At 43.0% G+C, this 71434-nt stretch overlaps 4 protein-coding genes and 1 pseudogene across 6 annotated transcripts in view; all 5 read right to left on the reverse strand.

Moving 5' to 3' along the window:
• Positions 1-78: 78 nt before the first annotated feature.
• LOC130499052 (uncharacterized) lies at positions 79-999 on the reverse strand. The gene is made up of 2 exons (XM_056992949.1): positions 652-999; positions 79-498 (listed from the first exon to the last, which is right to left on the reverse strand). The coding sequence occupies exons 1-2, from the start codon at positions 997-999 to the stop codon at positions 79-81; spliced, it is 768 nt and encodes a 255-aa protein (XP_056848929.1).
• A 10925-nt stretch (positions 1000-11924) lies between these two features.
• On the reverse strand, positions 11925-15400 carry LOC108822883 (3-isopropylmalate dehydratase large subunit, chloroplastic). The gene is made up of 14 exons (XM_018596078.2): positions 15241-15400; positions 15038-15160; positions 14636-14959; positions 14493-14561; positions 14294-14410; positions 14139-14213; positions 13810-13887; positions 13589-13684; positions 13451-13500; positions 13149-13203; positions 12924-13055; positions 12632-12679; positions 12391-12549; positions 11925-12240 (listed from the first exon to the last, which is right to left on the reverse strand). Exons 1-14 carry the CDS (start codon positions 15289-15291, stop codon positions 12100-12102), a joined length of 1518 nt encoding a protein of 505 aa, XP_018451580.1. The 5' UTR covers positions 15292-15400; the 3' UTR covers positions 11925-12099.
• A 6378-nt stretch (positions 15401-21778) lies between these two features.
• LOC130498868 (uncharacterized) lies at positions 21779-21996 on the reverse strand (annotated as a pseudogene).
• Positions 21997-63635: 41639 nt separating this feature from the next.
• Positions 63636-65476, reverse strand: LOC130498627 (uncharacterized). 3 transcript variants are annotated; one of them, XR_008937532.1, is made up of 3 exons: positions 64579-65476; positions 63922-64013; positions 63728-63776 (listed from the first exon to the last, which is right to left on the reverse strand). XR_008937532.1 is itself a non-coding variant. In XM_056992138.1 (2 exons), the coding sequence occupies exons 1-2, from the start codon at positions 65195-65197 to the stop codon at positions 63772-63774; spliced, it is 624 nt and encodes a 207-aa protein (XP_056848118.1). In that variant the 5' UTR covers positions 65198-65476; the 3' UTR covers positions 63636-63771. The 3 variants fall into 3 exon arrangements, 2 of the variants coding, with proteins under 2 accessions (XP_056848118.1, XP_056848116.1); XM_056992138.1 differs by lacking the exon at positions 63922-64013 and having other exon boundaries at positions 63636-63776; XM_056992136.1 differs by having other exon boundaries at positions 63723-63776; positions 63922-65476.
• Positions 65477-65629: 153 nt separating this feature from the next.
• LOC108861537 (uncharacterized) overlaps positions 65630-71434 on the reverse strand; it is a 6299-nt gene continuing 494 nt past the window's right edge. Inside the window, exons 1-4 of the mRNA XM_056992135.1 lie at positions 71262-71434; positions 71100-71168; positions 67339-68442; positions 65630-67252 (exon numbers count right to left, since the gene is read on the reverse strand). The exon at positions 71262-71434 is cut by the window's right edge and continues 494 nt beyond it. Of these exons, the coding sequence (XP_056848115.1) occupies positions 67073-67252; positions 67339-68442; positions 71100-71168; positions 71262-71417 (1509 nt within the window). The 5' untranslated portion in view covers positions 71418-71434 and the 3' untranslated portion in view covers positions 65630-67072. The remainder of the gene's footprint in view (positions 67253-67338; positions 68443-71099; positions 71169-71261) is intronic.

The raw sequence follows: 71434 nt of genomic DNA on the forward strand, positions 1-71434 counted from the left end.
CACAAGAGGCGGGACGATTGAGTAGGATTTGAAGCACGATAAGAAGCAATCTTCCGCCTAAGCATCTGATCGATCTCCTTAATAATCGATTGAGGCGAACGAGAGGTGTTCCGGTGGAGTCGATTGTTTCTCTCTGACCAAATAGTGAGTAGACCGTTCCTTGCCAAGCCAGGAGAAGAAGCTTCCGAGCGAGTCTATTGCCTCTATGACTCTGTAGAGCCTGTAGCTGCAAGTTCCAGTGAAGAGAAGGGGAGTGGTTTTACCGGCCAGAGATGTTATCCAGACTTCCGAGGAGAAAGCACAAGCGTAGTAAATGTGGTCCCTGGATTCCGGTGCGGCGTTACAGAGGAGACAATTTCCATCTGTTGACAGACCCCACTGTAGGATGCGGTCGCGAGTAGGGCAGCGATTCAACACCATAAGCCATGTTCTGAAGCTATGCTTTGGAATCCCACCTCCAAACCAGACTTGTTTATGCCAGGGAACCGTCGGCGCCTCCTGTCTTAAACATCATATATCATTCTTGTAGAGTAGCGTTGTTGAGGAGTTCCTTCTGGCATCCATTGCATAGTGTCTTCAAATGGCGCGATCTGGAGAGTGGATAGGTAAGTGTATATGCGCACTTGGCTCTCTGATCTGGCAGGAGGAAACCCAATGATCTTCTTCCCATAATTCAGCTAGCGTCACAGTCGATTGGATACCTACAGAGGAGGTTGTTTCCCCTTGCAAGTAGTCCCTTATCTTACCAAATGGTGACCAATTTGAAGTCCAGAAGTAAGTCCTTTCTCCATTTCCTACTTGATGCTTGATCCAGTCATAGGCAGTAGCTCTGAGCCGTAGTAATTTATTTGCTAACCAAGAGTTCTTCTGTTTTGTATTGATTACCCAGAAGTTGCTCATGTCGCCCTCCAACACCTCTGTAGTATACCATTTGGACAGATAGACTGCGGTTTGAAGAAGAGAATCCATACCAGTTTCAGGACCGAAGCCTGATTCCATAGAGCTAGTTTCCTTAGACCGAGGCCACCTTCCTTCTTAGGCGTTGTTACCTTTTCCCATGAAACCTTTGCTGCTGTGGGTCCTTCTGTTTTCCCCTTCCACAGAAATTTACCACATATGGAGTCGATCTCATCCAAGCAGGCTTGAGGGATGATGAATGCGCAAGACCAAAAGTTTGTTATACCCGCAATTACCGTAGATAGCAACTGGAGCCTGCCAGCGAGTGAGAGGGACCGCACCGTCCAGTTTTGGAGCCTGGATTTTATTGACTGTAGTAGAGGAGCACAGTGAAGCGTCGATAGCTTCTTTGTACACAGCGGGACCCCTAGATACCTGACCGGAAGCATGCCCACCGAGAGACCCGTTGCAGCTGTAAGTTGAGCAAGTTCATGCGGTTTTCAATCCATCTGCAAATAGAGAAGTCTTTTCCATGCTGATTCCCAAACCGGAGCGTGCTTCAAAGTCTCGAAGGATCTCTAGAATGTTGTTAACTGATCTGGAAGAAGCATCAGAAAAGATCAGTAGATCATCTGCAAAAGAGAGGTGCGTTAGTTCTGTTCTTTTGCACTTTGGATGGTATTTGAATTTCCCCTCCTTTGCTGCCTTGTCCAGGGAATGGGAGAGACAGTTCATAGCCAACACAAACAAATACGGCGACAAGGGGTCACCCTGCCTGAGCCCGCGAGAACCTCTAAAATACCCATAAGTGGATCCGTTGAACCCGAGAGAGAAAGAAGCAGAACAGACACAGGCCTCAATCCATCTTATCAAGGGTTCTGGAACAGCAATACTTCTGAGGCAGTGGAAGATGAACTCCCAACGGATGGTATCGAAAGCCTTTGCGATATCCACTTTGATGGTAACTCTCTGCGCCCCTCCTTCTTTGTGATGTCCCTGCACTATATCTGATGCAAGTAGCGTGTTTTCGATGAGCAGGCGCCCTTGCACAAACGCAGTTTGGTTGGGCAGAATGACCTCAGGCAGAATCGTTTTTAGGCGCTTGACCAGCATTTTCGATATGGCTTTGTATGTGGTGTTGCAACAGCTGATCGGCCTGTAGTCTGAGATTGATGAGGCTCCTGGACGCTTGGGAACTAGTGTGAGAATGGTGGCGTTTGTGGATGTAGGAAGAAACCCAGTTGTGAAGAAATTTCTTATTGATTCGATGGTTTCCTCTCCTACAAGTGTCCAAGACGCCTTAAAGAATGCAGTTTGTCTTTCTATATCACTCATTTTTTTTATATTTATGTATATCTCTCCTCCCCCCTCCCTCTATCTCTTTCTCTCTCACTAGCTCATTTTGTTTTTTTTTTCTCTCGCTCTCCCCCTCAAATCTCACTCATTTGTTTTCCTTATATATGTTTATCCTAACTCTCTCTCTCTCTCTCTCTCTCTCTCTCTCTCTCTCTCTCTCTCTCTCTCTCTCTCTCTCTCTCTCTCTCTCTCTCTCTCTCTCTCTATATCATTTCATTTTTCTTTCTCTCTCTCTCATGTCTCAGTCATTTCGTTTTTCTTTATATATCTCTCTCTCATATCTCATGTTAGTGCAAAGATGACACCACAATTAAGTAATGCAGAAAGTAAACCAGAGAGATAACACACAAGCACACACCAATAGCTTTATTAGAAATCGCCTTGTACAACTCCATTACAAGTTCGGCTTAATCAGCCTCGCTAGCCTGTTAACACCCTAACAACTGCTACTGAACAACTCCTAAGCTACCTGCTCATGTCTCTCCACCGTCAAGTACCTCAGCAACTGCTTCGGCACGACCCAAGAACATCGTAAGGGATTTTCACCTTCCTCTATAATAATAGCTCCCAGTGTCTTATTGGAATACCCACGACTCTATAGCTCTTTTATAGTGATCTCCACGTTCCTGAACGTTCAATTGCCCCACTCAATCCAATTACACTTTCCTTTTCTTGGAATTTACTTATTCCTCAAGACATAAACTTGCTCCCCAAGTTTATCTCTTGCTTTTTCTCCACAGTATAAACTTGCTCCTCAAGTTTATCCCACGCTAGCTCAGCATCTCGCATCCACATGGTCTCTACCACTCTGCATGCCTCTTGATTCACTCTCTGACACATACTGCATCAGTAACTACTTCAACGACTATGTCAAGACATAAACCCTCAGTTTATTCTTCTCCATCTCAGCATATCCTTGCATCCACATGGTAACCCACCACTCCGCATGCCTTATGTAGTAACGACTAATGCCTTCAGCATCAGTGACTTCGTCGCCTAGTTAGTCACGGAAGACTATTGACATCTGCAAGCTCTTTTTGCATCTTCATCTCACTCACTCTTTTGGTCTCTCTCTCTCATTTCGTTTTTAATATATCTCTCTCTCTCCCTTTCATATTTCACTCATTTTGTTTTGTTTATATTTATCGCACTCACTTGATTACTTTCTTTCTTATTCATTTAGATAATGCTTTTAGTACCAACATCAAATCAATAGCCTTAAACTGAAAGGGCTCTTTATTTCTATGACATGGAGAAATTGTTGTGTTGGTGAGGCTTGCAATGGAATCCATAAACATGGGATTATGACATATGATCACACCTTGTGAAAATAAATTTAATAATACATACCATACTCATTGCAGCGAAGAGAAGGGGAAAGCGACGTTTGAGTTTTGCTTGGAAAAATTGAAAATGGTATAAACTTATTTCACTTCTTTAGTGTATATTAGGGTCGGTTCGCGCTACGCGCAGGATATGATTTTCCAGCTATTATGGTTTGTACTATCTGTGTTATATTGTGTTATATGTGTGGTTAGATTGTGAATGGAATTGATATGGGTGATAATGTTTTATCATCAAAATCTACTGCATTGGGAGAAAAAATCGAAAAAGCTAAATTGGTCAAGAAGTTCCTTAAGTGTCTTCCCCTAAAAAATATATTCATATTGTGGCTGCTTTGGAACAAGTACTGGACTTTAAGACTATGAGTTTTGAAGACATTGTAGTTCTTTTAAAAGCATATGAAGAGTGTGTTGCATTGGAAGAAGAGATTCAAGAAGATCAGGGCAAACTAATGTATGCAAACATGGAATCACATTTAAATTGTGGTTCCAATGGTGACAACAGAGGCAGATTTCGTGGAGGAAGATTTTAGAACAACAGGGGATGATGTAGAGGTAGATACTACACCCCGCGTGATACATCAAGAGTAATGAGTTACCATTGTGACAAGTTAGGTCACTATGTGGCCGATTGTCCTGATCGACTATTGAAACTTAAAGAGACACAAGAAACAGAGAATAATGATACTCAAGAGGCAGATGAACTCATGCTACACAAGGTTGTATACCTAAACGAAGAAAAGGTGGTTCCAAGAAAGTAGGAAGTTGATAATGGGGAAGACAACACCTGGTATCTCGACAACAGGACTAGCAATAATATATGTGAAGATAAGAGATATTTTTCAAGCATTGATGAATCTGTTTCAGGAAATGTCAGATTTGGAGATGACTCGCAAATTGATCTAAAAGGAAAAGGAACTATTGAGTTCATGGATAGAAACAGTGAACCATGGAAGATCATGGATGTGTAGTTTATACCTGACATAAAGAGTAATATCATCTCTTTGGGACAGGCAACAGAGTCGGGATGTGACGTAAATATGAAGGATGGATATCTCATAATGCATGATCCCGATGGGAAACTGATTGCAAAAGCTGTTAGGTCGAAAAACCATATGTACAAAGTTTGCATGAGGATCAAAGATACAATGAGCTTACTTACAACAACAACGAGTGAATCAACACGGTGGCATGTGAGGTTAGGACATATCAATCTGGATACGATGAGATCAGTGGTGCAGCGAGGACTTGTACTTGGGAATCCACCTATTAACATAGAGAAAAACACATGTGGCTCATGTTTACTTGGCAAGCAAGCAAGAAAATCCTTTCCACATGCGACATCTTACAAAGCTTCAGAGTTGCTTGAGCTCATACATGGCGAGTTTGAGCTCATACATGGCGACTTATGTATGAGCTCATGAGCAATCCTAGTCCTAATGAGTTGATGATCTTTAGAGATAAGGATCAAAGTGTATTTAGGAGTTATCTAAACCTGAGTGTTTCCAATTAGGATTACGATATATGTGGTCTTATATAAATCGAGGTCGAGTCAAAGGCATTGATAGAGTTGTATGAGATTTAGAGAGCTTAAGTTTTGAGTGAGTTTCTTAAGCAATAAGAAGAGAGTTCTTATAATATTTGAGTTTTATAAAAACGTTAAAAAAGTAGTATACATATATAGTATAACAGAACTTTATGAAGAGGTTAATGATAGTCTTCTTAGGAGTCTAAGTAAAATTAACCTGGCTTTGTAGCAATTGATTCTTGAACTAAAGTTTTTTTATTCATTCCATACACATATTATGAAACAATTATATGAGAGAAAAGAATGTTAGGACATACAAAAAACGAACACTATAACACCGTCTCTGTTTCTCAATTCCACAAAAATAAGGAAAGAAAAAACTCATTAGAAGCTAGCCTCTCTTTTGATCCGGGAGAAGTGAAGACATCACACTGCCTTGTTATACCCTGATTCTCAGCATTTTATCGGTGAACTTGGTGTTGAGTTCCATATCATCTGATTTAAAAAATTAAACGAGGTAAATATCTCAGTCGTCCACGTCACTTTTTGGATTGATGAAATTGAACTTGTGATGTTAACTACATAACAACATTAAGTTGAGGGATGTTGTCATACATAACATATACTTCGTGTAGCTAGATATACATTAGTTTAGTTTGCATGGCTAGCCATGTGGTGGTCAATATTTCAGGTAGCTAGCACTCTTTTTTTTTTATTAAATGAAACTTCATGAGGACAATATGATCACTAATATATTTGGGACGGATGATCGGTCTATAAAAGATTACAATCTCTTTAGAGATATCGTTTTCTTTAACACAATTTATAAGATCGATGATTATGATAGACCATTTGCTCCATTTGTCGGGGTCAATCATCATAAGCAAACTGTTGTGTTCGGATCTGCTTTCTTATATAATGAAACTACTGAGTATTTTAAGTGTCTTTTTGAGACTTTTCTTGGAGCAATGTCTACGAAACAACCAAAAACAGTTCTTACAAGCCAAACTGCAGTAATGACGAATGCAATAGTAAAAGTGTTTTCAGAAACAAAACATAGGTTGTGTCTAGCATATTTACCAAAATGCTGCAAAGAGTTTGAGTCGTGTATTTCACAGACAAGACCAGTTTACTATGGATTTTGGAAAGTATGTATATGACCATGAGGAAGAAGAAGACTGGTTATTGGCGTGGAGTGATATGCTCGATAAGCATAAATTGACAGATAATAAATGGCTGAAGAAAGTGTTTAAGGTGAAACAAAAATGGGCAATGGTATATAGATGTCATAATTTTACAGTTGATAAGGTGAGCATACAGCATAGCGAAAGTATGAATAGTATTTTGAAAAGATGTTTGAAGGGAAATTTTGACTTGTTGACCTTTTTAAACACTATGAGGGTGTTGGATGATAGGCGATATAAAGAATTAGTTGTTGACTTCTGTATGATGCATACTTCGCCAGTATTAGTTGCTTATGTAGAGATGTTGCAGCATGCAGGAGAACTGTATACACCAGAAGTGTTTACTTTGTTCCATATGAAATACACAGTCATCAGTGATTATGTTGCAAAAAGTGCCAGTAAGTCTGAGATGGTTTATAAATACGATGTATCTTATCGGGGTGCTGCACGAGAGCATTTTTTTAATTATGATGATGTAAACCAAACAATACATTGTAGTTGTATGAAGTTTTCATTTGCTGGAATATTATGCTGTCATACATTGTAAGTGTTGGACAAAAAGAATTTTAGAAGAATTTCACCTACTTACATTCTGAATCGATGGAGTTAAGAGACCAAACCATGAACTCTATCGTATTAACATTCATAGATACCTAATGAAGCAGTGAAGCAATCGACTTGAGCGTATTTGTCGTACTTTCCTTGAGATTGCATCTTACTATTGCTGAACATGTAGGATTAACATTGTGTGCTGATGAAGATGCCATTGAGTTGCTTTAAAACTGGAGGAAAAAAATAATTTGTGAGAGCTAATAAATGATGCCCCATAGTTCAGAGGATAAACTCGTAGAAAAAGAAGAAGACGAGGACATTCCAAATGTACATGAAATAACAAGAAAAAATCCTATTGGATGACCAAAGAACCAAAAAGTTGGACCCTATGGTCGATTTAAAGGTGTCCTCAAAAAGAAAAATCATGGTACATTAAAATTAGTAAGGCTAAAGTAAAGAAAAAGTAATCATTTCAGGTATTTGATATATATTATTAGTTTTTGGTTTATGTCAATTTTTCAATTTTTCATCAAAATGTGACTTAATCAATATACGTATATACTAATTATTGAATAAATTGATAAATGCTCTAAAAATCAATTCTTACTTCCGATACCCAGTTATCTTTTGCTACCATCAGTCCGATCTTATATAATGAACCATTTTTCTCTCAAATACCGTAAGTAAAATTTTCATTATGTCTAGGTAGCATTTATAGTTTTGTTAAGTCAATTTTAAATAATTTGATAAATAATTCATGAACCAACTTCTTTTCTCGGTATCCATTTCTGTTGCTGCCACCAATCCTAACATTATAGTGGATCATTTTTTTCACAATTACTCCAAGTAAATATTTCATTTTTTTTTGACGTCAAACGGCTATTCTATTACTCAAGCTTGAAGTGGTCTGGGTAACCAGACCGGAATAGAACAACCAACAAAAAGTAACTTTCTATGGAAGGATCTAGCAGTCATAGCTTAGGAATCTGAAATCTGATTGCGAGCTCGAGGAACATGGATAATCTCAAAGTCCGGGAAGCATATTTGCAAAGTCTCTATCCTCTGTAGTTCTGTAGCAAAGCTTGGCCAAGCAGAAGGTTCCATTAACATTGCCATCAGCTCCTTGCAGTGCGTTCCGAATCTCTGGCATGTAGAATGCTGAAGCATATTTTCCATTGCCCACCTGAGTGCCTCCACCTCTGAGTGTAGAGATGATTCACATCTACTCAAATTGCGGGTCCCCATGAGTTGGATATTTCCAGCTGTATCCATCCAGACCCATCCACATCCCGAAAAAGGAGCAGCTGATGTCCATGATCCATCTATCAAGCAAATATTACCCAAACTTAAGATTTGGGGTTCCATACTAACTCCATTAGATACCACAGTTGGGACCCTTTCATTTGCTGTGAACCAGGCTTGACATTCACTCTCTGCATATCTTACTAATTCCAATGGATCCCTATCTATTCCCCGGAAGAGTTTATCATTTCAAGCTTTCCATATGTACCAGATAATCCAAGGATAAGGATCCCTATCTTGTTCTGGTTCCATGATCTCATTCTTCCTCCAAAATAAATAGTCCATATTTGCATAGACGCTTGACACTGGAAATGTATCCTGGCTTGTTGGAGTCGCCGATAATGCCCAAACTTGTAACGCAGGGGGACATTCAAATATGGCATGAGTAACAGATTCTTCCGGTTCTCCACATCTTGGACAATAGTTATCACATCGCATATTGCGTCTCACTAAGTTTCTCGTAACTGCCATATGACCAGTCAACACTTGCCAAATAAGATGGCATATCTTCTTGGGTGCCTTGATCTTCCAAGCATGGGCTTGCAGCTTTGTGATGCTGGGCTCTACTATCTCTTTTTCCTCCTCTGGTTTCAGCAAATTCTGAGCAACCCAATATCCTGATTTGAATGTATATTGTCCATTCCTTGTATAGCTCCAGCAGAAAGTATCCCTACGATGTCCAGAACTTATAGCTAAACTCCTTATGAATGGAATATCCACAGGATCAATATAATTCTCCAGTAAGCCTATGTCCCACTCTTTTGTTGTCTGGTTTATGAGTTCACTCACTCTCATATTTGGGTGCATAACTGGCGCTAAAGGATTCGCAGGCCTAGCGGGCACTGTTGGTATCCACTGATCCTCCCATACTCTAGCTTCATAACCAGAATGTATCTTTTGTCTTATTCCCAATAATAAGAGCTTTCTGGCAGCTTGGATGCTAGTCCACACATAAGATGGGCTACTAGCAGAGTTCACTCGTAGTGGAGAACTTAGTTTATAATATCTTCCTCTCAAGACTCGAGCAACCAGTGAGTCTGGGAATTAGACTAACCTCCATAACTGTTTTGCCAATAGAGCCAGATTGAACTCATGGATCATTCAGAATCCAATTCCACCCTCTTCGCGTGGTAAACAAACTTTTTCTCATTTTGCCCAGTGAATTCCTCTTTTTGTTGGATTTGAGCTCCACCAGAATTGAGCTATTGCACTTGCTAGCTGTTCAAAAATCTCCAAAGGGAGTAGGAAAGTAGACATGACATATGTGGGAAGGGCAAGTAAGATGGACTTAATGAGTACTTCCTTCCCTCCTTTTGAGAGCCATCTCCCGGTCCATCCATTCACTCTATGCCTCAGTTTATCCTTTAAGAACGCAAAAAGTTTACATTTGGAACCACTGATATCTTCTGGGATTCCTAAGTAGGTACCCATTCCACCTTCGTTCTGTATCCCAAGGGCATTTTTAATCTCTTGTCTTGTATTCGCATTGATCCTCTTACCAAAGAGTAAGGAAGATTTCTCAAAGTTTATACATTGGCCTGATGCCTTGCCATATTTCCTGACCACTTTCATAACTTCTTCACATTCACGGGGCTCCGCCTTACAGAAGAAAAGGCTATCATCAGCAAAAAGAAGGTGGGATACCGAAGGACACGCGGGTGTTACACGCATCCCAGTTATCTTTCCTTGGCTGTCTGCATGATTAAGAAGGCGAGCGAGCGCTTCCGTGCATAGAATAAAAATGAAAGGAGACAAAGGATCTCCCTGGCGTAGACCTCTACCTGGAACAATATTCCCTCTTGGTTCCCCATTCATGAGGACACTATATTTGACCGATGAAATACACTGCATTATCCATGAGACCCATGTCTCTGAAAAACCCATCTTCCGCATGACTGCTTCAATAAATGACCACTTCATTCGATCATACGCTTTACTCATGTCTGTTTTAATGGCCATTCGTTTATTACGTCCGCTTGGTTTGGTTCGCAGTGCATGAAACATCTCTTGGACACATTATCCTATATTTGTCTTCCCGCTACGAAAGCAGACTGTGTCTCTGATATCAATCCTGGTAATACCTTCTTTAATCTCTGGCATAAGACCTTTGAGATTATCTTGTAGCTCATTACACAGACTGATCGGCCTAAACTGTGCCATATCATTAGGCTTTGTTGTCTTCGGGATAAGACATATATTTGTATCATTTAATCCAGTCGGCAATACTCCCTCAAATAGGAATTTATTAACCATAAGAGTTAAATCTTCCTTTACTGCTTCCCAAAATTTCTGATAAAAAAGTGCAGTCATTCCATCTGGCCCCGGGGCCTTTTCTGGGTGCATAGCAAAGAGAGCCAGTTTTACCTCCCATTCGGAGACCCGACCTGTTAGCCTTTCATTCATCTCACCAGTAATCGTCGTGGGGACTGCAGATAAGGCCTCGTCAATGCCTTCAGGGTCAGAGGACTCAAATATCTGTCGGAAATAGCTAGTAGCAATGACTACTAGTCCTTCCTCATCTCCAACTAAATTGCCGTTCGCATCCAGGAGCTGCGTGATTTTGTTTCTTGCTCTCCGCTGCTTCGTCAAGGCATGAAAAAATTTCGTGTTCCTATCCCCTTCCCGCAGCCAGAACACCCGACTCTTTTGTTTCCAGAACATTTCTTCAGCCTTAAGAGCATCAGAAAGTTCTTTCAGTGCTGCAGCAATTTGTTCCGTTGTAGCATCGTCATCTGCATATAAACCTTCTATTTTTTCCTGAAGCTCCTCCACCAGTTTAGCCAAGTTAATATTATGTTGTCTTCTCCATTCACTCAAGGCTCTTCTACAGCTGGCAATATATTCCATAATACTCGCATTGGGAGGGAGATCAGGAGATTTCCACCCATCAAGAATAACTTGTCGGAGTTCCTCATCATCTAGCCATCTTTTATCAAACTTAAATTTCCTTGATTTCCTCGTAGGCTTCGTGAGTATGTCTGCAAGGATCAGACGATGATCCGATCCCCATAATCTTAGATACTTTGTAGATGTGTGAGGAAACTTGTCATGCCAATCAGCATTACCTACTGCTCGGTCCAGCCGACATCGAACAGTTACTCTTCCTGCCCTCTTTCCAACCCAAGAAAGCATGTTCCCAGTATAGGGAAATTCCATCATTTCACAATCACTGAGCATTTGGTTAAATGAAAGGAAAGAGCTATCAGATCGCTGAGTTCCACCTTCTTTCTCGTTGTGACCGGTAATTTCATTAAAATCACCTATCATAAATCAAGGGCCATTCCTAGTTGTTGAGAAACGCGTAAGACGTTCCCAAACTTGATCTCGTCTTTGAAGTACATGGTCCCCATAAACAAACATCATATAGATTTTTATTCCATCAATAACTGCCTCAATGTCAATCATTCTGTTATTTGAAAATAAAACATACTTGAAATTCGTCCATAAAAAATAAAACTAAACCTCCGCTGAGTCCAAACAGTAAATATTTCATTATATATGTTATTTATAATCAAGTTATATGTTGTTTTTCAAATACAGAAGATAGTACAGTACAGGCAACCCTGTGAACCATTTCTTGTCGAAATATTGTTAAACGAAAACCTCTTGCACGATTCATTTCTTTTCATTCAAGTTCATAGTTCACACCCATTCAGATTATCAATCCAAATAACCAACAATTCTTCTCTTTTATTTTAAATCGCACGATTTTATTGTAAAATATATAAACCATTGCAATCAAATTAGATTATGAGCGTTGACTAAGTCTCTTTCAATCTCTTTATTATTTCAAACTCAAAACATCAAAAGTTTAACAATGTTTGAAACTAAGAAGTTCAACAGCAAAGTACGAAAATACATACATATAGTTCACAATGCTCATCGTTTTAGCTCTCTCTTGATTCAGCATTTAGGTTTGTTTTTGGACAAAGCTATCTTACTGCAAGAACTCTCTTGGGTCGGTGACATGACCGGTCAGAGCCGAGGCTGCAGCGGTGTAAGGCGAAGCCAAGTAAATCTGCCCTTCTTTGTGTCCCATCCGACCAGGAAAGTTTCTGTTTGTTGTCGAGACACACACCTGTAAACACGTTTTAAAGTCTCTGTTACACTTACTGCAAGAAATATACTGAATATGAATCGCTGAGTACAAGACGCATATCAGATAATTCAAGTCGATCAAGCAGAATTTTTTTTTTTTGGATAAGTAGGGTAAGAAACGATTGCGTACTTGAGGTTCATTCAAGCGAGCATAGGTATCTGCTGGGCCACCAAGGCAGGCACCACAACTAGGACTAGTTGGTGTGTCGCAGCCAGCTTCTTCGAATATCTGTGCACACGTTTTTCCATCTGCTCCAGGCACAGGGAGGGCATACACATCCATCCACACCTAAAGACATGACCAGACAGATACAATGCATTTGATATTAGTATTCTGCGCCATAGTAACAATGTTGAAATGTAGTGCTAACCTTCTGGGTAGCGGGGACAAGGAAAGTTGGGACTTTGACTTGCTTTCCCTGTAACACACAAACAGATTTTCCGTGAGGCTATAAGGCAACCAGTAAGAAGAGAACCCTAGACAAAAAATCAACAGTAACACTGTCTCATCCGGAACATTGCTTGCTAAAGAATTAAAAAAACGATTGCTCCTGTGTTAAACAGTCAATTTTAAGGAGTCTTTGCTTTAGATTAAGAACCCAGGATAACAGGTTTGGTTTATGAGAATGTTAAATAAAACACAGAAAAACAAGTCGAACTTACTGCTGCATGGAGAAGTTTAGCTGCAGCCATAAAATCCTCAGTCTTCCCACCAGTACAAGAACCAATGTATACTCTGTCAATTTTCACATCTTTGCATTCTCTTGCTAGAGCCCGGTTGTCAGGAGAATGAGGCTGAAAAAAACATCGTCAACCATATCAGCTATACCTACATGAAGTGGCAAAAAAACCTAAACGTATAAACTGGTCACCATGATAAAAACCCACCTTAGCCACCACAGGCTCCAGCTTTGACACGTCAAATCGATAATCTGCAGCAAAGCTATGGAACAAAACAACGAAGGAATATGATTACAATAAGAAAGGTTAAGAGAAAACGACACTAGAATGCAATCCCTAACTACACAAATAAAACAAATATATGAAGAGATTCTAACAAGTTGCATTACTCATATCAGCAGTAGATTCTATACATGTTCTACATATCCAGCATATTGATGTATCACAGTGCCGCTAAAAATTCAATATATAGAGCACAATATTTATATATATTTAGGATACGATCATACCTTGCATTTCCATCACTATATACGGCCTCAAAGGGTACAGATGTCCTGTTCTGCAAAGATGTAAGAAAAATAGCATACATAACTCAGCATAATTTTCCTTGACAATGATTTACAAGAAAATAAGACAGCGTAACATACCTCAACGTAGTTAAATGTCGTCGCATCAGGAGGGATGACACCATTCTTTCCCCCAGCTTCCACAACCATGTTGCACAATGTCATTCTTTCTTCCATCTAGAAGCCAAACAGATTGAAGCAAGGATTAATATGTCAGTGAAGTAAACATACGCCATAATTTATTGTACGTAGTCCCATAGGAGAGGGAAACCATGATGCAGAAAAATAAAGTAATATCTTACAGTCAGACTTTCAATAGTTGTGCCACTGAACTCCATCGTCTTGTAAGTTGCACCAGCAACAGATATTTCACCAATGATCTACAAAGTTGGAAGCAATTTCAAGAATCAGAAGAAAAACGTCAGATAAAAATCCCAAAAGAGTAAACATTAAAAGAACACTTAGAACTATCAATTTGGAATGGAGAATTGACTTATATGCAATGTCGTGAATACATGACTAGAACACATCAAAAGTTTCCCATCACCTCAGACTAATGTCCAAAATGATATATGAGGAGTTCAGAAGCTGTAAAAGGAGATAAATGTTGCAAGAAAGATATCACACTCACTTGTAAAATCAGATCCTTTGCTTGCAGATAACTGGGCATTTCACCATCCAAGATAAACCTCATTGTTGGTGGAACCTGTGAAGTCAAGAAATGTTTTACAACCTTTTTTCAAGTTTAACACAAAAAAACAAGACTATATTACTATACAAACAAACCTTAAGGAGGATTTTGCCAGTGCCTAGCACAAATCCTGCATCGGTGTTTCCAATCCCTGTAGCAAACTGACCAAACGCTCCAGCAGTACATGTGTGGGAGTCTGTTCCCAACAAAACCTATAACAAAAAAAAAGTAAATCAAACAAAGCAATAATATCCAGGGAAAGAGAGTAGTATCTCATCTCAATCTCAATCTCACCTCTCCTGGCCTGCAATGACCTTCTTGTGCAAGCGCCACATGGCAGACACCTTTGTAGTCAGGATTAGCCTACAACACATAAACGGAAAATAAGAAAGAAAGACAAGAAAAGACAAGAAAGATGAAAACTTTAATGATAATACCCGAAAGTCTCCAAGGTCGGTGATATCATAGAAATACTTGATGTTCTGCTCCCTGCAATGCTCCCTCATGATGTCGACGTTGCGGTTGGCACGCTGATCAGTAGTGAAAATGTAATGGTCAGGAATCACAACAATCTTCTCGGGGTCCCAAACCTTTGCCTTTTCACCGAACTCTCGCTTGAAGATACCAAAAGCACCAGGGCCACACACATCATGAGTCATGAGAACATCAACGTTAACCCAGATGTTATCGCCAGGGACCACTTGTGATTTCTCCGCCGCCTTTGCAAGAATCTTCTCCGTCATCGTCATCCCTGTTTTCACCTGCACACCAAAATCAATCAATCAATCAATCATGTGACAGAGAGAGAGAGAGAGAGCAAATCGAAAAGAGAGTCAGACCGATCCAGTGGAGCTGGACGATCGCTGGGGCGCCATGACGGAGACGATCTTCCGAGAAATCGATCTCTTCTGACATCTGTGAACCGATATCTGCGACGGTTTTGGGAACCCTAAATCCTTCGCCTGGAAAATTCGAAAAAAAAAGAAGCGATAAGGAATTTCGGAAGATGTGAAATCAAAGATGAGAGAAATATGATATGAACCTGTGAGGATTTGCAAAGGAAAGGAGATGACGAGATTACAGAGGAAGCCATTCTTCTCTTTGGGTGTGTGCGCGTTGCCTTGTGTGTGTCGAAACGAAATGAAGGGGGCGTGTCTTTTTAACTTAAAACCTATTAAGGGTTACAAGTGGAGACTATATTTTGACTTAATTAAAACGCTGTGTTCCAGCACTGAGTCCATAGGTTGGTGATGACCATTCAATCTATTAGTCCATAGGTTGGTAATCACCATTCAATCTTTACTCACGTGATACTCCTTTCTCTTCTCGTTAAGTTCCCAACATTTTATTTTCTTCACAAATAACAAAATCACATATATTACAAGCCATGTTCGAAACTACGATAGGCGCGAGTCGGGCAGTCGGTCCGGGCCTAGCGATTTACCAATGACTCGGAGATTAAACGTGGATTAATCGGAGAGTAATTTTAATTATTATTTTAAGTTTTAAATATATATATGTATATATACGTAAACTTATGGCAAAAAACAAGGAAAAGTAAAGTTGCTATGTGGTAAATGGGTTTGTGTTTGTCAATTTGTTGGCAGGTTCGAAACCCAAGAGACTCAATGTTAGTCATTTTGTGCGTTTTTTAAGTTAGTGGCACAACTGTAATAATGTCATCTTCTTCCTCGCGTTTCTTTTTTTAGGTTTACTGCATATTTTTTTTCCGCCGCCAACATAGATCAGTCCAGATCCACTAATTCTATGTGATTTTCTTGTTGTTTATGCATCAAATTCATAGATCTATCTTCCAACAAACGATTTAGACACTAAAAACTTCAAAACGAATGATTTTTTTACTCAATCCGATTTTGTGGCTGAGTATGGTGAACTCGCCTCGGTGAACCTCCGCCGAGCGCTTCAACGCCGCTTAATCGGACTCCGCGGGCGCGTTTTAGAACCTGGATTACAAGTTGTTAGCTCAACTGAAAAAAGGACAATTCTTAGTTTAACCGGTCGTTGGGTCCTGAGTTTTAGCGAGTTTTTATAGGTTTTAGCAAGTTTTTATAGGTTTTACTGAATTATTAAATAATGATTTTTTTATAAAACTCAAATTAAATACCTGATCATCGAATTTATCTATTCAACTGTGGGTCCGGTTCGGGTTTCAAAACACTAGATACAAGTGTATAGCTATGCAACATCACAAACTCAATAAAATTATCAAAACTTCTTACTAATATTTTTTTTTTAAAATGGTATACACATATATGATTACAAAAAACATAAAAATTAAATTTCTAGAAAAAAATTAAAACAAAAAATATATCGTCTTTTCAAATGGCGGGTCAAAATCTAGTTCTCTGTTAAAATAGTCTTTTTAAGCCAAAAAAATTTATAAATGAAGAAAATGACCAAACTGTTGTGAATCAAGAAAAGAGAGAATCGATTAATCTTATTATTCTATAGATAAAGGTATACATATATATACTGATACAAGTTAGGATTTTGGAACCTTTTGAAACATGGACTTTTGGGCCCATGATGGACATCCATATAACTATTCGTAACATTCCGCCTTAGATGTTCATTATACAAAAACATTTCCTAAACCGTATAAGATGCTGCCACATTAAAAATCTTGTTAGAAAAACTCTGTGGAAAAAACCATGCTTAAGAGAAAAAGAGTGCAGCGCGCATCTACTCCCACTGATGAGAATATAACTTGAGATATCTAATAAGACACAATCCAATGTGATGAATTAACTCCTTAGTCTTGGGTTTGGACTGGTTCACTTCTCTTGGCATATTTGACACTCCTCACTGAAACTTGAATATTTTGATGACTATTGGACGAAATGACTTCAAACCACTTAGAAATCGAAGCTAACATCCATGTATAACTTTATGCACCGATCTAGCACTGTTAAGATAGGACTATTGAGCGATATTTGGGATATCAGGTGATATTAGGTATTCTGAGACAGCATGTACATGTCCTACGAAAACGTTCATATCTTGAGTTATATCATCAAGAATGACTTGATTCAAACTGAAGACGCAAATAGACTCAAAGATTTTTCTCTGGACACCAAGTACATATTTTAATTCCATCTAGAAGGTCTCCTTTGGTTGGCAAAATTTCGACCTTCGATTCTTTCTTACGAATGGAATGTATCCTTGATTCTTTTTCAAATATGATTGATCTTGATCATTCTCTCCTGATTTTATCAATCTCAAAAATACATTCAAAGCTTTATAGATCTTCATCACTTAAGTGATAATATTCCTCTTTGTGTATCTATCATTTGTGTGTTCTTTGTTGCCTCATTAAAACTTTGACATGGAAAAACTCAATGGGACAAAAAACTATGATAAGGAAAAAAGTACAACGACGAACATCATCATATTTCTCCCCCATACATCATCTTAGGGAGATGTATTCTCCTCATATATATCTTCCTTTTAGGAATTGCAATAAGCATATTTTTATTGAATAAACTCGTTTGATTATCATATAATCTCTTAGACAATTAGGCTTATAGTCCATAGCATCCCTTTCACACAAATGGTCATATCTTGGTCTATTAGGATTCCATAATTTTGTTTGTAGACAATTTTCTAAACCTTTACATTGTACATACTTGTACATACGAGTTATTCCCCCTCTTCTTATAATATTTACTAGTATGACCATTCTTCTCGTCATACAAAATCACATCTTTCAATCATGAAAGAGATCAGTAAATTTCCAATATCATGGTACTTCATGACCAAGAATTATTTCTTTTAAATCCTCAATATACTTGCGCAGTAATATTCTCGAGAACTAGCACTTACTGCTTCTAGCAGTCCAAATCCTTATTAGGTTTACTGCTTCTTGCAGTTTATATTATTTGGAATCATTGATATCTTTAGTGGCTTTCAGTTCTTGCTAGACTAAAGAAACTTGAAAGTTGATGCTTCCACCACATGATGATGTGTTTCTTATAACAATTTCAGATCTTTGTGAGAACCCTTGTGCAACTACTCATTTGCATCTCACAGTTTTTCCATCATCTCATTCAGTCCTTCACATAAAGATTCATTTATATGCCACTGGTTTTACACCATTAGGTGTACGGACTACCCGTCCGAATACTCTTCTCTTTCCAAGAAATATAATCCCACATCTATTGCTTATTTCTATTTTGGCCAATCATTTCTTTGTGTACACTTTCCGCAGATGGTTCATGATCCTCACTCTCATCAACTGCTACATTTCATGCATAAGTATTAACGACGTCGAATTGATATCTGTTCCAAAAATGACATAGTTATTTGAGATTTCTTTATTCTCAGGTACCTAAATTTCTTTCTTGTCATGTTTTCTATCTCTTCTTGGGATCCTTAATATTTCATTCCTCGATTCTGCCATTTTCATTCATGCTCCTTCCTTTTCCGAGGATTATTATATTTGGAACCTATTAGTCTATCACGCTTTAGGTGCTCTTTAAACTCATTAACTGGAGCATTTACAGCTGGTACTTGTGACTTCATCACTTTCTTAGGGTTAATAAATGAGTCTGACAACTCATATGTTAATCTTTGTAATAGAATTACCTCCATTCATTCATTTTGGACTTCTATTTGCACTTTTTAGTCTGAGGATCAATGATAATTCATTTTAACTCATTCATTTTCTAGCTGTTTATTTTCTCCCCCTAATGCTGAATAGACTAACTTTGAGTCTTTACATAAATCTTATAAAATCTTCTAGATTTTATCGTCGATGGAGATCATATCCAACATATTCATAACCTCATTTGAGGTCCCATCTTTTAGCTGTGTAGTGGAGCAACTACAACTTATCCAAATTTTATAGATGGGATCTTTGGTTTCTGACCCAAAACCAATTTGATGGGAAGACATTTTAATTACTCTTTGGCATTATGCGAATCAATATTGCTGCATCATACGTATGAACATTAGCTACAAGATGTTCATCGTGTATCCTCACATGCATAAAATAATCATCAAAATATTGTGTTTTCACCAATATTACCAATTAATCTCACAAACATTAAGTTGCGGATCTTTTACAATGTTACATACGACCTTCTTATCGATGCATTAATTATAAACACATGGTGGATGATCAGTCCAGCAGTGGGTGATCAAGCCCACAAACATCTCCTTTTATAAATAGATTTCAAATCTATTTGACTGGTGAAAACCGTATTCTTATATTGCCTTGTAAGCAAGCAGCATATGTCAGATCATTCGTAAGAATCTTCTGGTTTTTCAACGATTGTCCATATGATTATCTTTCGCATCATTACTAAACCGGGATGTCACAACCGGTTTGCCAAATATTACACTTTCAGTAAACATCTGGTTTACTATTACATTCATCTCCATTTTCTAATCATTGTGTTGTACAATACAATAGTGCCTTGGGTAATACTCTTGATTGAAAGTATTCAACATTTTCTTTTACTTAATGTCTAAACATTGTAGATGTAAAATCCCTTGTTTTATTTTATAAATGACTCCTTAAGTTTTTTTCCAGTCTGAACATACTTCTGGATGTTCCACTTACTAGGGATGTGAGATTCTCTATTCTCCCCCTCGAGATGATAAAACTGCATTTTTGTCAATCTCGAATTGAATCTCAACTAAAAATAAACAACATACCCAACTTAAGGTCATCTGGTATATCTTAGATCCTTTTTATATTTGAGACTTGGAAAAATATAAGTTTCCCTCCCGTAGGCATATATATATCTGCTCTTTTAGAGCTTCAAATAATTTAGATACCACAAGACATTGTACTCACAATAATTTTCTTTCATCTTTAGATGGTTGACTCATATCATTTTTTATTACCATCTTTATTCTCAACTTCAAATGAGAATATGAGTTCTAACAGAAAATCTTTGGTCTTGACCTTACACCAATAGCTCATTGTTTTTCCGAGTCTCAAGGAGACAAAATACAAGTATAAACTTTTTTAATCTATTTGTCTGCTTGACAACATTACTTGTTTGATATGTATTCTCATTTTTGCATCATTAAATATTTTCTGAAATTTTTTAGTTTGAACTTAGCACCAAAAGTAGCTGCATTATATTTACAGACTCCAGGTCTTATAATATTTAAATGCAAAATATATAATGAGCTTTAGGTTATCACATTCAGACGATCATACGTCTTTTTGGATTATTCTCCAAAACTTATGGATTTTTTTATGGTTAAGCCTTAAATTTAAAACCCAACCGATGATGGTAATATAATAAATTTCAAGATATATAGAGATATACACTATTATAAATATTTTACTATATCAAGAAATAAATAGTACTACTATAGTAATTATTATATGGACTAAATATTTATTTTCATGCTATTTAACAAGGTTTTTACCCAATCAATCAATTTACTAAACAACTTTTATATCATATCTATCAATTTTAATACGACCTAATCAAAATGTAGTTAACCTTTTATATAAAGCATGAAACTAAAATACTTATCTTGACAAGTAAAAGTGCAACGAAGATGCGATCGAATTCCAACTGCTCATGTCCTGTCTTGGATATAATTTCACATGATTTCTTCTTTTTTAGAGAGAATAAACCCTGAAATACTTAAAAAATTGCTCATAAAATATGGCTGATGTGTTAGTAAATATCAATATTTTAGTAGTTATTTAGTTAATTTTAAAAATCCTAAACCCTAACCCTCAAATCTAAATTCTTACTCGAAATTAGTTAATCTTAGCCCGTATAAGTATGCATTTACCTCTTTAAACCCTTAATTTAGTTTTACCCATACATTTTTTCCTAACTATTTTCTCAATTTAGTTTGTTTTTTTTTTAACTAAAACCAAACCATGGTTTTCTTCTTTATCTTCCTTATCCTCCTCTTTGTCTGCGCTCGTTCCTGCCTTATGTGAAGCTCCACATGTTCTGAAGAAAAGGGGATATGACGCCAATAAAGCAAGCAAGAATAGCATAGGTCGCCATAACAATCCAGCTCAAGGAATATCACATATAATAGTTAAGGTACAAGTCTTCTATTCAATATGGGTAGGTACTTTTCCACGGAAGAGCTCTGCGATCACTTAAAAAACTTCAATTAGCCTATTTTCCTATTTTCCCATTTGAACAAGGGAAGTGAGCCCCCGTCTAGCATCGTAAGCCGTCACTATGTCTTCCTTGGAGCAAAGCAGTGAAGCAAGTTTAGTGAATAAATGCGCATAGCGGGGCTACTTCGTTTCCACCAGGAAATTTTTGAAGTTTGTTCCGCTTTTGTGGGAATAGAATATTGGAGGGGTTAGAAGCCTTCTTCTTTATTTATTCAATTCTCACATTGTAAAGACTGTAAAAGTCATCAATCATGTCATTTGATCCTTTCTTCGGTATTTATGGTACAATACATCTCTCGGAGCTAATTCAATAGCTTTTTCTGCTAACGAACCCTAAGACTTCTGACGGGTCAGCCCGTTCTTATGCGCCGCTTGATCCTGAAAGGAAAATGAGCGTTGCTCCTCTGGACGCTTGGCGCTCCCGTGGTTCGCAAGAAGGAAAAAGGACTCATCCTTTGTTGCATCTAGCACGAGATGATAAAGAGAGAGCTTTGTCTATCGATGAACATCCAATTGACGGAGCTCTTGGCATTGCTTTGTTTTTTCTGTCCTTTTCTATCAGCGAGTTCTGACTCTTTTGTTCAAAATTATTTGTTTGTACCGAACCACTTGCAGAATCAATCATGTTCCACAAGATCCTATATCAGCTATACATCATCCTTGCATTTATGCCAGTGCAGAGGGCTTTAGCTGATGTTGAACAAAAATGATGATTGGGATTGTGGCACTCCACTCGCCACCAATGTTGAACGATGCCACATAAAAGAATGGAACGCTGCTTTGCTCTGCTTGATGCGTCGGATCCCGTATAACAAGCGAGCTTTTTACCCTCAAATTCAAACATGTGGGCGCAAAATTCTATCATGCTCTATTGTTACGTAGCAATAAATTGAAATTTCTATTGTTATATCATGGTCACTGAAATGGAGAACATGTATGGATGTCGTCTATCATCATGTACCATGGATGCAAGGACTGCTCCAAGTCGACGAGCTCTCCACAAGAATCTTCAACCACTGCGAGCTCCATCCGCGTTGTTCTTCCTTATCTACGGGTCGTGTCTTCTTCGGTGCTCAAGCTCGATCCGCGAACAGGTCTCTATGATAAGCCATCACCTCCTCAGCCTGCTTGCTCAATAATCAAGTCACATGACCTGTACCTTCTTGCTTGATTAGTAAAATAAAATAAAATTCATGTGTCTCGGAAGATTTCTTCATAAGAGGGAAAGAGAAAGCTGCCTGCTGGCTGGGAAGGAAAGCATGATGCCAACTGTACCTTGCTCACCACAGCTTGGTGTTAACCTTGAAACTAAGATAAACCTTCTCTCCATCCATTTAAGCCTCCCCTTGACCTGCTTCCACGTTCTGTAGACAGAAACAAGAAAATCAGAGTAATTTGTTTAAAAAGAAAACCGAGAAAGAATAAGAGAAAACTGAGAGAAATCTTGTTGAATCTTTAGCGAAATTCATCCATCAGTTGATTCAGTCTATTATTTAGTGAAGGATGAGAAGTTCTGCCGTGAGCTAATCTTGGAAAGGATTACCATCTGAGTTCATCTATCATATCACTCAAATTACCCTAATGAGTGACTTTACTCTCTCAAATAAGAGTTTCAGTTGTAGTACTTAGGGATCAAAATCCACAAGGAGCGAGGGTACACAATAAATCCTAATCAACAGTAATTAAGCTAGCTAAACATTATAGATACTAGTCAGTTGATTGGTTTGAGTTTGTAAACAGTTATGAGACAGCGTTAAATCTAGGGTTTCAGGTATTCAAGATTATAATGATAAAAATATTTAGGTTATCCATCCTAGAACTCAAATTCTTTCAGATTTTGTTGTGAATCAATCCTATTGACCAAGTCTGATATTTCATCTGTTGTTTGTTAATATGGATCAAACATCGATCGATGCTATGGTATGAGCGTCGATCGATGCTATGGTATGAGTGTCGATCTATGTTCCCTTAGACAAGCATTAGCAAGTTGTTCGATAGATTCACTAGTCTTAACTAATGCAGCTGTCGCTTGTTTCTAGCAATCATAGTTCGAGGGGATCTATTCTGCTGCAGAACCTACTGCCGTAGTTGTCCACAATCCTAAAATCAAGGTTGTAGTTAGCTACTCTAAAATACAGGCATTGCAATCAATTCTTTGAACGATATATATCACCTTTGCAATTCTATAGTTTGGGTTAATCCTTCATAACCTATTTAAATCCTAAATCTAACAAGTGAATTACTCAGACATAGCAAAGTAAATCATAGCAATCATAATAATAAACTGCATAAATATAATAAGGTAGAAAAACTGGAGTTCCAATACAAAGCTCTGAAGTAGTTTTGGATCTTCTCTCTAAACTACTAAAAACCCTAAATATGTTTTTTGTGAAAATAAGAAAGTATAAAAGCATGTGTTTCCCAATACAACGGTAGAGCACTTAAATATTATGTTTAAAGTGGGTGAGGGGTATTTCTGTAATTGTGTGAGACTTGGGCTATAAGTCGGCTGGAAACCAAGTCGGGCCTTGCGTGCTTCGTTGTCGATCAACGACGAATGATGTTAGTCGATCGATTATTGACTCTGAATGTCAACTACGGACTGATTCGATGGTAAGCTACGAGCATTTTCTATATTTATCTCCAAAGTGTTCCAAAAGCACCACTTTTCTCCAAATCATACCTGAAGTTGTAGGTATGCTAAAAAGACTCCAAAACAGAATAAATATATCCTAAAACACTACCATGGCTATAAATGAGTAAAATATATGGAATATGTTGGGATCAAAATCAATTACGACGAAATTATTGCCTAAAAATCACCGAAAAATATTTTTTCCTGAAAAGAAAACAAGCAAGCAACAACTGAGATTAAAACCTCACATAAACTCAAAAAGAAATATATGATTAACTTCAAGGAAGATTGTTCGAACTGGTGAAGGTGGACAACTCTCGAGGGTCGTAGCAACCAAACCAGTATCGTTCAGCAACCCGTCGGGAAGAAGGAACAGACCACATCCAACAAGCACGAGGGGGAGCCAGATCGATCAATCCAACTCGCCAGTGGGAGAGTTGGACATGGCACATCCAACTCGCCCAATGGCGAGTAGGATTGACCAATCCAACTCGCCCACAGCACATCCAACTTGCCCAATGGCGAGTTGGATCAGTCTCGTGCTGTGCATTCTCGTCTCCGGAACTTCTACTTTCGAACCTCGATAAAACTATCTTTTGTTTCGTCTCAGTTGAGGTTATCTTTGGAATTTTACAATAAAAACCGCGAAGGCTTGTTACTCTTAAAAAAGTTTGAATTATTTGTATGAAACGGAAACAGTTGATTGTGGGAGGCGAAATTCACACCGTCGATTTTAATGAATAAATATGGAGGAAAGCAAGGAAAACCCTACTTTCCTTGAGGTCCGGATTCTCTGCGACAGCCAACGACAAGTGACCAAATAAATGCGGAAAATAGAAAAAGATAACAAAACGAGTTTAGTAAAAAGTAGATCTTTATTTCGAATTTGCGTAAGAGTGTTGTGATGATTACAAAAGATTGTAAAAGCTTTGACCGCGAGAACTGTCAGCGATTTTCCTAGTTCTAGCCGCCTCAAAACCTTAAACCTAAACTAAGTCACAGCTCGATAACAAAAGACGAAAAATATACGAAAAAGGTTTAAAGATTTGGGACTGGACCTTATGAAAGGCTGCCTACGTACCCCTTTCGAGGATCAAGTCGGACGTAGTTCAGTTAGAAAGAATTGAACAAGAGATCGAACAGCCTGGACCGGTTCGTCTAGTATGCGCGTTGGTCATAGAAACATGCATGTCGAGAATAATGCCTAGGGTTTCTATGTGCGGAACTCTAAGTAAAAGAATTGTTAGATCCTTCCGAGAGGAACAAAGGTATGCGGAAAAGATAAAAATAGAACAAGAGGCGGCCAGACGTTCTAGGTCCTGCCTTGCTAGTCTAACCACCTAAGTTCCAAGTTCTCTAAGCTTGCAGGAGTTCTCTGAGACTGAAATCTCGGATCCCTTTTTCTTCTGCTCCTCTTCTCCTTCTATAGTCGCTCTAGGTCGGTGGCCCATCTATTCCTTTGCCTTCGGGCCCAAGTTTATCTCTTAGGAATATTCCATTTTTCGTCGATCTTGATAGTTATCTTCGAGTCTTGAAATTTATCTTTGGAAACTTAGCATTTATCGTATTTCCGCGAGTTAGGACAAACCGTCATAACTTATATGGGCTCGAATCCCCTCTGAGAACGTTAGTCATAGAATTCCGAGAATAAATTTAATCGAAACGAAACAAGAAGTATGTGGTCCCGAAGGCCGGATATCACAGCTATACGGAAGATACGTGAGTCGAAGTAAGTCGGGCAGACCGGGATCAGGTCAAGCTCGCCGGGCGAGCCGACTCGGGTGACGGCCGAGCTCGCCTAGCGAGTACACCCACGTCGTGGTTCAGCTCGCCGGCGTGCTGACCCGCATGATGGTTCAACTCGTCGGGCGAGTACACCCACGTCGTGGTTCAGCTCGCCGGCGAGCTGACCCGCGTGATGGTTCAACTCGCCGGGCGAGTACACCCACGTCGTGGTTCAGCTCGCCGGCGAGCTGACCCTCGTGATGGTTCAACTCGCCGGGCGAGTACACCAACGTCGTGGTTCGGCTCGCCGGCGAGCTGACCCGCGTAATGGTTCAACTCGCCGGGCGAGTACACCCACGTCGTGGTTCGGCTCGCCGGCGAGCTGACCCGCGTGATGGTTCAACTCGCAGGGTGAGTACACCCATGTCGTGGTTCGGCTCGCCGGCGAGCTGACCCGCGTGATGGTTCAACTCGCCGGGCGAGTACACCCACGTCGTTGTTCAGCTCGCCGGGCGAGTGGCTTTTGTGCGGGATTCGCTCGTTCGTTCACTTCCAGGTATGAGGGATTAGCCCAAAATATGATTACCTGAGCATGTGATATTCATCTTTGAAGATCATGCTTAATGCTTGTGTAGGAGTAGCTAACCTACACAAGAATAAAAAGATACAATCCTTGGATCTATCTTCTTAGAGCCATCAACTCACCTGGAACAAGCGACAACTGACTGGGTGATTGTTTGGTGAACTGTATTCAACCTACGATCGGTAAAGCTTACTAGTAGCACATCGATCGATACTCCTATAGAGTGATCGATTGATAGACGCAAGATAAATGACAATCGATACATGCGATAGCATATCGATCGATACATGCGACATCAAGTCGATCGATACATGCATAGGCATATCGATCCATATCTTAATCTATGACCCGCCTGGGCATGTTCATCGGTTCTAGTAATAGATGGTCGCAACGACAGTTGTGCTATTGTTTAGTTGGGTTCTTTAATATCGTGCAAGCATCTCACACAGGAATCATACCTCTATAATCCTGATAACCTGAATAGCAACCTTAGTTCTAACTCTTTTAAATCATACTAGTTAACCCATCCAATCATCTTGAGTAATTGTCCTGCTCAAACCAATTCCTTGTTACTTTTATTTCACTGCCTTAATAACAAATCTTTAGCATAGCTTAGTTACAATAAGATCTTTTGATTCCTTAGCTCCTTGTGGATTTGATCCCTAAGTACTACAATTGACCTCTTTTGATGAGAGTAATATTGCTATATGGTAATTTGAGCAAGTACCAAATTTGGTGCCGTTGCCGGGGAGCTTTGATCGTCATTAGATTTTATTTAAGTCTTGGTTTTTCTTTTTAGTTACTATTGTCACTGAAATTTTTTTTCTTATTTTTCTTTTCAGGTGCATGCCCAGCATAACCAGAAGCAAGGAAAACAAGGGATTATTGTTTGCTGACCCCGCTGCTTTGGAACATTCAATCCGCAAACAGATACGTTCCGCATGCATCGATACACCTACCTGTGCATCGACCGACTTTCACCGCCAACCGTCTACCGAGTTTCAGTCACTGCCGACCGATACAAGTTCACCGACATCGATCGATCTCACTCTAACATCGATCGATACTATTTCTTCCACATCAACTGACACTTTTCAGTACCCGTCGACTCACATCTTTCATCCGACATCGACCGATATCGCATCTCGCACATCGATCAATACTAAGAACATGGTCGCGACTTTGATACTCCGAGCGGACGAACATGGAAACCTACGTGACCAAGATGGTCACCTGCGTAATGCAGCAGGTCAAAAGATTAATGATCAGGGGATCACAATCCCTGATCTAGAAGCTGAAGCTGCTGCAGCTGCTGCTCAAGCTGCAGACGAGGCCACCAGAAACAGATCACTGGCTGACTACAACCGTCCAGATCAATACTATGCCAACAGATCTGCAATCCGACCTCCAGAGATTCAGAGGACAGATTTTGAGGTGAAGCCTATCTACTACACACTTGTAGGACAAATACCCTACAGTGGAGCACCTAACGAGCATCCTATGGATCATCTAGGAGGTACGAGGATCTCATATCAGTTGTCAAAGCCAATGGAGTACCAGCTGACTACCTACTTTGCAAGCTTTTCAAGCACTCTCTTACTGGAGAAGCTTTGCAATGGCTTAAGCAACTATCACCAGGATCTCTTACTTCCTGGAATGAAATCAAGAATGCTTTCTTGATCAACTTCTTTGATGAAGCACGCGCAGAATACTTGAGGACTAAAATTGCTACATTCATGCAGAAGCCTGCAGAACCTTTCAGACGCTGTTGGGTCCGATTCAAGACCTACCAGAGAGATTGTCCACAACATGGATTCAACCAAGAGCAGCTACTAAGCACTTTCTTCAGAGGTTTAGATCTAATCTACCAGACATCTCTAGACACAGCTAGTGAAGGAAACTTCAACATCATGAATCCAGAAGAGGCAGTAAGACTTATCGAAAACTTGGCAACTAGCAATAGTACCAAGAACACTGACTACGAAAGGAGAAAAGCAGCCAATGCTTTAGAAATAGAGCAGTGGGACGAAATGCAAATCAAGCCAAACAGCTTTAAGAAGCAAGTCAATTTGCTGAAGATGTGGAGATCATTGAGACTGATGAGGAAGAGGATGTGAATTACATATGAGGATTCCAGAGATACGAGAATCAGAATTGATGGGGCCATCAAACCAGTGGTCGAACCAGAGGTCAACCAACCTACCCAAACCGGCCACTTTGGAGGTACCAGCGACAGAGGTCCAGTCCCAGGCGAATATCTCAACCACCAGAAGGTCTTTTGTCATGAATCCAATTTTACTAGAAGGCCAACTCATGAAGGATTCACTAAGGCTTGGAATTACAAGAAAAGCTTCACGGAGGAAGGAGTTATGAATTTTACAAACCGGAGGTTCCCCAGCCAGTTCATCTGCGAGTACCCAACTTTTGAAGGAGATTCAAGCCCAATGAAGGAGCGGCCTGAACCAATGCCGATCATAGGATTCAAGAGGAGTCTCTCATCTTTCCAGGAAGCCCAATATCAGGAGAAATGGCCACGGAATTATGGAGTTATGCCCAATTCTCCAAAACCGGTCAAACCAGTTCTACACCTGCCTCAATTGGAAGCTAACCGGTTCAATCAGCTTCAAACCAGACATTGGCATCCAGGAGATCATTTTAACCAATCAGGAGGTATTGAAGAAGTCCTTAGCTACACCAGAGCCCAGGAGATCAGCTGGTTCAATGAAGAGTCACTTAAATCAAACCGGAGCTATTTATGGCAAGATTGGACAATCTATCGGTTTGATCATTTCTCAGCAAATCCGACCAGAAGACATCAGGAGTAAACCAAGACGTCCAGGAGACATTATAGGAGTCCAAGAAGAGTTCCATGAGTTTCTACCATGCACCAGACCCCATTGGATCAGGAGGATCCACACTTACACCCAACTGCCTTATTTGGAGATCCTTGCAATAAAGCTCCAACAGCTATTTTCTCTTCAGTTAAGGCACGACCTCAGCACCTTGCAGACCATAAGGAAGATTTCCAGGAAGCTTACTTACCCCCTCAAACCGTCCAGATACAAGAAGAACATCAGCCACATTCATTTGGCCAAGATTCTCACAATTAAGCCTCTAACGGCTATATTCCATGGAGCCATCAACTCTTTGATTTCCTTTGCTTTTATTTCGAGTTTATTAGTTTCCTTTTATCATTTTATGACTGTTAGAGTCTGTCTTGGTCGAGCCTATAAAGCTCTAGTCTTTGTTTCATTGTAAAGCACCCATCTTTGAAAGTAATAAGAATTATTCAGTTTTCTAGTTTTCTTAAAACTATTGTTTGAAGTCTTTAGAGTTTGTGAGAAGCAGCTCCAGAGCACCTTGACTTATCAAGACTCCTTTCCATAGTGTCTTGTGGCGTCCTCAATCCACCCATCCTTCCATCCCATTCATTTGCCAAGCTTGAGAGAGTTACACAACCAGCAAGCAAAGCACCATCTCAATCCACTTCAATCATCAACTGATTAGGCTGAGAGTGATACACATCCAGCAGCCTGATTCCATTCTATCCTTTGCTTATTTATCTTATTTAGTTCATCATAGAATCAGCATCTCATTCATATTTCATTTGTTTCTGTTTTGCTTTATAAAAAAAACTATAAAAACTCATAAAAATCTATCTTCTTTGTTTTCAGATTGAACCTCAGTTCATCAATTCATATGGTCTGATTTCCAGGCTGTATCATTTGGTATCAGAGCCCAAGATCCTGACTAAGGTGATATCTATCCTTGCATTTCATATTTGCTTGCATTTGTTTTGCATTTATAAATCAAAAAGCCATAAAAACAGTTTCTGCATTTTTGTGTTCTTGTTGCATTCAAAAAAAAAAATTTATAAAAAGAGGAAGACAAGTTTAATTTCGTGTAGATCATCTAGGATTCAATTTTTTTTTTCTCATTAGCTTGTTTGCATTCATTGCCCAGCTCCCCTTGCCATATTTATATTTTGTGCATTCATTTCAAAAAAAAAAAAAAATCTGCATTTTGCATTTTTGATTATTTCATTGAAAAGTTAAAAAAATAGGAGCATATCATTTTAATTTCGTGCATATCATATTTGTTTCATCATTTTGATATTTGCATTTATATAAAAAAGTGTTTGCATTTATTTGTTTCCATTTGAAAAAGTCAAAAAAAAATCTGCATTTAAGTTGTTTCCATATTAAATCTGAAAATTCAAAAAACAAAAATTCAGCATTAGTTTTCTTTCCATATTTTCTTTCATTTGTGTTAATTGTCATTTACTATTGGTTCATTTCGTGATTGCATCCAGAGAAAACCAAAAGAAAAATCATTTTGCATATTTGATTTCATTTCGGTTCATATTTGCATATTTCTCGGTTTAGTTTAAGTTTCATTGTTGCATTGGATTTATTTTGGTTCAATCAGATTTCTCTATTCTTCACTTGATCTTTGAAAGTGGTTTCAGGAAGCCATGGTAGGAGAAGCACACAACCAATATCAGATGGCCAAACAGAACCAACATTTGACAGCTTTGCAAGAGGTTGAACAGATTGCTCAGTTGAGGAAAAGAAGAAAGGCACAAGGCCAACGACCACAGCCAGGAGAAAGAAGATTTGGAGATGCACCAGAGGCTGTCTATGTCGAGCCCAAGCCACCAGATCCTTCAAGGATCAATAAAAATCCAAATTCTAAAACCCCCAAACTTAATGTTGTTAATTCTCATTTTTATTATAACTCTTTTGCTAATAAAGTTGAGCTCTTTAAATTTTCAGGAAAAAGAGGTTATCTTAGATGGGAGAGGAACCTTGATGAATGGTTTCACTACAACAACATCTTGAAGGAAGAAAGGCTAGCTTATGCCATTGAACATCTAAAAGGAGATGCCTTTAAATGGTGGGTTCAAGAAGTAGATGATAGATGGTTTTACAAGGAGCCAACTATCAAAACGTGGGGAGCACTTAAGAAAGCCATGAGGTATGAGTTTGCACCAGGTTATACAATATCTCAGATCAAGGAGCAGTACCCAAGGAGGTATCCAACTCATGGTTCCCAAGAAGCAAGAGAAGCTGTCCACAAAGAGGGTCAAAGAAGCTTACCTCAACAAACCAACTTTCAGCCAAACCAGGGGCACGCCATTGTCCATAGCCTAGGCCAGAAAAGTGACATCCTAAAGGTCATGGAGGTGAGTAAAAACGTCAGCCAAGACATCTTGAGCAGACCCAAAGAAGAGCTAGATAAACCATCTCTTCAAGCAAAGGCTATGGTAAGTCCTATACTTGATAAATTGGTTTATAAATCATTTCCCACTGGTATAAGTCACTTGTCTTTGTCAAAGGATGTTAAGACAGGTACTGAGGTCCAGAAAAATCCGAACTCCACATCCTTATTGGAATCAAAAGTTATCCATGATTTAAGTCCAAGGAATGATGAGATTTCAAACCCAAAGAAGGAAGAGACATCTAACCAAGGTAAGTCTTATAATTTTAAAGATTTAAAAGATCAGACATGTTATAGATGTCTTAAAAGAGGGCACTTTGCTGTAGTTTGCCCCACTAGAAAAGCATTGATAGAAACATCACTAGAAAAGAAAAGAGATTTATCTATGAAAAGTGATAGTTTTAATCAATCTGATTTATTGGTTCCAAATTCTTGTATAATGCACTTGTCTTTGTCAAAGGGTATTGTATCAGGAATTAATGAGCAAGAACCTAAAAGAGAAGACCCAGTCTACCAGCATGGCATTGCTAAAGAGGAGGAAGCCATAAGTGAGGCTGGAAGAAATGATTTGTTGCTTAAAGAAGCAAAACCAGTAATCAAAGTATCAAACCAAGGTAAGTGCTTAACAACACCTTTAGATACTGGTTTAAATTTTTATATTCTTGGTACAGGGATACCAGATGAGAGCTCTATGCTTACTGAAGTGCCAAGGGCCGAGCCAGGCCATGAGCTCAATCAAAATCCACACCACAAGTGGAAACCAAAATCTGAACAAAGAATTGTTCAAGTGCCAAAACCTGAGGTAAATTTCACTATGGATCAGAATGCTATTATTATTTCCATGATAAGATTAATGCACTTGTCTTGTCCAAGGGAAAGTGAAATAGGTACAGGAGACCAAGGTGAGAGCAAGCCAAACAAAGAATTAAAATTTCTTGCTGCCACAGCTGAAAGTAAGGTTCTTTGTTCTTTGTTTTCATCAGTTTATAAATTCCTTTACTTTGGTATAATACACTTGTCTTTGCCAAGATGTTTTGACCCAGGTATAAGCAAAGAAAAAGGCACTCCAATTCGTGGTAAAATCTTGCAAGAAGAAACCTTAACCATGATGTCAATAGATGCTGTCCAGAAACTAGTTCAAAGAGATGTTGAACAAATGCCATTCAAAGTCAGCATGGGTAAGGAAAGTCTTCTCAATTTTAAAATGTCTTTATCACTTGATTTTCCAGATGTGATGCACTTGCTTTTGCCAAGAAATTTTGATCCAGGAATAAGAGAAGTAGAAGTTCACATCAGCCAAACACAAAAGGTGCAAAGAAGGCAGCAAGCCAACACATGTTGCCCAAAGAAGAAAATCATTTTTCAACTTGTGGAAGCTATCAAAGTAAGTCTGGAAATTTCAAATTATTTTTATCAGTGTCCAAACACAGATATAATGCACTTGCTTTTTGTCCAGAAAGTTGAGAAATTTTCAGGTTGCAAAGAAGAAAGCTTCAAAGATATCCCACCAGATTATCTTGTATTGCTAGGAAGATCAACTCCAAGAAGGACCAGAAACATGGCCCCTAATAATCCGAAGGACCATCCACTCCAGAAGAGATGCAATGACCAGAAACATAGCAGAGGCGTGATCCTTTCCTATATGTCCAAAGAAGAGCCACCAGATGCACAAACCATTACCAAACCAAAATTGTATCAAAGTAAGGTTCTAAACTCTCAAAAGAGAATGAAACCTGACTTTCTCTATTGTGGTGTATCAGGTTATCCAGTTTTGAGGTCAATACCTTCACAAGGGGGAGGGAATGATGCGGCCATTAAACCAGTGGTCGAACCAGAGGTCAACCAACCTACCCAAACCGGCCACTTTGGAGGTACCAGCGACAGAGGTCCAGTCCCAGGCGAATATCTCAACCACCAGAAGGTCTTTTGTCATGAATCCAATTTTACTAGAAGTCCAACTCATGAAGGATTCACTAAGGCTTGGAATTACAAGAAAAGCTTCACGGAGGAAGGAGTTATGAATTTTACAAACCGGAGGTTCCCCAGCCAGTTCATCTGCGAGTACCCAACTTTTGAAGGAGATTCAAGCCCAATGAAGGAGCGGCCTGAACCAAAGCCGATCATAGGATTCAAGAGGAGTCTCTCATCTTTCCAGGAAGCCAATATCAGGAGAAATGGCCACGGAATTATGGAGTTATGCCCAATTCTCCAAAACCGGTCAAACCAGTTCTACACCTGCCTTAATTGGAAGCTAACCGGTTCAATCAGCTTCAAACCAGACATTGGCGTCCAGGAGATAATTTTAACCAATCAGGAGGTATTGAAGAAGTCCTTAGCTACACCAGATCCCAGGAGATCAGCTGGTTCAATGAAGAGTCACTTAAATCAAACCGGAGCTATTTATGGCAAGATTGGACAATCTATCGGTTTGATCATTTCTCAGCAATTCCAATCCGACCAGAAGACATCGGGACTAAACCAAGACGTCCAGGAGACATTATAGGAGTCCAAGAAGAGTTCCATGAGTTTCTACCATGCACCAGACCCCATTGGATCAGGAGGATCCACACTTACACCCAACTGCCTTATTTGGAGATCCTTGCAATAAAGCTCCAACAGCTATTTTCTCTTCAGTTAAGGCACGACCTCAGCACCTTGCAGACCATAAGGAAGATTCCCAGGAAGCTTACTTACCCCCTCAAACCGTCCAGATACAAGAAGAACATCAGCCACATTCATTTGGCCAAGATTCTCACAATTAAGCCTCTAACGGCTATATTCCATCAACTCTTTGATTTCCTTTGCTTTTATTTCGAGTTTATTAGTTTCCTTTTATCATTTTATGACTGTTAGAGTCTGTCTTGGTCGAGCCTATAAAGCTCTAGTCTTTATTTCATTGTAAAGCACCCATCTTTGAAAGTAATAAGAATTATTCAGTTTTCTAGTTTTCTTAAAACTATTGTTTGAAGTCTTTAGAGTTTGTGAGAAGCAGCTCCAGAGCACCTTGACTTATCAAGACTCCTTTCCATAGTGTCTTGTGGCGTCCTCAATCCACCCATCCTTCCATCCCATTCATTTGCCAAGCTTGAGAGAGTTACACAACCAGCAAGCAAAGCACCATCTCAATCCACTTCAATCATCAACTGATTAGGCTGAGAGTGATACACATCCAGCAGCCTAATTCCATTCTATCCTTTGCTTATTTATCTTATTTAGTTCATCATAGAATCAGCATCTCATTCATATTTCATTTGTTTCTGTTTTGCTTTATAAAAAAAACTATAAAAACTCATAAAAATCTATCTTCTTTGTTTTCAGGTTGAACCTCAGTTCATCAATTCATATGGTCTGATTTCCAGGCTGTATCAAGAATCAGAACATAAACTTCTAAGGCAACAGTCAAAGGAGCAACTTCAACCAGAATTCATAGTACCAGAAGCCTTTCAGCAACAACAACTTCAGCAGCAACAAGAACCTCGCAAATTCCTTCTACCAGAATCCACCACCACCTACTCAAGATAGCAAGTTTGGAGCTATGCTGGACTCAGTTCTAGAGGGTCAACAGAAGCTCATAGTGGATTTCAATGTGAAGATAGATGTTGTGTACAACAGCTTGATCTCAAAGTTTGACACTTTGAGCACTCATGGGAAGAAGTTGGAAACACAAGTGGTTCAGACTTCTGAAGCCATCAAGAGACAAGAAGCCTTCATCAAGGCCAGAGAAGAAGATCTCATCAGACACCACATAAATGCTATTGTGGTAGAAGATTTCTGGGTAATGGATGAATATGGGAACCCCCATAAGAAGGTTGTTGGAGCCGGCGATGCTATGCATATTGACACCCATCGATCGATAGAAGATGAACGTGATCGATCAACGTGGGAAGAAGACTACCGTTCGATGTTCGAGGTACGAAATCGATCGACAGAGTCCACCAGATCTACGGCTACGAGCAACCCAGTTCGGATAATCACGCATGAAAAGTTCGCAGAGAAACACCCGAACTGTTGGGGTCAAAATCGGTCAAGACGAAATCGATGTCCGAAAGTCTCGGAAAAACATGAAAAATGTTAGAGCAACCTCGAGAGACTAATTGTTAATCGAGAAACCTCGGGAAGATATTAAAGTTCGAGATTAATCATCTCGAAATCAACTGCTAGAAACACTTTCTACACAAGGGAAAAGCCTACGGAAAACTAAAAACGCAAAAACACGCACAAACCGAAGGAAACGAGCAGCCGACTCCGGTCGTGGCCGTGGCCGCCGGGCGGCTAGCCCCGTGCTGGCCGTGGCCGCCGGCGGCTAGCGCCCGTGCTGGCCGTGGCCGCCGGCGGCTAGCGCCCGTGCTGGCCGTGGCCGCCGGCGGCTAGCCCCGTGCTGGCCGTGGCCGCCGGCGGCTAGCGCCCGTGCTGGCTGTGGTCGCCGGGCGGCTAGCCCCGTGCTGGCCGTGGCCGCCGGCGGCTAGCGCCCGTGCTGGCCGTGGCCGCCGCCGGCTAGCGCCCGTGCTGGCCGTGGCCGCTGGCGGCTAGCGCCCGTGCTGGCCGTGGCCGCCGGGCGGCTAGCCCCGTGCTGGCCGTGGCCGCCGGCGGCTAGCGCCCGTGCTGGCCGTGGCCGCCGGGCGGCTAGCCCCGTGCTGGCCGTGGCCGCCGGCGGCTAGCGCCCGTGCTGGCCGTGGCCGCCGGGCGGCTAGCCCCGTGTTGGCCGTGGCCGCCGGCGGCTAGCGCCCGTGCTGGCCGTGGTCGCCGGGCGGCTAGCCCCGCGCTGGCTCGGGTCGTCGGACGGCTAGTCTTCGTGCATAAGTTCTAGGCCTCCGGGTCGCCAGAAATCCGTGTTTTGCAACTTTCCGAGATCCCGCAAACAAAACTCCTTTTCCTGCTCTAAGACTCCAAAGAACCCGTAAGACGTCAACAGACAGGAAGACTTCGTATAAAACGGTGATGGTTATCTTAAAACACCATGTGCCTCAGCAATGGATCGAAGATCTTCCGAAAGACTCGACATCCAAGTAGGAGCATTCTTTCAAAAGAAAATCGTAGAAAACAGCGGAAGATCGGAAGACGGCCCGAAAGGGACTAAACCCGATCGAACACCCGTTTACGATTTTCTAAAAGGATAGATACGACGGTTTACAATTATCTCCGCATGGCAAGATAAATGTTAAACTTCCGAAAAGATAAAATGTCAACTTTCCGAAAAGATAAATGTCAACTTTCCCGATAAACGCGAAAGCCGACGAAAATGGAAAAAGTCCAGCCCGCGGCAGACTCAGCCCATCAAGAATAGACCGTCATATGGGAGTATATAAGCAAAGCTAGGAGCAGAGGAAGGGGGATCCGAAATCAGAAGAAAGAAATCACTCCAGAGCAACTTAAAACTTAGGCGCTTATTTCCTTTTTAGCGAGCTGCGACTCAACTAGGTTAGATCTAGGTTTCGAAACTAGCGACGATCGACAGCTCTTGCGGCTGGGATCTCGACCTGTTGTCCAAACGCTCTCCGCAGATTCGGAAATAAGATTCTTTCTTTTTGCTCTCTTTATTTTACGCATTTATTCCCAAAACTAGACTCGTATTAACTTTGTCGTGCGTGGCCCAGCAGATAGCCGGGATCCTCGGGGAAAACTAGGTCAACTTAGTTTTCCTACGTTTTAACTTAACTAAAATCGACAGTGCGAATTTCGGTTCCCACAGTTTGGCGCTAGAAGGAGGGGGATTCACGGTTTTATCTTTCTCGCAACTACGCACGCCCAGTTAAGCATGTCTGTTGACGCGGAAAAAGACAAGCAAACGCACGACGAATCAGCCGTCGATGCCAACGCTGAGAAGACTCCTGCCGGAAACGTATCGACGGTCACTGCCGAGGCAAACACCGCGATGCTGGACCAGGTGAAGGAACTGTTCGCCACCGCCCAGAAACGGTCAGAAGAACAAGAGAAACTAATGGCTTCACTCGCTAAACAGGTCAATACCTTAACAGCGAAAAGCAAACTCCCGCGCGGATCCACCAAGGTGAGGCGTGTCAGGAGGCTCGACTTCGGAACTCTCGGAGACCAAGAAAAAGATGCCCCGAGAAAGTCCCCGGAACTCGTCCCTGACGATACCACTTCGATGGGGCAGAAGAAAACGACAGGCAACCTTCCACCTCCCGCAAAGGACAACGAAGGAGACGACGTCGAAAGGATCAATCTGGATGTCAGCGATCAATCGGATCCGTCCGACGAAGACGCCGACATCCACCACAGAAGGACCCGAAGTCAGTCAGCTCGACTGGAGGCAGCCTTCGAAAAACCCATGACAGAAGAGGAAGAAGACCTCTACTGGTCGGAGCAAGAAAGGTTGGCTGAGGACCAGACTCGGGCCTATCGCCGCCAATGTAGACATAGGAGCGCGAACGGCGCCAACGAAATCCACGATTTGCGCGAGTACATCGCCAAAACTGCAGCCGAGGTGAAAGCGGTAAAGTCGCAGATTCACCACGCGACCAGCACTGCCCCCGAGATCGACCTGCTCCTCGAGGAGTCGAGAAAAACTCTGTTCACCTCTCGAATCACGGAGGCACGAGTCTCAGATCCTGGGAAAATAAAGCTTCCCACCTACGATGGAACCACAGACCCAAAAGCACATCTGCAGTCTTTCCAGATTGCGATGGCAAGGTCTAAACTTCCGGAGCGGGAAAAGGACGTCGGCTGCTGTCTCCTATTCGTCGAGAACCTCAGAGGTGCTGCGCTCGAGTGGTTCTCCCACTTGAAAAGAAACTCCATCGGAAGTTTCCGCCAACTTGCTTCGGCTTTTCTGAAGCAATTCTCCATGTTCATGGACAGGGAAACTTCCGACGTAGACCTTTGGAGTCTAATTCAAAAGGAAGACGAACCACTCCGCGACTACATAAGGAGGTTCAAACTCGTGATGTCAGGGGTAACAGGCCTCAGCAACAGAGTCGCCATCGACGCCCTGAGGAAAAACCTCTGGTACAAATCGAAATTCCGAAAGTGGATTTCTCTCGAAAGGCCACGCACCATCCAGGACACTCTCCACAAGGCAACGGATTTCATCATCATGGAAGAAGAGATGAAAATCCTAGCGCAAAAGCATGGACCGCCGAAAGCGTCCGGCAAGAAGAAAACCTCTCGTAACGACAAGTACGTCCATCACGAGGGGGAAGACGTCCAAGGCGAACATAATTACGCTGTTAATTCCGAACAAGGAAGGACTTCCGGAAACACCTGGACGCGGAACTCGTACAAGGACAATTCCAGCTGCGAGTTCAATCAGACGAGAGGACACTCCACCGCCAACTGCAAAGTCCTCGGCGCTAGACTCATTATGAAGCTGCTCGACGGCAAACTAGCAACGGTCAAGAGCATGAAAGACCTGATCCTAGATTCTGACCGTCCGCCGAGGACCGACGGAGCCAATCCCAATAACGCTCCTGGAACTCAATCGGGCGAAAAACGCGAACGGAGACAAGACGGCGAAGGAAACAACAACAACCGCCAAAGGATCAACATGGTCATCGGAGGATCGCAATTTTACCAGGACTCCGTGTCGTCGATCAAAGCCTACGGACGGAAGGCCGAGACAAGCCCCGGATGGTGTCCGGAGGACGACGTTCCCAGTCACGCAATCACCTTCGAGGAACAGGATACGACCGGACTCGATAAACCCCACTACGATCCTCTGGTCATTGACTTGGTGATTCAAGATCTCGAAGTCGGCCGCATCCTCATCGACACAGGAAGCACGGTCAATATCATGTTCCGCGACACTCTGCAGAGGATGAACATACCCCTCGGAGAAGTCATCCCAGAACCAAGACCACTAACTAGATTCTCGGGCATCACATCCATGACCCTCGGAAAAATCAGACTCCCGGTCATGGCTAAAGAAGTCACGAAGATCGTCGAATTCGCGGTAGTGGATAACCCGGCTATCTATAACGCCATAATGGGAACTCCTTGGATAAATGCCATGAAGGCAGTCCCGTCCACTTACCATCTCGGCGTCAAGTTTCCAACACCAACTGGAACAGCGGTAATCTGGGGAAGCCAAAAACAGTCGCGACTCTGCTTCCTAGCCGAACATAAACTTCGCAGCAATCGGAACGCCCCGGTGGCTAACCCGAAGCGAACCAAAAAGAACCTGAGTAACTCCGAGAACTCAGCAAAAGTAACTCGGATTTGTCCGAACAGGCCACAACTCAGGACAGCGGGAAAATCCGCGAGTCCATCGCCGAGAAAACGGATGACCTAACTCCCAAGGCGACCGCCGACTTAGCCGAATTAGTCAAGGCGCCGGAAATCGTGGAGTAGTAGCAACCGCGACAGAAACAGAACTACGAGATGGCTTGATCCTCGCAAGAGGTACGTAGGCAGCTCGTCGCAACCCGACGAGTTCAGCTATCCCCCTCGCCAAAAGGGGGGGGGAAGATGGGGACAGACATCCTTGTACTCCCGCAAAAACGCTTTTCGCATGTAATCTACATTATAAATTCTTTTGATTCAACGCTTACTCAACGCGTAAACACTAAGGAAAACGAAAATCATATCTTTGAGGAACGCGAGACGTCGTTAGTTCCCGAAAAGTCTTGATTCTCCATTCTCCTCCAAACAGTCCATCCGCGACTCTAAAAACTCCACCAAACAGTCCATCCGCGACTCTAAAAATTCGCTTCCGTCGATTGGCCCCGACGGAAAAACATAGAAACGTTTCACTCAATCAAATTCGTAGTCCGGCTTCTAACGGAGTCTTTTTGCATCCGACAAGGATATCATAGCGCGCTATACAAAAAAATCCAAATTTTGGTTAGCTCTTCGTAAAGGAAGTAGCTCGACTCGTATCCAAACGAATCATATAAGCCGATAAGCACTTCGCAGATTCTAGAACGGTACGAGTCAGGTCGAAATCGCAAACAAGCAAAACGAAAGCCGATTTGTCATCGCACAGCTTTAGTCCGAAAGTAGACCTAGGTCTTGCCCTAAACCCGGCCTTGCTGGTATCTAAGACATCTCATAGGCATAAGTATCCAGGATACGAGATCCCAAAATTTGCCTCTTATCGCTTACAAACCTAAACGTTCGCTACAAAGTGACCTACGGACCTAGCGACAAAAGAAAGAGATTGAATGCGAAGTGACTACACGTATTCAGACCCTCTACACTTGACGAAAGTATAAATCAAAACGCATAGTTTATAAAAAGCATTTATAACAGGGATTCGAAAGCCACCAACGGCCGATCCCGAGAAAATACAAAAGTCACACGACCTCCTAAGGGTCGCAACACATACATACAAACGGCCACACTTGGCCTATCACAAATTATAATCAAATGCATAACAGTCGGTTAGAGATATTCCGAACGAAGACCCGGGCTGGTCGACTTCTTCACCCCCGTCACCTGCATTTGAACCCTCGCCTACATCCGCCGTATCTTCCGAGACTTGGATAGGATTCCACAGTTCATTCTCCCTTCGATCGGAGGAACAAAGGATTCGGCGTTGGCACATATTCTCATCGAGCCATCCATCGTGGCAAGTTCGCCGGAAAGAGAGAAGTCCTCGCGCTGCATCTTGTTAAGAGTACCGACCGAACCACGACACTCGCGAAAATCACCTACAAAGTCCTGAGCCTCTTTGTACGCTTCGAACTCGGTAGAAAAAATTTCGGCCCTTCGGTTCAGCTCGGCGGCAGCTCTTCTCCGTCCGCTCCTTTCCGCACAAACGAGGGCTCGAGCCTGGACCTTGGCTTGCCGGCGATTTTGCTCCTCCACCTCCAACCGATACTTAGCAAATTCCCTTTCCGTTTCCTCCGCTTTGAAACGGGCCAGCCGGGCAGTGCGGAAACTCCCATCGATCGATGCATTCCAAACTCTCACGGCCTACAAAGAAGCCAAGGTCAAATAAAAAGAAAAGAGGAGTTACTCAAGTTTCAAAAACAAACCTCGTTGACCAAGCGAGCACCCTCCGCGGTCACCTTGTCCCTCTCCTCGTTGTCCAAAGACTCGTCACGGGAAAAGGACGGAGGGAGTTCATCAAAGAAGTCACCCGGGGGAGGAGCATCCTGACTCCCTGAGATAAAGCCAGGATCGTATCTCGGCGGTGCGCCATCTCCCGACGAGGTCTCAAAAGCGATCCCTTTGTCCTTACGAGGCCTCCGCCTCTGCCTTAAAGGGGCAAAAACGTAGGATCTATCATTGACACAGGGCCGCGTACCGCCTCGCGATCGGTGAAGCGCGACCGCCCCTCGAATCCGGTCGAGAGTGAAGGAGTTCCAGGAACAAGGCCTCGACCTAAAAATATCCCTCTTGGTCAAGAGATCGGAAGGAACGTGCGCGAGACACCTGTTCTCTAAAAAAAAAAAAAAAAAAAAAAAACACGCACGTTCAATACTCGCCTTTCGGATTCTAAGAAAGGGGATGCGACAATCTTACCTCGTTGGTACAACCAGTCCGTCGGGAATAGATGGAGAAAGCCTTCCTCGACAGACTCTCCATCTATCCTCACAAAAAAGAAACGATCAACATGATCCTTGGCGTGCGAGGTAACTCCATTGATTACCGAGAAATTGGTCCTCGCCTTCATGGAGTATACTCCGTTGATGCTCGTCGCCTTAGAGTTCCACAACCCTTCGAAATCAGCAGGGCTAAGGTCCATCCCTAACTCATAACTCAGAATCGCAACGCCAAGCCAACTCTCCAAAGCCGGCACGTTCAGCTGGCTGATTGCGATTCCGAAACGGTCGAGGGCCTGGACAATGATCCCAGGGATTGGGAACCACAATCGGCATTGCGTCAAGAACGCCTCGTAACAAGTAAAGTAACCTTCCGGAGGATGCTCCGAACTCTCATTCCCCGGGGAATGCGAAACACGACTCCCTTCGGAACCTCGTAAAACTCTCGAAGAATTCCGAGATATTCGGGGGATACTTCGCTCGGCGAGTAAATTTCCTTACGCATCCTCAGAGGTCGCCGGGGAGTCGGGATCACAGGAAGGGGAGCATCAGAACCAAAGACAGCGTCGCAGTACGCATTCCTGTTGATCTCTGAAACCTCGGGCTTCGGAACTTCATCCTCGGCATGAAAACTATCCGAAGACGAGTGAGATTGCCTCCTCGAGGATTTTGATCTTGAAGTCATTCTTTTCTTAAAAAGTAGAGAGAGATTAACTTGAGATTCTTGGGTGAAGTAAGAATGGTAAAAGATTCACAAGTCTTTATAGGCAAAAATTTTACTATTCACCCCGACCTTCGACACGATTTCGTCTCCATACTTTCCTCACGAACCGTACCGCAAGCTAGGACCTACGAACCCTACGTCTCCTAGCTAGCTGGGGGGCTAACTGTTGGGGTCAAAATCGGTCAAGACGAAATCGATGTCCGAAAGTCTCGGAAAAACATGAAAAATGTTAGAGAAACCTCGAGAGACTAATTGTTAATCGAGAAACCTCGGGAAGATATTAAAGTTCGAGATTAATCATCTCGAAATCAACTGCTAGAAACACTTTCTACACAAGGGAAAAGCCTACGGAAAACTAAAAACGCAAAAACACGCACAAACCGAAGGAAACGAGCAGCCGACTCCGGTCGTGGCCGTGGCCGCCGGGCGGCTAGCCCCGTGCTGGCCGTGGCCGCCGGCGGCTAGCGCCCGTGCTGGCCGTGGCCGCCGGGCGGCTAGCCCCGTGCTGGCCGTGGCCGCCGGCGGCTAGCGCCCGTGCTGGCCGTGGTCGCCGGGCGGCTAGCCCCGTGCTGGCCGTGGCCGCCGGCGGCTAGCGCCCGTGCTGGCCGTGGCCGCCGGGCGGCTAGCCCCGTGCTGGCCGTGGCCGCCGGCGGCTAGTGCCCGTGCTGGCCGTGGCCGCCGGGCGGCTAGCCCCGTGCTGGCCGTGGCCGCCGGCGGCTAGCGCCCGTGCTGGCCGTGGCCGCCGGGCGGCTAGCCCGTGCTGGCCGTGGCCGCCGGCGGCTAGCGCCCGTGCTGGCCGTGGCCGCCGGCGGCTAGCGCCCGTGCTGGCCGTGGCCGCCGCCGGCTAGCGCCCGTGCTGGTCGTGGCCGCCGGCGGCTAGCGCCTGTGCTGGCCGTGGCCGCCGGGCGGCTAGCCGCGTGTTGGCCGTGGCCGCCGGCGGCTAGCGCCCGTGCTGGCCGTGGTCGCCGGGCGGCTAGCCCCGCGCTGGCTCGGGTCGTCGGACGGCTAGTCTTCGTGCATAAGTTCTAGGCCTCCGGGTCGCCAGAAATCCGTGTTTTGCAACTTTCCGAGATCCCGCAAACAAAACTCCTTTTCCTGCTCCAAGACTCCAAAGAACCCGTAAGACGTCAACAGACAGGAAGACTTCGTATAAAACGGTGATGGTTATCTTAAAACACCATGTGCCTCAGCAATGGATCGAAGATCTTCCGAAAGACTCGACATCCAAGTAGGAGCATTCTTTCAAAAGAAAATCGTAGAAAACAGCGGAAGATCGGAAGACGGCCCGAAAGGGACTAAACCCGATCGAACACCCGTTTACGATTTTCTAAAAGGATAGATACGACGGTTTACAATTATCTCCGCATGGCAAGATAAATGTTAAACTTCCGAAAAGATAAATGTCAACTTTCCGAAAAGATAAATGTCAACTTTCCCGATAAACGCGAAAGCCGACGAAAATGGAAAAAGTCCAGCCCGCGGCAGACTCAGCCCATCAAGAATAGACCGTCATATGGGAGTATATAAGCAAAGTTAGGAGCAGAGGAAGGGGGATCCGAAATCAGAAGAAAGAAATCACTCCAGAGCAACTTAGAACTTAGGCGCTTATTTCCTTTTTAGCGAGCTGCGACTCAACTAGGTTAGATCTAGGTTTCGAGACTAGCGACGATCGACAGCTCTTGCGGCTGGGATCTCGACCTGTTGTCCAAACGCTCTCCGCAGATTCGGAAATAAGATTCTTTCTTTTTGCTCTCTTTATTTTACGCATTTATTCCCAAAACTAGACTCGTATTAACTTTGTCGTGCGTGGCCCAGCAGATAGCCGGGATCCTCGGGGAAAACTAGGTCAACTTAGTTTTCCTACGTTTTAACTTAACTAAAATCGACAGTGCGAATTTCGGTTCCCACACGAACCCACTCCACCCTTTCGACGATCGATCCGAAGAAGAAGAAATCGATCCCCCTACTGCCATCACCATCGATCGACAGGAGACTACTGTCATCGATCGACAGGAGACTACTGTCATCGATCGATGCGAAGTTCCTAAACCGAGAGTGAAACTACCAAAGATCGACATAACCAGGACCAATGCACCCAAACCCCGACCCAAACCTTCAGATAACCAACCAGAAGAGGTTGAGGATACACCAGAGCCCATGGAGATAGAAAAGAAAGTGCAAGGAGAACCTTAAGAAAAAGGAAAGAGAAGGTTCCCAAGCATCTTAAAAGAGAGGCTAACCCTACAGAGTTGGAAAATTTCAAGAAGAGAGTCTTGAAAGTTCCGATTGACAGATGATAGTGCTCAAATTACCCAGTAGAGCTTACTCTCTCAAATAAGAGGTACAACTGTAGTACTTAGGGATCGAATCACGAGGAGCTAGGGAACCAATTAAATAAAATCTACTAATCAATCCTTGGCAAGGTTGGTTTATAAGATGGAAATAAAAATAACAAATCCTAAAATGAGCAAGGCAGTTGCTCCAACTAACAATATGAAGGGTTGTTTAAATGGGATAAAGAGTGCTAGACATAGGGTTTCTATTCAGGGATGGAGATTATAATCTCTATAAATGCTTTAATAAGTTGCTTGCATGATACTATAGATCTCAGCCGCTTAACATATGTGAATGAATCACTGGTTAAAATATCTAGATCTCTGGCCACACCTTTCCCATGATGACACAGAAAAAGAGTCGGTCGATATCCTTTTGAGATATCGAGCGATTCCCCTTTCGCGGCGCCGATCGATTTACCAGTAGGGTATCGATAGACGGCTTCTAGATCTGCCTAGGCGCAAACCGAATATGACCGCGAGGTCTCAAGGAGGAACTGTCGTTCTTCTCAACAGGAAACAAGCATCGCTCAAATGGATAATTCAAGATAATCTAAGATCCTAGTGATCTATGTTCTAGTTAGCTACTCTAAAACAAGCATAGGGTACAATCCATTTGATGAGTATCACAACTTAGCAATTATAGCTTGGGGCTAATCCCACAAACCTATTTAAACCCTAGATCTAACAAGTAGACTACTCAGACATAGCTAAACAATTCATAACAATAGATAGATGAAAGAATTGCATAGATAGAATAAAGTAGAAATACAAAAGGAGATGAGAAATCTCTCCAATCTCTCTCAAACAAATAAAACTCTAGTCTCTCTCTCACACTCTCTGCTTTGGTTGTGAAAAGCTTCAAGCTTCAAAGGGTTTCAAAACTTGCCGTCAAAAAGACTTTGCAGGAGTATTTAAGCATTTCCATTAGGTTAAAAACTCGTCAGGGGCAATCTCGTAATTTGGTGAAGTCTTGGTGAAGTAGTCGGCTAAACCATTCCGTCCTCGATATCGATCGACAACACTGAATGTGTATCGATCGATTATAATCTTCTAGTACGCGGATCTTCTCAGCTGCATCGATCGACGACTCAGGATGAGTATCGATCGATTGTAATCGCAATGTTGACTTCCGACTTAGTCTTGAATGGTCAACTCGGGTGTATCATCTCTTGTACTCCAAAATGCTCCAAAAACATCACTTTCTCACGAAATGCTCCTGAACCTGAAAACATACCTAACAGGCTAGAAAACAGATTAAATATATAATAAAATACTAGTATACCATGGTTAAAAACGGGTAAAATCCATGGTATATCAACTCCCCCAGACTTACTCCTTTGCTTGTCCTCAAGCAAAAACAGTAGTCTTTGGAAAAGGTTTGGAAATAGCAGGAACTCAAGGATTCAATATATTGAAGTCATCACTCTATGGGTTTGCAATTCATGTCTAAAATCCTAATCACAGAAGTTCATCATGCCTTATCCTAGCTTAGCAACTAAACTCATCTAGTCAACAACTTAGCAATTCTCATCTGACATTCCCCTCTACTAACCTCATTTCTTAACATAAAATAAAGTGCAGGCTTTACCTTGGGAGTATCGATCAAAGAACACATGGATTCAACTCAAACAAGTATCTGAACACACAGGTAGTCTTCTCTGATCCCTTTCTCCCCTCTTCTCTCTTCACTGAATCTCTTATTAGTTTCAATTTCAACAGGTTTCGATGCCACAAAGGTCATCTAGTCCATCTCATTGACATTTGCATTGTAACTCATACATTTTTGACAAAGTGTAGCGAATAATGGGGTCTCAGGTAATTTACCTATCCCTCGTTTCCACAATGTGTGATCATCCTCGAGATTTAGAATAATGGGGTCGCAGGTAATTTACCTATCCCTCTGCCTCTCAAGAAATCATTTCAATCTTTTATAACATAAACTTAGATCTCGAGATGCCGAAGAGAGCGAAGGAAGGGAACCAGAAACACACAGACTTTTTACCTTCCAGACTTGTAAGAGGATTCCGATCCAGTGATATCCAAGCCCCAAGACAAGCAAATAAGTCAGTATTAGTGTTGGAGGTCAGCTTTGGTTCCTTCAAACAATCTTAGCTAGTGAATATAGATAGCAAGTTGATCCACTTTAGCATCTTTAGTACTATCTGCAATTAGTAATCTAGAATGGTGCTAAAGAGTGGTCAGACAATCAAATAATAATCCATATCAATGTTCCTATTTAATACTTATGCGAAAAATAAATTTGAAAAACATTTAATAAAAACTAAAATAAAAACACATATTAGTAAACTCCCCCCCAGACTTAAATTACACTGTCCCAGTGTAACATCCGGTGGTGAGGTAAATAAATAAAACATAATAAATATAACAAGTTAGAATGAATAAACCTGATCGACAAGATGTCGATCGATTCGTAGTGGTCTACGTCGATCGTTAGTAATGGTCGTGTGGTGTCGAGCGATATGAATGTTGAATGTCGGTCGATGGAATTATCATTCTACTTGGATCTTAAATAAAAACTGCAAAATAAAATCGAAAAAAATAAAAGCAAAAAGAAAATAAAATAAAATAAAGAAAAAGAAAACCTAATAGTGGGTTGCCTCCCACTCAGCGCTTGGTTAAAGTCATTTAGCTTGACTGTGGTAGGTGAGTGACTCATGGGGTGCAGAAACTGCTGATTGCCGGACAGCAATCATCAATCTTGTGTCTCCTACTGTTGAACCATGTGGCGACGAAGCTTCTTGTGGCATCGTCTGCTCGTAGTTGCTTCTTATCTATCTGGAGGACTGTATCTTGAAGTTTCCTCACAGAATTCTCGATGTATTCGATTTTGTCAACTTCCTTGTCAATGGTCTGGTAGGTGTGTACGGACAATAACCTTAGCTCACTCTGTAATGCATCGATCCTGTCCATAATAAACTGATCTCGGTCTGCTAAAGACTCAGTGTCGATCGATGCTACGAGATGCGCGTCGGTCACTTCGCTGACGGGTCTGTCGGTCGACGCAGAATCCCTTGCGTCGATCGATTGTGAACACTGTCCTTGGTACTGCAGAGCACGTATATTGCCCTTCATGTGGCGAGTAGTTCTGCAGAGGCTGTTAACCCTTTCGTTAACAGTGTAGTCAATGGTATCACAGGTCCCGTTGAGTCTTCTTTCCATAGCATCCATAGCGTCATACAGCTCAAGTTTAAGTTCATCAACTGCTGCGGTAGTGCCTGGTCCTCTTGCTGGTGGTGGCTCGCTATCGATCGATGTTGGTCTTGGCCTGTCGATCGATGGAAAAGTAGTATTCTGAGCTTGGTCATTCTGGCGAATTGTGTCCAACTCTTTCTGAAGAAGATCGATCCTCTTGCTTAACCATTCGACATTGTTGTTGAGAGGGCTGTAGACGTCTCCAATCCGTGTATTGATGTAAGCAACCTCCCATTCATCTTTCTTAGGTGATGAACATTCCGGTCGGTCCATGGATGTAGTCTTGCCGATGTCGATCGATGGTACAGGTACTCTGTCGGTCGATACTGGTGGCGTAGCCTCTTTCTCAAGCGTGGTTAATATGTTTCCAAGCTCCACTCTTATCTCAGCCATATCATTCCGGAAGTCTTTGTAACTGACATCCAAAGGCTGGAAAGTGTCTTCCACCAATGTGCGCATGTTTGCCTCAAGGTGCGCCTGAGCTCTCCATACATCAGTCACCATATCATCCACCTCCTCTCTACTGTAGGGCACTGGTGGTGGTGTGTATGCATGGGAAGGGCGTGTGTGTATTGGAAGTTGTAAGCAACCTTTGTGAAAAAGGGATGCTCTATCCAAAAGTCTCTTTACTTGCTCCTTGGTAACATGGATGATTTCACCATCAACTCCTCTAGCATAGCCAAACTCATCTCTGTAGACACCATATTCATCCTTAGCCTCCCACTTGAATCTCCTGGATCCATCGGTAGTGAAGGCACGTCGTCCAAACTCCAGTCGTCTGTCGGGCGATCGGACTCTCGGTCTGTCGATCGATCCTGGATATCCGCCGTCGATCGACGGTGTTGAAACGATGTCGATCGATTGTGAATGTCGAGGTGGACCGAAGTGTTGTGGAACTGGATCCTCCCTTGTGTTGGTGTTGTGGTTGTCCTGGACATGTTGTAGGATGTTTGGATGGCTACGTTGCTGTGTGAACAGGTTTTCTGGTCCATTGGCAACTTGGAGGATGTCTGCTATGTCTTCTCTGGTTATGTGCAGAACTCTTCCATCCATAGCTCTTGCATAGCCATCTGTGTCCCTGAAGATTCCAAATTCATCAGGTGTTAGTGAAACATTCCTGATATCATAAGGTTCATGAGATCTCGGTTGAGCTCTGTTGAAGGTGTCGATCGATGGGTGTGTGGTGGTGGCGATCGATGGTGCACGTCTAGCTGCACTGTTTGATCGATTGAACATGTTGTTGCAGTCTTCCATTGATGAATCTCTGAATGCTGGAAGCTGCTGGGTAGAAGGTGAAAAGTTTTGAATTTTCGTGGCTTGGGTCGTCAACCTTTTATACCCATGTGTTGCCCTAATCGATGAAATTCCGATTTTGTCCTTTAAGTCGTCCGGGTTAATATCGATCGATATTATACTGGCAATGTCGATCGATGGACGATGTCGTTTTGCTGGATGAAGTAGATAATCGATCGATGGTGGGCGTTTGTTGTCGATCGATTGTGGTGCAAATCTGTCATTCTCCAAGTAGATTTCCCAAGCTCTCTCTTCCCAATAGTCTTCATCATATTCTTCACTGTGGTCTCCACTGTGGAAAGAGGTGGCTGTGTCTACTGCAAAACTCTCATGAAATCCGCTATCTGCCCAACTCCTTATTGAGTAATCATCTTGCTTTCGGTTGGGTGGGATGGCGAAATTCGGGTAGCAATGATCTGGTAGATCGAGTTCATCATCCGGTGGGTCTCTGTCGATCGATGATCCATAGTTGTTGTCGATCTCCTCTGACTTGAATGTGTCGATCGATGACGTCAAAGTACTGTCGATCGATCCCGAGTACTCTGTCTCGTACTCAACTTCACAATGACAAACTGCGATGATACCAGTATCATCTTCCTTTACCACTAATTTGGCTGGTGGTTTGTCAAGCTTGACAGGGTCGTAGTGGATATCTGGATCTATCATAGTCAAGCACATCCTGTTGGTCTTCATGTCACATATGGCTCCTACTGTAGCCATAAATGCTCTTCCAAGTAAGAGGGAAGAGTTCCAATTTAACTTAATGTCTAGGACATGAAAATCCACAGGGACTATAGCATCACCAATGTGTACCTCTAGGTCTTTGATGAAGCCTCCAGAGTTTCTCTGAGAGTAATCCACGAAAGTAAAGATCTGTGGTGAAGGCTCTACTTGCAGGCCCAGATGGTCTGCCATGACCTTTGGTAAAATGCTGACTGATGAACCAGTGTCACATAGTGCGTGAGGAAATTCAATACCTTGTACCACACAGGGTATTGCAAACTTCCCAGGATCACTCTTCTTTAGCAAAGTAATCCTTTTCCTCATCTCTTCTCTGACGTTGTCAAACCTTCTCCTAATGTCAGTTTCAGTCTCCCTTGTTTCTCTGAAGAACATCCACAATCTCTTTGTGAAATAAACCTCCTCAAAAGGTTTCTCTGGTGGGATTCCGATAACTCTCTTAGTGAAACCATCAATCTCCTTTTCATTAGCTTCCCTCTTAAGGTTCTTAGGAATCTTCTCCTTCCGACTCCTTAACCTTCTTCCTTCAGTTACTTCTGATGTAGGTGTAGTGTCTGAAGGGTTACTAGTTATTTCGGTAGGGATAGCTTGTGGTTTCGGTGTGGGTCTGAGTGCATTGATTCGGTTGCTGTCTTTCGATGGTAGTTGCACTCGGTATATAAGAGGTGCGTGTCGATCGATAGGTGGAGAATAGGATCGATCGATACGGTTCTCTTCGTTGTGTCGATCGATGAGTGGCTCGTCTCGTCGGTCGATATCTTCGTAGGTGTGGGTGGGTGGGTATGGGTGAGAAGCCGTGAACTCAGCATGTGTCAAAATCCTAACCGTGTTGCAGTCTGCAAGCGTGTCCGGATAAGACATCGTCGATGTCGATCGATGTGGACTAGTTGGTGTCGATCGACACCATTGTGATCCACCGAGACTTAGCGAACTTTCCACTTCAAAGTCTCCTTCTTGTAGCTTCTCCTGTTTCACCACTTGCCAGAAATCATCATCTATGATAGCATTGACGTGGTGTCTCCTATTTCCTTCCCCTACTTCCTTAGAAGTTCCAATCCTCCTGATAGAGTCTTCAGTTTGGACAATCTGTGTCTCAAGTTTCTTAACTTGAGTGCAGATGGTATCTATCCTCGTGGTCAGATTGTTAAAGACAGAATCAATCTTCCCATTGAAGTCTACTGTAAGCTTCTGCTGACCTTCCAGAACTCTATCAATCATGGCATCAAACTTACTCTCTTGGGTGGGTGGTGGTGGGTTTTGGTAAGCTGAGTTGCCGTAGTTCCTTGTGTTGGTGAAGGGTTTCTGATACTGTGAACTCTGGTTGTAGTTACTCTTCTGACCACTGCCAAAAAAGTTTCTGTTTCCACTCTGGTTTCCATATCTTTGAAATCCAGTACCTCCAATGTAGTTCACATCTTCCTCTGTATCATCCTCTCTAGCCTCTCCTTCTTCAGCTGAGCAGACTGGTTGTCCCAGAAAAGCATGTAATGCATCTATCTTGGTTCTGACTTCATTCATCTGGTCTTCACCTATGGCTGCAACCGATTTCTTCTTGTCAGAGTCAGTGTTCTTGGTGCTGCTGCTGTTGGCTAGGTTCTCAATAAGTCTCACAGCCTCTCTTGGATTCCTAGTGTTGAAGTTCCCTCACTAGCAGTATCAAGAGCCATCTGATACCTTAAGGCGATACCTCTGTAAAAAGTGCTTTATAGCTGCACTTCATTGAATCCATGGTGTGGACAGTCTCGCTGGAAGAACTTGAATCTTATCCACGCGTCTTTAAAAGTCTCACTAGGCTTTTGCGCGAAAGTGGCTATTTTGCTCCTCAAGTCTTCAGCGCGTGCCTCATCAAAGAAATTACGCAGGAAGGCGTTTTTGATGTCGGCCCAGGATGTCAGTGATCCTGTAGGTAGCTGCTTGAGCCAGTGCGAAGCTTCTCCAATCAGTGAGTATTTGAAGAGCTTGCAGAGTAGGTAGTCCTCGGGGACTCCATCCATACGAATAGCAGCGATAAGATCCTCGAACCTCTCCAGATGGTCCATAGGATGCTCGTGTGATTGCCAGAATAAGGTATCTGAGACACGAGAGAGTAGTACTGAGGCTTGAGCTCGAAGTTCGGCTTCTGAATCTCTGGAAGTCGAATAGCTGATCTGTTGGTGTAGTACTCGTCTGGACGGTTATAGTCTGCCAACGATCGTGTTTGAGCTTCTCCTGTAGCCTCAGCTTCAATTTCAGGGATTATGTTTCCCTGTGCATCTAGTTTCTGACCTGTTGCATTACGCAGATGACCATCTTGGTCATACAGGTTTCCATTCTCGCCCTGCGTGAGAATGATAATCGCGACCATGCTTCGCGTAGTGTCGATCGGTATACGGTTAGAAGTATCGATCGATGTAGATCGGTGAACAGTATCGGTCGACGGTGCGGTCGGAGTGTCGGTCGACACTTGAACGTGAGTGTCAGTCGACGGTAATGCGGTTCTATCGATCGATGCGGAGCGTAGGTCTTTGCGGATTGAGCGTTCCAAGTGTGCAGGATCCTCTGAGAATAATAGTTGATTTCCCTTGTTGCTTCTGGTACTGCTGTGCATGTACCTGAAAAGACAAGAAAAATTTAAATAAGAAAGGGGATAAAAGAAAAACCTAAGATTAATAAGATTAAATCTAATGGCGATCAAAGCTCCCTGGCAACGACGCCAAATTTGATAGTGCTCAAATTACCCAGTAGAGCTTACTCTCTCAAATAAGAGGTACAGCTGTAGTACTTAGGGATCGAATCACGAGGAGCTAGGGAACCAATTAAATAAAATCTACTAATCAATCCTAGGTAAGGTTGGTTTATATGATGGAAATAAAAATAACAAATCCTAAAATGAGCAAGGCAGTTGCTCCAACTAACAATATGAAGGGTTGTTTAAATGGGATAAAGAGTGCTAGACATAGGGTTTCTATTCAGGATGGAGATTATAATCTCTATAAATGCTTTAATAAGTTGCTTGCATGATACTATAGATCTCAGCCGCTTAACATATGTGAATGAATCACTGGTTAAAATATCTAGATCTCTGGCCACACCTTTCGCATGATGACTCAGAAAAAGAGTCGGTCGATATCCTTTTGAGATATCGAGCGATACACCTTTCGCGGCACCGATCGATTTACCAGTAGGGTATCGATCGACGGCTTCTAGATCTGCCTAGGTGCGAACCGAATATGACCGCGAGGTCTCAAGGAGGAACTGTCGTTTTTCTCAACGGAAAACATGCATCGCTCAAATGGACAATTCAAGATAATCTAAGATCCTAGTGATCTATGTTCTAGTTAGCTACTCTAAAACAAGCATAGGGTACAATCCATTTGATGAGTATCACAACTTAGCAAATATAGCTTGGAGTTAATTCCACAAACCTATTTAAACCCTAGATCTAACAAGTAGACTACTCAGACATAGCTAAACAATTCATAACAATAGATAGATGAAAGAATTGCATAGATAGAATAAAGTAGAAATACAAAAGGAGATGAGAAATCTCTCCAATCTCTCTCAAACAAATAAAACTCTAGTCTCTCTCTCTCACACTCTCTGCTTTGGTTGTGAAAAGCTTCAAGCTTCAAAGGGTTTCAAACTTGCCGTCAAAAAGACTTTGCAGGAGTATTTAAGCATTTCCATTAGGTTAAAAACTCGTCAGGGGCAATCTCGTAATTTGGTGAAGTCTTGGTGAAGTAGTCGGCTAAACCAATCCGTCCTCGATATCGATCGACAATAGAATAAAGTAGAAATACAAAAGGAGATGAGAAATCTCTCCAATCTCTCTCAAACAAATAAAACTCTAGTCTCTCTCTCACACTCTCTGCTTTGGTTGTGAAAAGTTTCAAGCTTCAAAGGGTTTCAAAATTTGCCGTCAAAAAGACTTTGCAGGAGTATTTAAGCATTTCCATTAGGTTAAAAACTCGTCAGGGGCAATCTCGTAATTTGGTGAAGTCTTGGTGAAGTAGTCGGCTAAACCAATCCGTCCTCGATATCAATCGACAACACTGAATGTGTATCGATCGATTATAATCTTCTAGTACGCGGATCTTCTCAGCTGCATCGATCGACGACTCAGGATGAGTATCGATCGATTGTAATCACAATGTTGACTTCCGACTTATTCTTGAATGGTCAACTCGGGTGTATCATCTCTTGTACTCCAAAATGCTCCAAAAACATCACTTTCTCACGAAATGCTCCTGAACCTGAAAACATATCTAACAGGCTAGAAAACAGATTAAATATATAATAAAATACTAGTATACCATGGTTAAAAACGGGTAAAATCCATGGTATATCATAAGGTGATGCCCTTCGGACTGAAAAACGCCGGAGCAACCTACCAGCGGCTTGTCAATCGGATGTTCGCCGACCAGCTGGGAAAGACGATGGAAGTCTACATTGACGACATGCTCGTCAAATCCCTCCGAGCTGACGACCACCTAATGCACTTGAAGGAATGCTTTGAAATCCTAAACAAGTACGGGATGAAACTGAATCCCGCCAAGTGCACTTTCGGCGTCTCCTCGGGCGAATTTCTCGGTTACATCGTCACGCAGCGAGGAATAGAAGCCAATTCGAAGCAAATCTCAGCGGTCCTTGATCTCCCAAGTCCGAGAAACCGCCGCGAAGTGCAGCGACTAACGGGACGCATCGCCGCGCTCAATCGCTTTATCTCCCGATCTACCGACAACTGTCTCCCCTTCTACGACCTCCTCCGAGGGAACAAGAAGTTCATTTAGGGTGACAGGTGCGAGGACGCCTTCACTCAACTTAAGCAGTACCTGACGACTCCTCCCGTCTTAGCAAAGCCAGATGTCGGGGACGTCCTATCCCTCTATATCGCGGTCTCCTCAGCGGCTATTAGTAGCGTCCTAATCAAAGAAGATCGAGGCGAGCAGCGACCAATTTTCTACACGAGCAGAAGGTTGACTGGACCGGAAACCAGATACCCAAACCTTGAGAAACTGGCTCTGGCCGTCGTCGATTCTACGAGGAAATTACGACCTTACTTTCAATCACACTCCATCGAAGTCTTAACCGACCAACCGCTCTGCACCGTTCTGCAAAATCCCAACAGAGCTGGCCGGTTGACTAAGTGGGTGATTGAACTAGGCGAGCTCGACATCACGTATAAATACCGAACAACCGCCAAGTCCCAAGTCCTCGCAGATTTCCTTGTAGAGCTCACACCCGATCTTGCGCAGGACCTCGACGTTCCAAGCCCCAGTTGGATCCTCCACATCGACGGGTCATCAACAAGCAAAGGATCAGGTGCAGGAGTCCAACTTCAGTCGCCTACGGGAGAACTCATTCGACAATCTTTCAGTTTCGGCTTCCCGGCCTCCAACAATGAAGCGGAGTACGAGTCACTGATCGCGGGCCTCCGTCTCGCCCGAGCCTTTAAAGCCAAACGCTTGAGTGCTTATTGCGACTCGCACAGCTCGTCGCTAGCCAGTTTAGTGGAGACTACGATGCCCGCAACGACCGAATGGATGCATATCTCCGGGTAGTCCAAGAACTTGCCAAGGAATTCGATTTCTTCGAACTTACCAAGGTTCCCCGAGGAGAGAACGTTAGCGCCGACGCTGATAGAACCAAAATCGAGCACCGTTCTTTTTTGTTCATGGACACGAACCAAAGTGGCGATCTTGTCAACCAGCTCGACCAAACCGAGGATTCACCATCAGTTCATGAAGATCACCGGCCAACCAGCTCGACCAGCCCACGTGCGTCCTTCTCCTTACGCGAAGGACCCGATCATCATGGATGAACCTGGACGCTTGGACGAATCTTGACCAGTCTACATCAGAATCCGCAATCTTGACCAGTCTTCATCATTTTCCGCAACATTGACCAAGACTGCATCAATTTCTACAACTTTGACTCTCTAATAATTATCTAGTCAAATGTTGTATTTTCTAGACATCTTTTTCAGCACTTTATTTATTTCTTTGACTACATCTACTATAAATATGTAGTCCTTTTGATGAATAAAAAAGCAGATCAATTTGGTTGTTTATTTTTGTTCTTCTTCTTTGAGTGAGAGAGAGTTCTTTAGCTAGTTCATCGGTTTGAACCGGCTTGTTGATTTGGTGGTCAGCCAATCATCTTTGTGTGTTATTTGGTGGTTAGCCAACGCACTACACCCGTTCTTTGGTGGTTAGCCTTAGATCGAGGGTATATCAAGAGTTATTCCGCACCTCTTGACGATCCGTTCAATCTATTCCAGTTCCAGAAGTTCCTTCGACTTCTCGGTTCATATCCAACATCCGGCCAAAGCCATCCTCCCGATTTTGGGCTTATCATTTGGTATCAGAGCCACTTTGGCTGATTTGTTTTCTATCTTCTTTTCACCTTCTCATCTCTTCATCATTTCTTATTTCTTTTTGGATCCGGGCTGTTCCTTTACTCCCTTGTGATCGCCATTTGAAAAAAAAGAAAAAAAAAATAAGAAAAAAAAAAAGAAAGAAAAAAAAAAGAAAAAGATTGGCTTGAATCACTTCTGAAGAGAAATCCAGTGGGAGTGGTGGAAGAGAAAGCCTGCTGGCTGAAGAGAAACCCAGCCTTAGGACAGTTAAGGCGGATCCACACAAAAAAAGTCTCTTCATCTTTATTTCTTTTCTTTTTCCACAAATTTTGTTTTGGGTTTTTGATTGCTGAATTTTGACTGCCTATCATCCTTTGAACCAGTAGAAAGAACTCCGAGTGATCACCTAAAAATCGAGAGCTAAACACTTTGAGAGTGTGAGGATTTTATTTGCTAACTTGGTTGTTAAGTGTTTTCAGGATGTTTGGACTTCTCAAGAAATCAAAACCACAACAAGACGTCTACTTTCCGTTTAAAACTGTTTTTGAAAAGGAGCAAATGATTTTTGATAAGAAACAGTTTGCTTCTAATGGGTTTGATGTTGTGCAGAAACAAAGGAAGAGACGAAACAGGTCCAATGATGATGAGAAGAGGGTCAGAAATGGTGATCGTCCCTTCACCAAAGCCAAAAGAAGCAGCTGTGATATGCTTGATCAGAAAGAGCTTCAGACCTTTGCCAGCTTGGAGAAGATGTTGCATAAGGCAATTCATGCTGTCCGACAACTCAAAAAGAAGGGAAACACCAACACTTCTCCTGCACCAAAACTGCAAAGTAATCTTTCTTCTCTTTCAAATTCAGATTTGAAACCTAATGTGTTGTCTTCTGATAAAAGCAAAGCTGTGAAACCCACAAGCAAGGCTCTTTCTACCAGGTGTTTCAAATGCCATAAGGTCGGCCATTATGCTAACAAGTGCCAAAAACAGAAAACGTTGTTGACCTTGAAGAACGTTGAAACCGAGCCAGAAAAGGAAGTTGAAACCGAGCAAGAAAAAGAAGGACTTTCAGATCCATTGCCAATTTTCGATGAGTACCCACATGAACCGAATGAAGGGTCAGATGGAGAGCAAAACCATGGTCATCAAACAAACCAAGAAGAATCTTCGTCCATTCAAGAACCGGACCATACCCAAGGTGAGCAATGTATTGATTATGATTCTTGTGCTTATACCCCTTTTCCTTTTAATGTTCCAGATTTGAGGACAAATCTTTTTGAAGAGGGAGAGTATGATAGAACCAAAATCGAGCACCGTTCTTTTTTGTTCATGGACACGAACCAAAGTGGCGATCTTGTCAACCAGCTCGACCAAACCGAGGATTCACCATCAGTTCATGAAGATCACCGGCCAACCAGCTCGACCAGCCCACGTGCGTCCTTCTCCTTACGCGAAGGACCCGATCATCATGGATGAACCTGGACGCTTGGACGAATCTTGACCAGTCTACATCAGAATCCGCAATCTTGACCAGTCTTCATCATTTTCCGCAACATTGACCAAGACTGCATCAATTTCTACAACTTTGACTCTCTAATAATTATCTAGTCAAATGTTGTATTTTCTAGACATCTTTTTCAGCACTTTATTTATTTCTTTCTTTGACTACATCTACTATAAATATGTAGTCCTTTTGATGAATAAAAAAGCAGATCAATTTGGTTGTTTATTTTTGTTCTTCTTCTTTGAGTGAGAGAGAGTTCTTTAGCTAGTTCATCGGTTTGAACCGGCTTGTTGATTTGGTGGTCAGCCAATCATCTTTGTGTGTTATTTGGTGGTTAGCCAACGCACTACACCCGTTCTTTGGTGGTTAGCCTTAGATCGAGGGTATATCAAGAGTTATTCCGCACCTCTTGACGATCCGTTCAATCCATTCCAGTTCCAGAAGTTCCTTCGACTTCTCGGTTCATATCCAACATCCGGCCAAAGCCATCCTCCCGATTTTGGGCTTATCAGACGCGTTAGCTGCACTCGGGAGCAAACTCCATGACCAAGTCAAGAGGACGATACCGATACATCGAATCGATAGACCGAGCATCGGCGCTCCTTCTGAGGAAAGTCCTCCCACTGCACCAATCTCCGCAGCAACTCGACGATCCACTGACGGTCCCAACGACACCGAGATGCCCGATTGTGACGACACCCCGATCGATTGGCGAGCAGAGTTCCTCGACTATCTCATCCGCGAAGAGTTGCCGACCGATAAGTGGGCAGCGAGGCGCCTGAAGAGACGCAGAGCCCACTACGTCGTTATGAACGACGAACTTCACCGAATAACCGCGAACAAGGTACTCTTGAAGTGCATCCAAAGTGATGAAGTGCGACGAGTGATGGCAGAAACGCACGACGGAGCAGGAGGAAACCATTCGGGAGGCCGAGCTCTCGCCCTCAAGGTTCGAAGCTCGGGCTTTTTTTGGCCATCCATGAACACCGACTGCGAAGCATATGCCCGTCGGTGCGACAAATGCCAGCACCACGCCCCAAGTATCCACAGCCCTACCGAGCTGTTGCGGACATCTACAGCTCCGTATCCATTCATGCGAAGGGGTATGGATATCATCGGGCCGATGCCGAACTCCCGCCAACGTAGCTTTATCCTGGTCCTCACCGACTATTTCACTAAGTGGATCGAAGCTGAAGCTTTCTCTCAGGTGACGGACAAGGAAGTCCGCACCTTCGTCTGGAAAAACATCATCTGCCGTCATGTCTTACCATATGAGATCATGACGGACAATGGCTCTCAATTCATGTCTGGAAACTTCAAGGACTTCTGCAGCAAGTGGAATATCCGCCTGAGTCCTTCAACTCCCCGTTACCCGCATGGAAACGGACAGGCGGAATCCTCCAATAAGATTATCTTCGATGGAATCAAGAAGCGGCTCGACCTCAAGAAAGGCCATTGGGCCGACGAACTGGACGGTGTCCTCTGGTCGCATCGGACGACTCCTCGTGGTGCGACCAAATCCACCCCTTTCTCCCTTGCTTACGGGATGGAAGCGATGGCCCCTGCAGAAGTCAACGTGACGAGTCTTCGCCGTGCCAAGATGCCTCAGTTCATCGAACTAAACCAAGACATGCTCTTCGACGCCCTCGACGAACTCGAAGAGAAACGCGATCAGGCACTTCTCCGGATCCAGAATTATCAAAACCAGATCGAAAGTTTCTACAACAAGAAGGTCAAAGCACGTCCTCTTGAACTCGGTGATCTTGTCCTCCGGAAAGTTTTTGAAAACACCAGGGAGCTGAACGCTGGAAAGCTAGGAACTAACTGGGACGGACCCTACAAGATATCTCGAGTCGTAAAACCCGGCGTCTACCGACTCGAGACTTCCCGCGGAGAGGTAGTCCCACGAGCTTGGAACTCAATGCACCTTCGTCGTTTCTACCAGTAGAGGCACCTTTACCATCTCCTTATTCGAAACCGAACTGAGTGAATGACCAGCAGGTCACTGTTCACCCAAAAAAAACAAAAAAAAAAAGAAAAAAACCGAGTAGATGCACCTAACAGTCACTTCTACTCGTCCGAGTGAATGCGCTACCATAGCCACTTTCACTCGGTCAAATGAACTACGAAAGACTTGATCCTCCTCCGAGGTACGTAGGCATCCCTTCACAAGGTCCAGCCCCAACCAAAACAAAGTTCAAACTTTCTCCACAGGGGAATGACAAGCAGTCACCTTTCTCCGAACAAACGATGTCAGCCCCTTTTTCAAGCGGAGCACGAGCACTCACCCACATAAGTCGATGGTGTCCTGATCAGATACCAATCGAAGGGAATAACAGCCCTGCGTCACCAGTGCATCATGCATTGACCGGCCACCTGATGGAAAATTTGAACCAAGTCTAACCAAAGAGCGATGGTTCGGCTGACCAATAGCTCTCTCGGTTACTGCACTGCATCTCGGAACCTTTTCCTCGGAAATTCAAGAGAACGATTAGAAGTTTCCTTGTATCTACTCAATCGACTACTCGTAAAGTTTTCATTGAATAAACAAGCGATTCCCCTTTTAATTTCCTTTTCTATCTGAAAAAGAGGTGGGGGCTCGCTGGCAAACGCGAGTAACCACCCACATGAATCTGTTACTCGTTTCGAACAAATGAACAAGAAATCTGAAAATATTTCTAAGTCAAACGACTTACTGAGATATATAAGAGAGACATTCATTTCTAATTGAAACAACCAAAAGTAACAGATTATACAACCAAAGGCCTTAGCCGAAAAAGAAAACAGTTTCTAAAGCAAACAAGGCCGAACGGCCGAAAACTTCTACAACAAACATTTAAAATCATCCCGAGACAAGGGGATCCTTCTCGGAACGCTCTCCACTCGCACCAGAGTCCGTCAGCTCGAGTGACGGCGAATCGTGACATCAACCACCTTAGTCGGCGTACTTGAGATAGTAATCTCAAGAGATGGCTCGCTCGTCCCTTCAACGACTGCTGCGGGGTCCTTCGGGACGGTTTCTCGATCAGAGAGAGGAGCATCAGGGCGAGCTGGCGATTGGACGGTATCGAGCAAATCCTTCGACGGCTCGTCGGATCGATCTCCCGGCTCACAGACCGGAGTTTGGAGGGCTCTAGCAGCCTCGGAATCGATCAAGTCCATATTCGATCCGAACTTGTCGACTTTGTCCAGAATCTCCTGGATAGCGAACCTCGATTCCAACACGAGGGGAGAGAGAGCAAGATCCTCTTCCGGGAGGACCCCGATATCTAGGCGTTTCACCTTGCCATCATAGTGCTTCTCCTGCACGGCGTAGGTGTTAATGGATTCTTGAGGGATGTCCTTCCCCGTCGACTTTATTCCCTCGAGACAGCGCTGCATTCCGCGCGCTTGACCGAGCATGCACCTCGCATCCTCGAAGTTGTCACGACGAGTGATACACCCTAAATCTGATCACTCGACCGGTATGAAAGATATGAACTCCGAAGAGAACTGATGGATTGAATGACGACACAAATGGTTGCGGAATGACCCAATGATACTGTCTGGGTGCTTGAATGTCGCCTGATATGACTCACAGGTCCGACAAGGAAGCAAACTCGATCAGTTGCCGGATATGACGCACTGGTCCAACTAGAAAGAGGCGTTTGTTTGGAGCTAACTACACCAAAGAAACTAAAAGTTTTCTTGACAAAGAACAAAGAGTAAAAACTCAAATAAAAGAAGAAATTTCGTTGATGTTATTGCCATGATCAAAAATTACATTTTATAGTACTTTGAGTCAAAGAGAAATAAAAGAAAGTGCAGAAAACAATGCATAGAAAACACAAATTTGACTAGATCTAGTCAAAGTGTGGAAAACAAGGAAGACTGGTCAATGCGCGGTCTCAGATGTTGACTAGTCAAGATTCAGAAAGATGTCCAGGTTCATGCTGGTCGTACACACCATGCTGGGAAGGATACGGATACACGCGGGACGATCCACACATGTCTGAATTCGCGAGAACTGAACATCAATTGAGTTGTATATGGCATAACTCCCTCATCTGAACTCCGTTTGATCTGATTCTTCTTCGTGGAGTTCCATAATTGAATTGAGCACATTCTCCATGTGGTTTCAAGTGAAGAAACATCATGGTTTAGAAGATATGCTTCGAACAATGAACATATATCTGTGTTGCTTCTCGGGTGGTTTGATGGTCGATCCAGCTCAGAAGGTCGAACCAACTTACTCAGCTCGATGAGTGTTATTCCAGCTCAGCTCGTCCATGATAGTGTCAGTCCAGCTCACTTGAGTATTCAGCTTATCCAAGATTGCATAATCTGATGAGAAAACCTCGGCTAGGTCTAGCTGGTCGACAAGGTCACCACCTTGGGTCGTGTCCATGAACCAAACAGGACGGTGCTCGATTTTGGGTGCATCAACGAGTCTCCCAGTCCCGAATCCTCTGGAAACGAGCAGCCGCCTTTCCATGCATCGCGGCCATCACTCGGATCCGCTCGTGAGTAACCTCATAGCGACGCGATTCTCGGAGACGGTCCATCTTTTTGGAATGTTCCAAGGCAGCGGCGGCCTTCTCCTTCTCGAGGGTCTCCTTCTCGTTCGCCAACTTGGTTTTGGGTGCATCATACTCTCCCTCTTCAAAAGGATTTGTCCTCAAATCCATTTTACCTGAATCAAAAAAGAATGAATCAGACAAAAAGAATTTAAAAAACAAGTAAAATTCAATGAAAAATAAACTTGGAGAGAAACTTCCTTGGAGTTTTGAACTTGCTCTCCTCAAGTATTTCCAGTTCCATGTTCCAATAACACAAGTGTTTGGTCGTCGTCCTCTGCTTGCTTCCATCTTTGGTTCAGTGCTGATTGCTCCAACAGTTTCAGTTCCTGTGACAAAGAAACAAGACTACTCGGCTGTACCGGTTCAAGATGGTTAACTTCATCACAAACCCGTTTATTTTCAAGCACAATATCAGAATAAGAAGAAGAAAGTAAACACTTAGCTTCCAAGATGTTTCTGAGAAAGGTTTGGGTTATACCTGACTGTGTAGATTGATCTCCTGGTCGCCAAGATCTGGTTTGAAGTTGATTGGATCGGCTAGCTTCCCATTGAAGCAAGTGTAGAATAGGTTTGGCCGGTTTTAGAGAATGGATCATAACTTCATGATTCCGTGGCCATTTTTCCTAATATTGAGCTTTCTGGAAAGAGGAGAGATTCATCTTGAATCCTATGATCGGCTTTGGCTCAGGCCGCTTCTTCACATGGCTTGAATCTGCTTCAAAAGCTGGGTACTCGCAGATAGATGGACTGGTAAACCGCCTGTTTGAAAATTTCATAACTCCTCCCCCCGTGAAGCTTTTCAAGTGATTCCAAGCCTCAGTGAAACCTTGGGGAGTTGGCTTTCCAGGAAAATTGGAGTCAAGACGAAAGACCTTCTGGACGCCGAGATATTTGCTTTGGACTGAACCTGTGTCGCTGGCATCTCCAAGGTAGCCAGTTTGAGTGGATGTATCAATGCATCTCCAAATTTCAGGCTGACGAGAATGGTCAATGCTTTCTCTTCTCTGAGGCTGAACCTGTTTATCCTGGACACTCAAAACAAACATTAAAATACCAGGATCATATGTGCAAGACATGTACCTGTGTAAATCAGAAATCAAGCTATATTTTCCAAGAACAAGTTGCACACATTTCAGCCTGTCAAGATGCACATCAAAGTAAACATTACAGACCAGAATGGTGTCAAGGCTCGTGATTTCATAGTTCCTAAAGAATAATTTCACAACATGCACAAGTTTCTCAGATTTAGAACACAAAAGATCAAGCTCAAACTGAGACTTACTTTTCCAAGGCTCAATATGTTTTTCAAAGAAGGTGTTGCAAATCAGAATGCTTTCAAGGCATGAAACACCATAGAACATATTCAAGACGAGCCTAGGTTGATCATATTCAGAACACAAAAACATTAGATCAAGATCAGATTCGAAATAAGAAGGGGCAGGTTTCAAATCAGAATCACAACAAGAATCGGTTTCAGTTCTAAGTGATTTCTGTTCTAGCAAAGTCTTAACCATAAATTCGTCCAAGGCACAAGGGAATGCAAACAAATCACCAGTGATCAGTCCATGATTAGAGAAACTCAGATCAAACCAATTATTCTTGAAACAAACAAAGGAATCACAAAGTTTTCGGAAACAAAAATCTGGTTGTTGCAAAACAAGCTCAAATGATTTTTCAAGATGATCAAAACATTTGTGATGTTTCAGAAACTGATCAAAACTCAAAACAAGACCAGAAGAGATGTCATTGTCATTTAGAAAACATTTTTGATCAAAGAGTTTATCAGGTTCAAGTTTCTCAAAAGAATGAATCATGTTATCAAAAATAGAATTTGAAACACAAAATTCTTTCACATTGTCTAGACCAAAACTTTTGACATTATGAGAACTGATTCCAACAAACAATTCAGGCAGAGAATAAATCAAATCAAGTTTCTCACAGTGCTCTTGAATGTCAGTGGATAAAATGGGAGGAGTTGTGCCGGGATCAAAGCAAAGATGACTGTCCATGTTGATGCTTGGTGCTTCCTCATCAAAGACTGGACCAAGATCGTCTTCCTCATCAAATATGGAACCTAGATCATCATCCAAAGGTGTCCTTGTGCCAGGAAGTCGTCCATGATGTGGTTGGTTGAATGGCTCTTCCTCAAAATCATGTGAACTAAGAATAAGACTGCTCGGAAGCTCCGGCTCAAAACATGTTAGTTTACTATCAAGCATTAACTCAGATTCAGGAGTAGGAAAATCACAAGTATCCTCACAATTCATCAGACTTTCAGTTGGCTCATCATCATATTCATCAAAAATTGGTAATGAATCTGAAAAATCTTTTAGATCTTCAAAGCTGCATTCAGATTTACCTTTGGGCTTTTCACTGATGAATATGGATGGCTCAGCTATAGGTGCATGTGTGGATGAGCTCTTCTTTTGGCTCTTGCTGTCGCCATCAGGGAACTCTCTTTCTCCAAAATCGTCATTGGATCGGTTGGTCCGCCTAGGGCGTTCTCTCCTTGCTGCGGGTTTAGGACGAGTCTGTTGGACACCTTGAATTTCGTCCATCTGATGGATCTGTTATAGACCTGCATGTATAAGGTTAGCAACAGAATCATTGATCTTCCTCATCTGCAAGTTAGATAAACCAACAAAAGAATTTCCTGGTCGGCTCCTTTCATCCTTACTAGTCATGGTTCCTGAAAATTCTTAAACACAAAACGTTAGATAAAAATCTCACACACTCGAGTGTTTGATCCTCACCCACACACGTGTTTCTCTCGGTTTAAAGTGTGCACTCAAAGTCTTATACTCAAAGTTCTAAGAAGAACAACTCTAGGAATCCCCAACGGGTAGATCCAAACAAACGAAGGTGTTTAAAGATAGAAAGATAAGAGATTTAGAGGGAATCCGCCTTAACCACCTCAAAGGCCGGATTTCTCTTCGGCCAGCAGGCTTTCTCTTCCACCACCACACCACAAAACAAATCAAACTTTGAAATTTCTTTTTTTTTTATAACTTTTTTTTTTTTTTTTTTTACAGCATAAACTTAGATCTTTTTTTTTTTTAACTATGGTGGGTAATGAGGGGCCCGGGTTCAAGGAAGGTAGAAGAAGAAGTGTTTAGAAGAATATGGAGAGATGAGAAGATGGAATGATAAAGAGTTACCGGAAGAGTGGCTCTGATACCACTTGATACACCCTAAATCTGATCACTCGACCGGTATGAAAGATATGAACTCCGAAGAGAACTGATGGATTGAATGACGACACAAAGGGTTGCGGAATGACCCAATGATACTGTCTGGGTGCTTGAATGTCGCCTGATATGACTCACAGGTCCGACAAGGAAGCAAACTCGATCAGTTGCCGGATATGACGCACCGGTCCAACTAGAAAGAGGCGTTTGTTTGGAGCTAACCACACCAAAGAAACTAAAAGTGTTCTTGACAAAGAACAAAGAGTAAAAACTCAAATAAAAGAAGAAATTTCGTTGATGTTATTGCAATGATCAAAGATTACATTTTATAGTACTTTGAGTCAAAGAGAAATAAAAGAAAGTGCAGAAAACAATGCATAGAAAACACAAATTTGACTAGATCTAGTCAAAGTGTGGAAAACAAGGAAGACTGGTCAATGCGCGGTCTCAGATGTTGACTAGTCAAGATTCAGAAAGATGTCCAGGTTCATGCTGGTCGTACACACCATGCTGGGAAGGATACGGATACACGCGGGACGATCCACACATGTCTGAATTCGCGAGAACTGAACATCAACTGAGTTATATATGGCATAACTCCCTCATCTGAACTCCGTTTGATCTGATTCTTCTTCGTGGAGTTCCATAATTGAATTGAGCACATTCTCCATGTGGTTTCAAGTGAAGAAACATCATGGTTTAGAAGATATGCTTCGAACAATGAACATATATCTGTGTTGCTTCTCGGGTGGTTTGATGGTCGATCCAGCTCAGAAGGTCGAACCAACTTACTCAGCTCGATGAGTGTTATTCCAGCTCAGCTCGTCCATGATAGTGTCAGTCCAGCTCACTTGAGTATTCAGCTTATCCAAGATTGCATAATCTGATGAGAAAACCTCGGCTAGGTCTAGCTGGTCGACAAGGTCACCACCTTGGGTCGTGTCCATGAACCAAACAGGACGGTGCTCGATTTTGGGTGCATCAACGAGTCTCCCAGTCCCGAATCCTCTGGAAACGAGCAGCCGCCTTTCCATGCATCGCGGCCATCACTCGGATCCGCTCGTGAGTAACCTCATAGCGACGCGATTCTCGGAGATGGTCCATCTTTTTGGAATGCTCCAAGGCAGCGGCGGCCTTCTCCTTCTCGAGGGTCTCCTTCTCGTTCGCCAACTTGGTTTTCTTCTTCTCGAGTGTCTTGACCAACTCCCGGGCTCGCTTCAGCTCCTTGTTCATGGATGCCTCCTTCTAGAAGAGCTCGTCCTTGATGGCCTCCTCCCGAATAACCACCCCGTTTTTCTTGCGCAACATGTCCTCTAAGGCGCGAGTCGCTTCATTGCTGTTGCGTCTCTGCCTATCGATCATGCCATAGGTCCTCTTCAACTCCTTGTCGTACTTACCGACGACTACGTTCCAATCCCCTTGGCTCTGCAACACATCAAACGAGAAGATTAAGTGAGACAACCAAATTAGAAGAAGACGAGGAACGGACACAACGCGAGATCCATCCTTACCCTGACCGAAGAGCCGGCGGCGACACAGTAGTCGTCTTGGAAGACAAGGTCCTTTACGAGCGGGAGATGATCGGAACTCCCTCGAACCTGGCGGACAAAGCGAGCGCACTCCTTGTTGCTACAAACAAGGGGAGTATCACGCTTGTAGATGAAGTCGACTTTATCTGGACAAAACCCCTGAAGGTTCTTCGGCATGACTCCCTTCTCCTGCGGAGCTCTCGGGGGCGATTTGCTCGATCCTCCTGCATCGTCGCGCGCTGCTGCCTTTTCAGGAGAAGTAGCAGCAGTCGGAAGTTCTGAGGTTCCTTGCTCCGCATCTGGCGCCGCCTCCTGCTCCGAGGATTCGCCGGTCCCCTTCTTCTTGCTCTTCTTCGACTTCTTCTTTTTGTTCGCCTTCGAAGAAGTCTCCTGGCCATCCTCTGCTTGGTCGCCACCAAGAGAAGGATCCGGAACAGCGTTGTCTTGGGAACCGCCACTCGGCTCCAAGGCTTGGAGTTCCCCTTCCTCCACGGAGGAAGATCGAACCTCGACGGGATCCTTTCGCGCCCGTTTCTTCTCCGGCCTGGCATCCCCGCCTGCGGAAGTCTCCTCAGACTGCTTCTCCTCGGAAGCTGCGGTCTCCTCTCTCTTCTTCTTCTTATTGCTCTTCTTCCTCACGAGCTGAGCCTCGAAATCTGACTCAGTAACGTTTGGATCCCCCAGATCGGGTAAGTCTGCATTAGCAGTTTGATCCGGCTCCCCGAACCCGAGCTGCTTCCCGACGTCCAAGCTCAAATCCGGCAACTCCCTCATGGTTCTTGCTCGGTTTATTTCCTTTTGTTTGTCCTTGTTGAACAAGTTAATCCTCTTTGACCTCTTAGTGATGATGGGAATCGTGTCCGAACGCCAAACCTCTGCAAGACGAAGTGGAAATGAGTTAGGATCCCCTAAAAAGGCCGAGTAAAAGAGAGGAAGGACAAAAAGACTTACGTTGTCTGATCCGACCAGTCGACTCACGGATCCTACTGAAGGAGAAGTTATCCCAATGATCTTGTTTCCGAGACGCAACCACCCGAGCACTCTCCAAAAACTCTTCCTCGTACTGCTCGGAATTCGAGTGAGGAACTGTAAAGACACAAAGGAACAAGGGTTAGATGCGCGGAACAATAAAGGATCAATCGACATTATATATCAATCTTGTCATTCCATAGAACACGATAGCCAGCTTTCAGCAGCTCCTCAAATGCCGCCCGATCGGACTTAACGTAAAAGTACGATTGCTGCCAGTTGTTTGTCTTGGAAGGGTATCCCGTCACCACGTTGTAGTTAGGGCGTATCTTCAGCGAGATCAAGCCCTATTTTATCTTCACCGATACCAGCTCTTCGAATGCTCGGACGTTGAGGGCTACACCGGCCTCCGCCCCGATGACCACCAGCGCGGCCGCTAGTCGCCAAGCTCCATTCAGGAACTGACTAAGTGCGGCTCCTCGGCGCATCGTGTAGGCAGTGACGAGTCGCGGAATCGGGAACCACAGCTTCGTGTCACCCTCTAAATACGCCTCGTACATGCACTGATATCCCTTCGGGGGAGACCAAGGCCTTTGGTCCTTCCTCGGAATTATGAACGTAACTCCGGTTGCCTTACGCTTCCACAAAAGCTTCGATACCGACTCAAAGGTGGACCAAGTTGGCTCGACGTTCGGCCAATCCTGCCCTTCAACTACCGAGGGCCGAATTCGTTCCGGGCCGAGCCTGCGCTGATCCTCAAAGATGCCATCCGGGTAGAAGCAGCTGGGAACCATCGATTCAGTAGTCGGGTCATGGCCATCATCGTCCCCGCGAGATGCGACCATCGATTCCGAGACGAGCACTCGCTCCTGCCGGCTCATGTTCTTCGTATCCATCATCGCCTCGCGTTGAGCCGCCTCCGCGCTATCGTCAGATCCACAGACTGTCTCTAAATCACTGTCGGAACCGACTGCGCTCACGGACATCTTCCCTTTTTGTTCCCGAGAGAGTCTCTTGCTCGTCGACATACCGAATAAACGATAAACAGAGAAAGCAGAGGAAAGAGAGAGAAAGAGTCTAGAGAGAGAGAGAGTACCTGAAGACTGAGGAAGAATGAGAAATCTCAAGTGAGATCTCTTATTTATAGGATTTGGACGCGCACTCCACGAGGCGTCATAATTAGCCCTAAACGGGCCTAAATGGGCCCCTAGACGGGCTCGCGCGTCGATCTCAAGCGCGACTTTTCGGCTTCCCGATCCAAAAACCTAGCAACGGTTCGGCTTCTCGATCGAAAACCGGTGACGGTTCACGTCACATCACAAACCGAATGCGATCGAGTCGTCGGTTCAAAAGGGATCACTTTTCGGTTCCGATTTCAACAATTTACGCCGAACAGCGATGGTTCGACTACTCGCGACGACGGATCAATCAATCGCCTCACCAAACGATTCCCGAGGGATCGCAAAAGTCAGCAATAAGCCTCCCGTTCTTCGAGGCATTAAAAAACTAGCTCGTTGCGATCTTTTACTCGACTCGACAACGAACTAGGGGGGACTTACTGTTGGGAATGGATTGTCACCATCCACAAGGTCCAGCGAACAGGCGGCCCATTTCAATTGATTGAGGCATGATCGGCTTGAAGCCGGCTCCCGACGAGCCGCGACTCGGCTCGTAACTACTTTAGCTAGAAGACGAGGAACCGAGGAGAGCGACCAAACGGATCGGGCCGAACAGTTGTTTGAATCAGGCCTGCAGGCCGAAAGGCGCACGAGAAAGGAGACGAATTAGGTTAAAAGCAACCGACTTAGGAGACTATATAAGGAGTTGAAGACAAGAAGAAAAAGGGCATCACCACTTTGACACACAGACTTGCGGCTAGATTAGGGTTTCCATTACTCTCTTTGTATCTCACCGCTCTCTTGTACTTCCGGCTAGAAGCTCTCCGAACATTGACTAGCCGGCTTTCTTACTCTTGTACTCTCGTTATTCCGACTCTAATAAAATGTCTCCGTTCGGTCCATTCTTGAATTCTTTTACTTTCTGTTGACCAAACTCACTTCAAACAAGCCTGTTTAAGTTAAACGATCTGTGTTTTATTCTGAGCATATAAGCCAAACAAAACTCCTTGTACAGACTCAATCTTAGAGAACATCGAGTCAGAGTATTCTCTTCTTCACACATTAAGCTGTTCCAAGATCTGTAACTGCATGTATAATAAGTAGATGAAAAGACCAGTCTTTTTTTATTGACCTAATCACACAAAAGATTTGGGTTTTCCTCTGTTCGGTGCATCACTGTGTTTTTTTTTACTCAGAGCATATGAGAAGATGCTAAGCAATAGATGAAGCATGTGAGAAATCTGAGATCTAGCAACTTCTGAAGCTAGTGGTTTTTCTTGGGCTAGATTCGTAGCGTGATCATTGTGAACGAAAGAAGAAAGCTTTGTTTTTTTTTCTTTTGTTTAAAATATAATTTTATTGTATTAATCAACTGGAACCTACACATTCTTCATAGGTTTTTGTACAGTTTATTCAGAATAAGTTGGCCACAAAAAAAAATGATTTGAGAAAAAGAGAAATTAGCAGAGCAGGGAAGGGATCTTCAAAACTAGACCCAATTTGAAAAGATTGACAATTATCTGAAGCTTCAACGTCAACTAAAATTAAACAATCTTTTCAATCATCATCATCTCTGCATATTATGCAAAAGCAAAGAGATTCATAACTTTTCAAAAACTACAAAAGGCTAATGCTTTTCAAAGATTATTATCATACCTTAGTTTCTTGTGGGACTTTATATGAATCAAGCGTCACATCAGTCAGATAAAACCCAGGATGCAAGCTCTGTAGCCATGGCAAAGCAAACAAAAAAAAAAGAAAAAGAAAAAGAAATCAACTTACAATCAAAGCAGATCAATCAAGAACTCCGAGACTTACATCGAGCTTCTTCTGAACGGTTCTTGGCCGCTTCTTTGGCCGGCGCGGTGGTCGGTGACCAAGAGCCACAATGAAATCCTCCTCGATCTCCTTCCTCGAAAGCTTCACCGGAGAAACCTTCTCAACGTCGGTCTTACGTTTTTCCTTAGATTCCATGCTCTTCTTTCATAAAC

This window comes from Raphanus sativus, chromosome 8 (genome assembly GCF_000801105.2).
Source record: "Raphanus sativus cultivar WK10039 chromosome 8, ASM80110v3, whole genome shotgun sequence".
In the NCBI taxonomy this organism is placed as follows: Eukaryota; Viridiplantae; Streptophyta; class Magnoliopsida; order Brassicales; family Brassicaceae; genus Raphanus; species Raphanus sativus.

Excerpts from the sequence above, each read along its gene's own strand:
- LOC130499052 (XM_056992949.1), bottom strand. The coding sequence starts at position 999 with ATGGAATCAGGCTTCGGTCCTGAAACTGGTATGGATTCTCTTCTTCAA. Across the intron at positions 499-651 it reads TATGGGAAGAAGATCATTGG|GAGGCGCCGACGGTTCCCTG; the intron begins GTTTCCTCCTGC and ends TGTTTAAGACAG.
- LOC108822883 (XM_018596078.2), bottom strand. The coding sequence starts at position 15,291 with ATGGCTTCCTCTGTAATCTCGTCATCTCCTTTCCTTTGCAAATCCTCA. Across the intron at positions 12,550-12,631 it reads TTGTCCCCGCTACCCAGAAG|GTGTGGATGGATGTGTATGC; the intron begins GTTAGCACTACA and ends TCATGTCTTTAG. Across the intron at positions 12,241-12,390 it reads CTCGCTTGAATGAACCTCAA|GTGTGTGTCTCGACAACAAA; the intron begins GTACGCAATCGT and ends ACGTGTTTACAG.
- LOC130498627 (XM_056992136.1), bottom strand. The coding sequence starts at position 65,197 with ATGGACGAAATTCAAGGTGTCCAACAGACTCGTCCTAAACCCGCAGCA.